Raw genomic sequence first — 72,089 nt, forward strand, 5'->3', positions numbered from 1 at the left:
CAACATGTATGAGACAAGCGAAATACCCTCAGACTTCAAGAAGAATATAATAATTCCAATCCCAAAGAAAGCGGGTGTTGACAGATGTGAAAATTACCGAACTATCAGTTTAATAAGTCACAGCTGCAAAATACTAACACGAATTCTTTACAGACGAATGGAAAAACTGGTAGAAGCCGACCTCGGGGAAGATCAGTTTGGATTCCGTAGAAATATTGGAACACGTGAGGCAATACTGACTCTACGACTTATCTTAGAAGAGAGATTAAGGAAAGGCAAACCTACATTTACAGCATTTGTAGACTTAGAGAGAGCTTTTGACAGTGTTGACTGGAATACTCTCTTTCAAATTCTGAAGGTGGGAGGGTTAAAATACAGGGAGAAAAAGGCTATTTGCAATTTGAACAGAAAGCAGATGGCAGTTGTAAGAGTCGATGGGCATGAAAGGGAAGCAGTGGTTGGGAAGGGAGTAAGACAGGGTTGTAGTCTCTCCCTGATGTTATTCAATCTGTATATTGAGCAAGCAGTAAAGGAAACAAAAGAAAAATTCGGAGTAGGTATTAAAATCCATGGAGAAAAAATAAAAACTTTGAGGTTCGCCGATGACATTGTAATTCTGTCAGAGACAGCAAAGGACTTAAAAGACCAGTTGAACGGAATGGACAGTGTCTTGAAAGGAGGATATAAGATGAACATCAACAAAAGAAAAACAAGGATAATGGAATGTAGTCGAATTACGTCGGGTGATGCTGAGGAAATTAGATTAGGAAATGAGACACTTAAAGTAGTAAAGGGAGTTTTGCTACTTGGGGAATAAAATAACTGATGATGGTCGAAATAGAGAGGATATACAATGTAGACTGGCAATGGCAAGGAAAGCGTTTCTGAAGAAGAGAAATTTGTCAACATCGAGTATAGATTTAAGTGTCAGGAAGTCGTTTCTGAAAGTATTTGTATAGAGTGTAGCCATGTATGGAAGTGAAACATGGATGATAAATAGTTCGGACAAGAAGAGAATGGAAGCTTTCGAAATGTGGTGCTACAGAAGAATGCTGAAGATTAGACGGGTAGACCACATAACTAATGATGAAGTATTGAATAGAATTGGGGAGAAGGGGAGTTTGTGGCTCAACTTGACAAAAAGAAGGGACCGGTTGGTAGGACATGTTCTGAGGCATCAAGGGATCACAAATTTAGCGTTGGAGGGTAAAAATCGTAGAGGGAGACCAAGAGATGAGTACACTAAGTAGATTCAGAAGGATGTAGGTTGCAATAAGTACTGGGAGATGAAGAAGCTTGCACAGGATAGAGTAGCATGGGGAGAGCTGCATCAAACCAGTCTCAGGACTGAAGACCACAACAAGAACAACATTCCATACTCTGCCATTTACTCACCGACTCTTAATGATGGATCCATGTTACGTCACCAGTAATGATCCTGTCTAAGAAGTTGTCCCCTTCGTTTCCATAGCGATCGAAATGTTTTTTTCAGATGTGCGTTTGTTTATGCAACTGTGTCCGCAGCACGTGGTCGTGCGGTAGCGTTCTCGCTTCCCGCGCGCGGGTTCGCGGTTCGATTCCCGCCGGGGTCAGGTATTTTCTCTGCCTCGTGATGACTGGGTGTTGTGTGCTGTCCTTAGGTTTGTTAGGTTTAAGTAGTTCTAAGTTCTAGGGGACTGATGACCATCGATGTTAAGTCCCATAGTGCTAAGAGCCATTTTTTATGCAACTGTGTGCGTTGTTTTGGGACCCGTAGTTCACCAACTTGTTGAAACCCAAGTTTGTTGTAGATGATTTCATAGGCAGAACCGTGACTGATTTTCGATAGTTAATCGTCTGTCTAACAAGGGGAGCCCGCCAATTGTGAAATTCAGATTCAATTCATACTGCGCATAATTAAAGCTCATGGCCAGAGGTGTAATGTGGCAAAGCACCAAGATGCACTTCTCAGCCATTGTCGAGAAAATCGACAGTGAAAATAAACCGTTCGGTGAAATACTGTCTACGATTGATAATTTTCTGCAGCGTCGTGGCGCAGCGGTAAGCGGTCGGGTTCGTAATCCGAAGGTCGACGGATCGAATCTCGCGCCATGCAACCTTTTTTTTTCAAATGTGTGTATACACACGTACATATATATATATATATATATATATATATATATATATATATATATATATACGTGTGTGTGTGTATATACACACATTTGAAAAAAAAAGTTGCATGGCGCGAGATTCGATCCGTATATATTTCCCGGTAATCAGTTGCAACAATTATGCATATAATAAGTTGTTGAAAGTCGTTTGTCGTGGAAAAACTGGCCACTTCGAACATCATTATGTTTTCCGCAAATAAAGTTGGATTTCACAAATGTTATTAATTGTCTTCATAATGTTAACCACGTATAGTTAACGGAAGACGTAGAAACGATATTCCGAAACGAATACGTATAGCGTAAGTCAAACGTTCGAATTAGAATAGAAACCCCACGAACACAAATTTGCTTAACTCCGTTACTCGCTCGCTACACTTGAAGGACAGATGTTGAATGGGCCGAAACGAGCCGCCGCGTAACAGCGTAGTTGCCTGCTAACTTCGAAAGAAGGTAGATGCGGTCCCTAGCGCAACTTATAACATCGTCGAAAATCAGTGCGGACGTGAGAGCTTTGGTACATCCTGTTAAACAAACGGGAAAATGGAGGCGGTACAATTGGAGAGCGATCCGCCTTCACCAACATGCTTAAGGAATTCATTAACAGTTTATATCACAAAAACTAATAATAAAAAAAATGTTGGATGGCGCGAGATCCGATCCGGCGACCTTCGGATTACGAACCCGAGCGCTTACCCCTGCGCCACGACGCTGTAAAAGGTATTAATCGTAGAGAGTTTTTCACGGCAATGGTTTCTTTTAATTGTCGATTTTCTCGACAACGGCTGAGAAGTGCATCTTGGTGCTTTGCCACATTGCACCTCTGCCCATGAGCTTTTATTATGCGCAGTATGAATCGAATCTGAATTTCACAATTGGCGGCCTCCCCTTGTAAGAGAACCATTTCACTTGAACGCTCAGTGGTTACTCCACTTGTGGCGGTAAACGGGTGTCCGGCTCCTTCATCGTGCGTTACACCTGTGCGACCATTTCGGAATTTTTCAATCCATTCGTAGACACTTCGTTGTGGCAAATTACGGTTCCCGTACTGCACCGAAAGTCTTCGATGAATTTTTTGGCCCCTGATACGCCTTCCGACCACAAAAAACGGATCACTGAACGTTGCTCTTCTTTGGTGCAAATAGACAGCGGAGCAGCCATGGTTAACAGCATGGCAGCGATAATTATACTAACCTAGCAGCTTGAAAATTTCAAAGATATAACAACAAATAAACAAAGCATGCTTCATCAACGTAAAACGACAGTACTACCAAAATAAACAAAAATATAACTAATTTGCGGATAGTAATTGGCGTACCCTCGTAAACATACGGCACAAATTAAGAGTGCACAGTCTCATTTATTCTGTATTTAGGTTCGCGAGTGTCTTCTGCTGGTTTGGTATGTATTTTATTCTTGTTATATTAAAAGTAAAACCAATTGCTCATTTGCTTAAAGTGACTTCAGTTAAATCTTCCAATAATCAAAAGTAAATTGCTTGCCTTTTTCTAAATTTTGCTCTACGGTACACTGAGGTTACTGAAAGTTTTTTTTTTACATAAAAAAGTTTAAGTTAAGCCAGTCATTTATTTAACCAGTAATTTCATTTTACGTTACTTTCAAAATTTGGTATTTCAGAATCAGTAACTACCGATTCATTTACTTCCTTTTGCACCGTTGTGCTTAAGAAAAAGCTTGACCACCGTCTGTTGCCCAGCCAGTGATTATTTGTTTAAATTTCTTTGCCATTACCTTTGTCAAGATTCTGGAGATTTCTTTGCCCTAGCGGGATGGCGACCGTTTAATTATCCCTTTTCTAGCTAATCAGTGTTTTCTTTGTGTCATCAGTGATTTTTGTAATAAATATTACGTGGTACCCTGTTTTCCCCTTGTGTGGTTCGTGAGCGATTGCACTATATTCCACCCATTTCAGAATTATCATCAGTATTTAGCTAAAGCTTAGAATATATTCTTCCTTCAGAAGAGCCTATTGTACACCTCCCTCCAACTAACCGGCTTTATTTTCCTTCGGTAACGATTGCCTTACTAACTGCAAAAATTCGTTAGGCACATGCGATCACCGTCAGTTATATCGCAGTTTAGTAGCTCGATTAGGAAGGGGGAAGTTACACTACCATCCTGTCCCTTTTTCTTATCAGTATTTCCCATATGTTCCTTTTCTCGCCTATTCTCCGGAGAACCTGCACGTTCATTACCTTATCAGTCCACCTGACATTCAACATTTTTCTGTAGCACCACATCTGTAATGTTTCGATTCTCTTTCTGTTCCGCTTTTTCTTACAGTTCACGTTTGACTACCATACAATGCTGTGCTCCAAACGTACATCTCTGATATTTCTTCCTCAAATGAAGGCCTATGTTCGATGGTAACAGATGCATCTACTTCGTGATCACCAATCCTCATGTTGAGGTTCTCGCTTTTGTCATTTCTGCTGCTTCGCATTTCTGTCGTCAGTCTTCGATTTACTCTCAATCCATATTGTATACTCATTAGACTGTTAATTCCATTCGGCAGATCCTGTAATACTTCTTCACTTTCACTGAGGATAGAAAAGTCATCATCGAATCTTATCATTGATATCCTTTCACCTTGAGTTTTAATAGCACTCTTGAACCTTTCTTTTATTTCCAGTCATGGACTGTACGGCTGATCCCGGCGGAGGTTCGAGTCCTCCCTAGGGCATGGGTATGTGCGTTTGATCTTAGGATAATTTAGGTTAAGTAGTGTGTAAGCTTAGGGACTGATGACCGTAGCAGTTAAGATCTATAAGATTTCACACACATTTGAACATTTTTATTTCCGTCACTACTTGTACAGTAAGGGCGAAAGACTATATTCATGTCCGATATGTCCTCTGAATTTAACAGTGGAATTCACATTGCACTCTTAATGTGACCGTCTTTGCTTTTAAATTCGCCAAAGGTAGTTTTGACTTTTTTATATGCTGAGTCAGTCCTTCCAACCATCATTTCTTTTTCGATTTCTTAACTTTTTCGTGCAGCTATTTCGCCTTAGCTTCCCTCCACTTCCTATTTATTTCATTCCTACCTGATTTGTATTTCTGTAATCCTGAACTTCCCTGAACATTTTTGTACTTTCTTCTTTCGTCAGTCAACTGAAGTATTTCTTCTGTTACCCATGGTTTCTTCGCAGTTACCTCTTTGTAACGCTTGTAAATAGTTTATTTAACGACCGGTTTCGTAGCCTATAAGCCACATCATCGGGTTAAATCCGATAATTACAAAAAGCGTTCACTACAATTGCGGTCGAATTATAGTTACAATCAGTAGTGAGAAACAGACCAAATTACTTACAGAGTGAATCATGATACTGAAATTGCAATATGGACGGGACGGAATGTTTCTTGTTTTTGGATGAATGACAAAGTTAGAGGCCCGTCAGGTATGCGGGAAGTATGGGCCTACGGTTCCTCAAGCGAGCCCAAATTTTTTTTTACAAAACTAAAAGAACCATCAAGAAATCTAAACTTAAGACAGTTAACTGATACACAGATTGGTATTCCACCGCTGTCTGGGGCGCTTCCAGACACATCTTCGACCTGGAATCCCATTGACTGGAGTAAAATTGTCAGTGTCGATGAAATTCTTCTGGGCTGTAGTCCGCATTGTCAATAAACAAAATTGTCCGGCGTTTCTCCTATTACTGCAGGTGGCCTTCTTCAGGGCTTTGTGCTGGCTCATCGAATACTAGTGCGAAATCTGAAATTGTAATAACGGTAAACAAGACTCCGGATCAGAGAGTGAGGGTGAAGGAGTAGATGGAATGAGAACGGGAAGGGGGGAGGGGACAGAAACAGAGAGAGGGGAAGGAGGAGATGGACAGAGAGCTGTGGGAGAAGCAGTAGGACGCACACTATGTGATCAAAAGTATCAGGACACCTGGCTGAAAATGACTTACAATTTCGTGGCGCCTTCCATCGCTAATGCTGGAATTCTATACGGTGTTGGCCCACCCATAGCCTTGATGACAGCTTCCTCTCTCGCAGGCATACGTTCAGTCAGGTGCTGGAAGGTTTCTTGGGGAATTGCAGCCCATTCTTCACGGAGTTATGCACTGAGGAGAGGTATCGATGTCGATTGGTGAGGCCTGGCACGAAGGCGGCGTTCCAAAGCAACCCAAAGGTGTTCTGTAGCATTACAGGGATGTTGTTGTTGTGTAATCACCGCCACAGACCGCGCATTATGAGCACGTGCTCGATCGTGTTGAAAGATGCAATCGCCATCCCCGAATTGCTCTTCAACAGTGAGATGCAAGAAGGTGCTTAAAGCATCAATGTAGGCCTGTGCTATGGTAGTGCCACGCACAACAACAAGGGATGAAAGCCCCATGCATGAAAAACACCACCACAAAATAACACCACCGCCTCCGAATTTTACTGTTGGCGCTACACACGCTGGCAGATGACGTTCACCTGGAATTCGCGCGTAACCACACCATGTCATCGGGTCGTCACATTGTGCATCGTTATTCGCCGCTCTACACAACGTTTTTCCACTGTTCAATCGTCCTATGTTTACGCCAAACGACTGGCAACAATGTTTTGCTTATACACAGAAGTCCATAACAAATTGCCAGTTATATTTACGAATACGTCCGATTTCTGCCACAAGTTTCATGTTGCTGTTTTGCTACTCAGTCCAAAGACTGCAGCTCTCTACACCAGTCTATATTGTGCAGATCTGTTCATATCTCCATAAATATTCCAGAGCAAATCTCTCTGAATCTGCTAACTGTATTCATCCCATGCTCTCTAAAACTTTTACCTCGTACACTTTGCTTTATTGCCAAATTGACGATTCCTTGATGCTTCAGCACAAGTCCTATCAATTTTTCGCTTTTCTTAATCAATTTATGAAATAAATTTCTTTTTTACCATACAGATTCGATACATTCTTTTTTGTTACTTGAGCTAAACTTCTAATCTTCAGCATTCTTTTGTAGCACCACATTTCTAGCGTGAAATACTCACTGTGCTCCTTTCACTTCTGTACAAGGCTACACACCAAGCAGATACCACCAGCAAAGACTTCTTACCACTTAATTTTATATCAGAAGTTAACAAAGTCCTCTTTTCCAGAAATGCTTTTTTTTGCTATAGGCAGTCCGCATTTTACTACGGCCGTCATTAGTCATTTTCATGCCGAAATATCAAAACTCATTTACTGCTTTTACTGTACATTTCCTAATCCAATTCCTCAGCATCGCCTGGTTTAATTCGACAACATTCCATTACCCTTGTGTAATTTTTGTTGATATTCCTATTTTCTAGACACTGTAAAGTCCATTCAACGTTGCTGTCTATGCTGTCTATGACAGAATTACAATGACGTCGAGAAACGTAGAAGTTTTTATTTCTTTCCCCAGAATTTTAATTCCTTTTCCATCTTTCCCATTGCTTACCTTTACTGCATGTGCAGACTGAATAACTTCGGCGGTATCTCATTCGCTTCTTTACTGGCGCTTTCCATTCCTCTCCTTTGACTCTTATAAATGGGAGTGAACACTGAAAATAACATTTGTCCCTGTATTTTCCCTGATACCTTCAGGTTTCAAAGAGTGTTTTCCAGTCAGTATAGTCAAAAGCCGTCTCTAAATCTACAAATTCTATAAACGTAGCTTTGGCTTCTCGCACTCTATATTCTTAGAGGAGTCATAGGGCAAGTACATTTCTCCAGAACCAAAACTGATCTTCCCAGAGGTCGACTTCTAAGAGATTCTTCTACAAATAATTCGTGTTAGTATTTTGCAACGACACCCTATGTAAGTGATATTTTCGTAAAATTCACACCTATCAACACTCATCTTCTAGGAAATGAACTAATTATATTATTTTTTGTATCAGGTTATTTCACCTGTCTCATACATCTTGCAAACCTGGTGGAATGGCTAGCTCTCCCAGGAATCTCATTAATTCTGAAGGAATGTAGTCCTCTCCAGTGGCCTCTTTTTCACGTCAGTTTTTGAATGTTTTGTCAGACTGATCTTTCAGTATCATATCTGTGGTATTGTACAGAGACTGCTTTGGCACACCAACGTGAATGGATACTACAGAAATTAGTGAGAGCTAACTGCAATTCGCAGTGATGTATGGGAGGCGCTTCGGAAGACCACACCTCCCCTCTCAGAACAGCAGGGACCTCACACTGATGTCAATATAGGATCGAGCATGTAAGAGCTCGGTCCTAGTTCGAGACCTCAGCAACAACTGTCGACATCGTAGTGTAGGACCAAAAAATTGGTAAAGTTTCAGATGAACATATAGTGTTATTAATGTTGAACATTGAACCTCAAGGTGCATCAAATGATGCTTTGCTAGTCCATGGCAGTTGCAAATTATATACTCCAATGGCAATGAAGAGTGTCAAAGTTAAGTAAATCTTGTATTCATTTGTGCAATAAACTGAATTAACATTTCATATGTTCTAGTACGATAAGCCTACTCCCAGCTTAATCAAAGAACACACAATTGCGTCTGAATGAAAGTAGTTTCACCTAGCCACGACAATATCTCCCATCTTACTTCCTTTTTCTATAACACCGTCTTCAGTTCCCTGTTTAGTCCTTCCGTATCCCAAATATAACTTTTTTGCTAAGTACTGACTTGCCACTTGAGCTCTTTATGTTCATACAGCTGCTTTTCTCTCCTCCAACGGTCTGTTTAATTTTCCTAAACGTCTCTACTCCTTCTTTCTGCTCCATTTTTACATGTTTTTCTTTTGTGAATTAAATTCACTATTTCCTGTGATTTCCAGTGATTTATATTGGGTTTTGAGTTTTCCTTATACCTTTCAGAGATGAAAGAGCGAATTCACCAAAGAATACCATGTAAAAATGGAGCAGAAAAAAGGAGTAGAGACGTTTAGGAAAATTAAACAGACCTTTGGAGGACAGACAAACAGCTGTATGAACAAATTCTCTGCTGCATCCACTATTTCATCCCCCAAAGCTATCTATTCACATTTTATTGTATTCCTTTCTCCTGTTTCAGTGGGTCATTACATAATACTCTATCTGTAGTTTTCAGCAACCTCTGATTCTCATCTTAATTTCCCATTTTTTTGCAATTTCTTCATATTTTAACCTGCAGTTCATGACAGTAAATTATGGCTAACATTTGCCCCTGGAAATGCCTTATAACGTAAAATTAGGTTTCTAGATCTGTGTTACCATGATACAGGGTGTTACAAAAAGGTACGGCCAAACTTTCAGGAAACATTCCTCACACACAAATAAAGAAAAGATGTTATGTGGACATGTGTCCGGAAACGCTTAATTTCCGTGTTAGAGCTCATTTTAGTTTCGTCAGTATGTACTGTACTTCCTCGATTGACCGCCGTGATTTCATACGGGATACTCTACCTGTGCTGCTAGAACATGTGCCTTTACAAGTACGAGACAGCGTGTGGTTCATGCACGATGGAGCTCCTGCACATTTCAGTCCAAGTGTTCGTACGCTTCTCAACAACAGATTCGGTAACCGACGGATTGGTAGAGGCGGACCAATTCCATGGCTTCCACGCTCTCCTGACCTCAACCCTCTTGACTTTCATTTATGGGGGCATTTGAGAGCTCTTGTCTACGTAACCCCGTTACCAAATGTAGAGACTCTTCGTGCTCGTATTGTGGACGGCTGTGATAGAATACGCCATTCTCCAGGGCTGCGTCAGCGCATCAGGGATTCCATGCGACGGAGGGTGGATGCACGTATCCTCGCTAACGGAGGACATTTTGAACATTTCCTGTAACAAAGTGTTTGAAGTCACGCTGGTACGTTCTGTTGCTGTGTGTTTCCATTCCATGATTAATGTGTTTTGAAGAGAAGTAATAAAATGAGTTCTAACATGGAAAGTAAGCATTTCCGGACACATGTCCACATAACATATTTTATTTCTTTGTGTGTGAGGAATGTTTCCTGAAAGTTTGGCCGTACCTTTTTGTAACACCCTTTATAATCAATCTGAAACCTTCCGGTGTTTCCAGGTCTCTTCCAAGTACATAGCGTACTTAAATGACTCTTAAACCAAATGTTACAGCTGATAATATTATGCTCTGTCGAAAATTAAACTATGTGGCCGCCCTCATTTCTTTCTTCTAGCCCATATTCTCCTACTTTTTTTCCTCCTCTTGTTTTTGCTACTATGGAAAACCAGTCCTTAACTATCTCAATAACTCTTTTTTATCTCATCCTATACTATTTCAATCTCTTCATCACCTGCATAGGTGCGTGGCATACGAACTTGCACTACTGTTTTGGGTGGAGGCTTTGTGTCTGCCTTCGCTACAGTAATGTGTTTACTATGGTGGTCGTAGTTGCTTACCTGCATTCCTGTTTTCTTATCCATTATTAGACTACCCTAGTTTTAGCCCTATTGGATTTTGTATTTATAACCCTGTACTCACCTGACCAGAAGTCCTGTTCTTGTTGCCACCGCACTCCACTAATTCTCACTATATCTATCTTCAATCGATCCGTTCCCTTCTTAATTTCTCTAACCTACCTAACACGTCATAGCGTGTCCTGCAGAATACAAGTTTTGTTTTTCCTGATGGCGTGACATAGGTCTCGTTAATCACGTTTGTAGGAAAATGGTTTCTTTAAAGATATGTGTCTGTCAGGTTAGTATCATGTTCACATTTTGTCTTACGATGGTAGAAAACACAGTTGCAGCAGTCACAACAGTGATTTATTCGGCATAATAAGTTTAGCCGCAGTTATTGTTGATCAGTTGGTGGTAGACTTATGACAGATTTGTCAATAAATAGTTTTTCAATTATTATTTCACTGCTGCGTCTTTCCTGTTAGAGTACAGTTCTTGAAATACTGTGAGTGATCGACAAATTGCCTAGTTGATTATTTTCCGAAGTTCATTTTACACTGAAATCAGTACAATGGTTATATTGGCTGTTTTGTAATTTTATTTCAATTCCCTTTTAATTAATTCGCTTGTGCAATATTCTGAATCTTTCTAAGTTTAATCACATCTTTTTCTTTCTCTTCAAAAAGGAAAAGAACTGCAATAGAGAAATTTAATTTCAAAGCAGCTAATTAGCTGTAAATGATGTAAATATGTTTCAAAATGATTTACACTAAAGTACACTGTTGTCATCGGTTTATTTGAACGCATTTAGACACATAAAGTAACATTTGATTCTTAATTCTTAACAACAAGTAAACAGTCATAAAATATGACAGCAAACACACATAAACATACGAAACGGCAAACAAACGTCTTTATGGCAACTTTTAACTTACTATTCTTTTTAACAAATAAATCTTACTGTAATTGTAACATTAAACTGTAACACTGTATTCAGTCTTTAATCTATGAAACGATTTGTACTCAGTAGGAAAAGGGACACTACACACGTCATCAGAGTCACCCTGGGCTAACCTGATAGACATATTGTGTGTCAACAACAAATAGAAGAAGCTCGCCACTTGTGCTTGTTAAAAATAGCCGAGTTCACTGTTAGCACTTTGCTCTTACTGTTTGGTCACGCATTCAGGCATCCACCGATTTACGATCTTCTTTAGATTCTTCAACTGGATTATGATGTAACCAGCATATTATTTGCACTGATTGTCGAAACTGATTGAAAGTTAAGTTGTAGTGCCATTCCTCATATCGTATATATAGATGCTGAAATGAGAGCCCATCGTGGGAGTAATATAAGTAAACAGTACTGATCTTTGTCTTCCGAATGTTATTGTCTTCGTAAACGCATACACCATCCACACATGAAGTTTCTATGAAGATCCTTAATGGCTTCATCTAGTTGCTTACACTGTTAAAGCGGCGGAAGTGTTCACTTTTAGACTTGCTCTATTACAGTCAAGCTGCACACTAGAGGAATAGTTTGTATAACATTAGTGTGTTCTACGCTCCTGATATTAATTGTCACAAAGGCAATGTCGCAGGCTCCACAAGGGATGCTGGCAAAAATGTCATGTAGACAGAAGTTGCTGGTAATAGACTGGTAGAATGTGGTTACGATGAACAAGTAGATGAGTACCTATACGAGACACTTGTTGCCTTCGGTGAGGAGATCTGGGGTGGTGAAATGAGTTTTAATTGGAACGGTCTCTGCAAGCGATGATACTCTGTTGCCACTATGTTGATCACAGGCTAGCAGAAGACGATTCGACTGATAATCTGTTGTTTGGATTCTACATCTTGTAGATGTATAACAGCAGTTTATAACTCATGTAATGGCATGTTGAGAATTGATGGCTACTGGTTTATATTTGTGTTTGATTTTCCCAGTGATCCATATGGGATAGTCTAAACTGTGTGAGAGACATCAAATAATTACATAGGTTAGAGATGGCTGTTCAACTTTGGACTCTGAACTTTTCCAGTTAATGCATCTAACGTAGATGTGTGCACCTAATGGCCCCACACACTCATATGGCACAGCCATACAGACAAGCAAATGCATACAGTCAGACAGTCTGTTCAACGGCTAACACATTTTTTCGGCTGTTTCTCTGTCACACTGTAGCCACACGTGAATGAAACTTTTCGTCCAATGAGAGCTTATTCTACATTGGCATACTCCACTGGTGATGTCCACCATCTCCAGAAAATGGTGGTAGGAACTGCTGTGGTTGTGGCTGGTAGTATGGTGTGAAAACGGGTTGATATTGGGGCTGCTGATGGACTGGAAAACTCTGCTGTTGATAAGGAACTAGAACAGCTAGTCCAATTGTTTGCTGTCCCCCCTGAGAAACGGCATTCGGTACTGGCTGTGACGCCCCAACGCTGCCAAGCTGACCTTCAACAGTTGCTACTTGTGTTGGAACTGTGTCGATCACGGGTTGGCGGAAGCGAACTGGAGCGAAAACTTGTTGCTTTGCTGCTTCTCTAGTCTGTATTGGTTGCTCAGATGTAGATGACACTGGATTCTGTGTGGTCGTGGAGACGACAGTGGGCTGTTCAGAAGTGGAGGTCACAAGTGTCGAGGTCAGAGTTGACGTTGTCGAGGTTGTGGGTGCGATTGCGTCCTGCGTCACAGTCGCAGATACTGATGAGATGTCGTCTGGAGAGTTAGCGCTAGTAGCTGCTGAAGCATCTACGCTTGAGGTTGTGGAAACCGCTTCTCTTGTTGGTGCAGGTGAAACAGCCAGTGATGGAGTAGCTGTCTCTGATGTTATGATAATCTCTGGGGCAGATGTCGACTGTGGAGCGAGAGATAACGGCGCCGATGTTGTTGTTGTCGTCACCACTCCAGTTGACGTTTCTGACGTAGGTTCAGGAACAAGCTCCGCTGGCGTTTGAGACTGAGGTCCAATAATCGTCGGAATTAGAGCAGAGGGTGGGGTGGCCGGCAGTGCTACACTAGCCTTGGTGGTGGTGCTCTGTGCACCTTGCTGGTTTGTAGACAATGGGAACAACGCAAATGCACTTTGATAGTGTTGTGAGACGCCTTGATTGTTCTGCTGCAAGTTCTGTTCGATAAATTTCTGCTCCAGTTGCTGTTTGTATGTGGCGAACGTATCTTGGAGCACATCTAGCTGTTTCTGATAGAGTTTGTCCTGGTCTTGTGCTTTCTGTAAGAGATCGATTCCTGTAGTGTGATCTTGAGTAAAGTTCAACTGTGCTGCAGTTTGTTGTTGATGCTTGGACAGGAATATTCGGTGCTGCAGATCAGCGATTAGGTTCTCACTTACCAATGCCGCATCCTGAATATCTGCAGTAGTACTTCTCAGTCCTGCATCAGCTGCTGGAGTTGTCTCACTTACAGCGTCAACCACAGCCTCTGATGTCACCTCAGGGGTAGCATCCTTTTGCTGGTTGTAGCCTCCAAAAGAAGACAGGAGCAGCTGGTGATATTGCTCAGGTGATTGTTGTACTTGGTTTTCGTGTTGTGTAGGTGTAAGGTCTTGAGGATGAGGCATGTGGGGATCAGAAGGATGAGGAAATTCTATGGATGAAGAATTTGCCAGTGTCAAGGCATCGTAGGAAACGTTCAGCGCAGCTAATGGTCCAGTACTGTCTATATTGCCATTTGAGAGCAGTGGTGGTGCAGGAATTGGAATTGCAGGATTCAGTGTTTGGTGGTACGCTGGGACAGCGACTGATTGATACTGAGGTGTTCCAGCAGTCACTAGCTGCAGTTGTAATACAGGCGATTCACTTGCTGGAAGTTCTTCGTTTGATGCGTTGTGAATTCCAGGCTCATCACTGAACACAGGGGAATGAGGTGTTTCTCCATCACCTCCTGGTTGTACAGGTGGCTGGTTGACTGACTGATCATCTGCTGCTGTATCTATGCTCGACTGATTTGATGTTTGCATAGCAGTTAGTTGCTGCTGGATGAGGCCCACGAGCGCATACTGTAGGGGGATGTTGGAGTCCTGTTGTTGAGAATTGTCAGCACCTGCTGGGGTGGCAGCAGTTAGCTGCTGGTTCTGAGGGATGATTGCTGGTTGCTGCTGAACGGAAATAAGAACTCCTCCAGTTGGATAATGCAGTGGCTGCTGGGCTGTGGCAGTGACTCCCGGAGTCTGGTCCAGAGGGTAGCCCTGAGCAGTGGGTAGAACTTGTGGTTCGACACTACCTTCTGGCAGTGGCTGTAGAAACTCTCTCGGTCCAGTTGGTGCAAAGTCCCCACCAAAACCAGATACACCTAGGCTCTGCTCGAGGCTGTTCTCCAGCTGCTCTCCAACCTGGAAGGCTCCACTTGGGGCCGAGACAGGCACTGGGTGTGGGACTGGGAAAGGCCTGGGAACACCATAAGGTATCAGATGCTTGACTGGGTAAGGTTCTGGCTTCCTGACAGGCACAGGATATGGGTGATTCACAGCAACTGGTACAGCGTGGGGAACTGGAATAGGGATATTTTGTGGAAATGGTATGGGTACGGGATGGGGCACTCCATACTGGACAGGGTGCTGTACTGGAACTTGGAAAGGGGCATCTACAGGTACAGGAACTGGATGAGGCACAGCATACGGCACAAGCTTCTCCACTGGGTATGGTCGTGGCACTGGGAATCTGACAGCATACCTGGAAATGGAGACAGAAAAAGTTACTTGGATGCATCTGGTGACCTCTTATTACCAAATAAACAAGATGTAATTTAGAATACGCTGAAGATATTTTGATAAACTGAAGTATATTTAGTGTTTTTCTCACAGCATATTGTCACAGAACATGGAGGTGTGAGACTTGAACTCTGTGAAACATGCTAGGAGGTGGCAGATCTGTCGACAGTAGAAAATGCTGATGGAGGGACGTTTCTGGACACAGAATATGCAATTTCTTGTGGTCACATGTTAACTCACTGACATAGTTAATTGATGGGTTTGGGATTATCGAGACTGGGCCGTCAATCAATGGAAAAGTGTCGTCTGGTTGGATGAGTTTCCTGTTACACCAGGTCGATGATCGCATCCAGATTGTCATATAGGCGAATGGTTGCTCAAAAAATGCGCCACACAATGGACATGGGCACCTGGAGGAACAGTGTTATGCTGACGGAGACAGTCACCTGGAATTAGATCCGTGGTAGTTCTCAAAGGCACCGTGATACATATGGACTGCATGGACGTTGTTGTGGACCACCTGCATCCTTTCATGTTTGATATCTCTCCAGTGTCGAAGACATCTTCGAGGACGAGTGTAACAAAACCAGGATAGTACTGCAGTCGATTGAGAAGCATGGTAGCGATCTTGATGTCTTGGCCACCAAACATGCTTGGCCTGAACCCAATGGAGCTCCTCTGAACCACTACTTCACGCCAGATCCGAGTAAAAAAAAAGAAAAAAAAAAGAGCTCGAACTCCGTCCGGACAGGCCTCGGAAAAGGGCAACAGTACCGATCGATCGCTATGTCATCCACAACGGAAAGCTGCACTGGACACGGATGTACAGGGAACATCGTCAGCACACTGCGCTCCTGGCTGGCTTCATAAGGGCTTGGTGCACCCTGCTTGCCAACAGCGCTCGGGAGACGAGAACGGTCACCCATCAAAATACTAGCCAAGCCCAACAGCACTTAGCTTCGGTGATCTGAAGGGAACCGGTTTACCACTATGGAAAGACTGAATAGCAATCAACAAACAAATGGTCCTTAATTTATGGTAATTGCGTGAGCTGTGCTAGACATCTCGTGGCACAGACTTCTGGAACACTTTGAACGTCTTGTCGAGTCCGGGCCGTGGAGACTCGTTGCTGTTCTGCATTCCAAAAGTGAAATGGCTGGTTCAAATGGCTCTGAGCACTATGGGACCTAACATCTTAGGTCATCAGTCCCCTAGAACTTAGAACTACTTAAACCTAACTAACCTAGGGACATCACACACATCCATGCCCGAGGCAGGATTCGAACCTGCGACCGTAGCAGTCCCGCGGTTCTGGACTGCAGCGCCTACAACCGCACAGCCACCGCGGCCGGCCCAAAAGTGAAGTAAGATGCTACTAACCATGTGGTCACAAAGGTTTGAAACTTCTTCTTATACGCTTTGCTTGTCCATGTAGGGTCTATTACGACTTTCCTGTGTCGTGTGTCTTAGATTCTGTTGTTTGGGTCTGTACACATGGACTTCCTCGTGTGTGGCGTGAATGGGGTCTTGCTTGATACTGTGTGGCCAATAAGACTCCTAAAATTTGATGTCGGAACCGCTGAAGGGAAAGCTTTCTTCAGTATACAAGCAGCAAAGCAGTTGATTTTGGCAGCTGGATAGAAATAGAGATGTTTTTTTGCAGAGGACCATGCTGGTTCTGGAGTTCTCGATGTATGTGTTTCCTAACTGAATGCAGACATGTGCAGGACGGTCGGATGGGAAGGTGGTGGGCGTGAAAGAAACATTGGGAAGATTTTAAGTAATAAGTCTTTTATTGGCCACTTTTACCCTTCTAAAGGGTCACATAGTCAGGCCTAGGGAGGCGAGAGTGAGCCGGAGCGTAGTCAGGGGCGAACCGTAGTTCACATAGTTAAGGAAAAGCGGTGTCTGGGAAGACAAAGTCCACAGTGCTGCAGCACTGGGAAGGGCAGGAGATGTTGACTGCTACAGGCTCTCGATTGAGAGAGAGAGAGCCCCGGTGGCGGGTGGCTGGGTACATTCAACATGGCCACACGGCTTCCTCTGCCCTGATTGGTCAGAAGCCGAGGAATCCGCGGGGCCAGCATGGAAATTTCCAGAGCATGACCTGGTCAGCGTCGCATAGACGGCGTTACTTCGTCAGCACACGAGGGAGACGCGTGATCGAGATGCTTGCTGACTTGCTGTTGCCAGACCGTGAGATGGAAAAATTACAGTCAGCCGACGCTGCCAGCTACGGCTTAAGAAGAAAGTGACTTTTGAAAGTGGATAAAAAGTAAAATAAAATTCCCTACTATCGCTCTACTATCTGGCTCATCCTTACAGACACCACGCTTGAAGTAGCCACGAGTTTCTTTTTCCTCTCTTGGTTTTTCTAGACTTACAAATTGTTGATGGTGTAGTTGGAATGAAACTTTAATTAATGGCGAGTTCTGTGCATGAGTAATTTGTGTGGTCCAGTACTATAATACCACCGTATTCTGTGTCATTTCTCATTTGTACTGCTTTGCTGTAGCCATCTGACACTTTCCTTTCTAGGCTTCGTTTTGCGTATTTCCTTTGTTATTTCTTTGACAACGCTGGTCATGCTAATAATGAGTCTCCATAACAAAATCGTTCTGCCATTTTAACTTGCTACAAGTGTAGATTTAATGTTTTTATTTCAGTCTTTGATCACAATATGAATTCTTTAGACGATCAGCGGTTTCTGTCCGTAATGACCATCCTCAGATCTTTTTTACACCATGTTCTAAAGTAATAAAGCCATAATGCACGTTAGGACATGGTGTAAAAAAGATCTGAGGATGGTCATTATGGACTGAAACCGGTGATCGTCTAAAGAATTCATATTGTGATCAAGGACTGAAATAAAAAAACATTTGACAGTATTGGATCACTGTTTGTATAAGCAACCATGTCGCAGTTGGTGAAGTGTAGGTTTGTGTTGATAGTATCAGCTCATTTCCTTTATCTCTACAATAAGCCATACTGTTCTGCATTTTGTTTATATCATGTTTATACATTGTAAACCTTGGCAGATGTATATATTGTGTTTACGTCTACTGTACTTTGATATTACGAGCGCATGCTGAAAAGTAATGCATACGAATTTCTTATGTGAATACTCTTAAGCCTTTTTAAATAAAATAAAACTTATTACATTCTGCAGATTTATTCTTCGTGTCTACATATTTATTTCTCTACATAGTCACTCTGGTGACGTACACATTTCTCCCAAAGAGAGACTGGTTAACAGTTATTTGATGTTGCTGAGCAACAGTCACAATATTTTTTTAAGGAGCACGGCCGCCATTTGAATGTTTTATTGTTTATTTAAGTAAAACCCAAGCTTCGGCCTTTTATGCCATTTTCAAGTATTTGATTTTCATATCTTTAACATACAGGGTGACAATTATTGAGCTATATGAAAAAAAAAAGAACGTAAATTAGTTACAAATTACGGCGCGAACACACTTTATTCAACATGTAAAAGTCACTACAGATATTCGGAATTAGGTTAAACATTTTCGATTTGCCTGCCATCGCCGGCCGCGGTGGTCTCGCGGTTCTAGGCGCGCAGTCCGGAACCGTGCGACCGCTACGGTCGCAGGTTCGACTCCTGCTTCGGGCATGGATGTGTGTGATGTCCTTAGGTTAGTTAGGTTTAAGTAGTTCTAAGTTCTAGGCCATAGTGCTCAGAGCCATTTGAACCATTTTTTTTTGCCTGCCACCATTGGCCGAGATATGATGCAGACGAATTGCAAAATTGTTCATGACTCATTCAACTGTCGGAACATGGATGGTGTCGATGACCTCCAGAATGGCTGTTTTCAGCTCAACAATGGTTTTGGAGTTATTGATGTACACCTTGTCTTTGATATAGCCCCACAGAAAGGAGTCGCATGTGTTCATATCCGGAGAATATGGCGGCCAATCGAGGCCCATGCCAGTGGCCTCTGGATACCCTAGAGTCAGAATGCGGTCCCCAAAATGCTCCTCCAGGACACCTGACAGTCGCGTGCTTCGATGGGGTCGACCTCCGTCTTGCATGAACCACATCTTGCTGAAAACAGGGTCACTTAGGGTAACGGGGATGGAGTCATCTTCCAGAACCTCCACGTACTGTTCGGTACCCTCTGTGCCATCATGGAATATGGCACCGATTACTCCCGTGACTCGACACTGCACAGCGCACAGTCACCCAGTGAGGGAGAAGAGGCTTCTCGATCGTGAAATGCCGATTCTCAGTCCCCCAAATGCACCAATTCTGCTTGTTGACGAACCCATCCAAATGAAAGTGGGCTTCGCCGCTAAACATGCATACTAATTCGCATCACGATCCACGACCAACCGTGCAGTTTGAACGTCCTAACGCAAACCGTTCTGAAGTTGTGACGATTTTGTTTCATATTGTTCAATAATTGTCACCCCGTATATTGCAGGATACTTAACATGTTGACAGGTTGAAAGACGGCCACAAATTAAGGAAAAGATTGGCTGCTCACGAAATGCCAGATGTAAAATCACAATCTTGTAACAGATCAGTAAATAATCGTGGGAGCACGTCATATCTACTAAAAACTAATTCGTTGATATTGTCACTGAACGAGTATAATGTTTGACTTTGTTAGCGGAGCCATAACCTCACCTCTGCTTGCACCTCTTCATCACCATCACCTACATCTACATCTACATATACATCTACATCTACATCTACATCTACATCCGTACTCCACAAGCCACCTGACGGTGTGTGGCGGAGGGTTCCCTGAGTACCTCTATCGGTTCTCCCTTCTATTCCAGTCTCGTATTGTTCGTGCAAAGAAGGATTGTCGGTATGCTTCTGTGTGGGCTCTAATCTCTCTGATTTTATCCTCATGGTCTCTTCGCGAGATACACGTAGGAGGGAGCAATATACTACTTGACTCTTCGGTGAAGGTATGTTCTCGAAACTTTAACAAAAGCCCGTACCGAGCTACTGAGCGTCTCTCCTGCAGAGTCTTCCACTGGAATTTATCTATGAACTCCGTAACGCTTTCGCGATTACGAAATGATCCTGTAACGAAGCGCGCTGCTCTCCGTTGGATCTTCTCTATCTCTTCTATCAACCCTATCTGGTACGGATCCCACACTGCTGAGCAGTATTCAAGCAGTGGGCGAACAAGCGTACTGTAACCTACTTCCTTTGTTTTCGGATTGCATTTCCTTAGTATTCTTCCAATGAATCTCAGTCTGGCATCTGCTTTACCGACGATCAACTTTATATGATCATTCCATTTTAAATCACTCCTAATGCGTACTCCCAGATAATTTATGGAATTAACTGCTTCCAGTTGCTGACCTGCTATTTTGTAGCTAAATGATAAAGGATCTATCTTTCTATGTATTCGCAGCACATTACACTTTTCTACATTGAGATTCAATTGCCATTCCCTGCACCACGCGTCAATTCGCTGTAGATCTTCCTGCATTTCAGTAGAATTTTCCATTGTTACAACCTCTCGATACACCACAGCATCATCTGCAAAAAGCCCCAGTAAACTTCCGATGTCATCCACAAAGTCATTTATGTATATTGTGAGTAGTAACGGTCCTACGACACTCCCCTGTGGCACACCTAAAATCACTCTTACTTCGGAAGACTTCTCTCATTGAGAATGACATGCTGCGTTCTGTTACCTAGGAACTCTTCAATCCAATCACACAACTGGTCTGATAGTCCATATGCTCTTACTTTGTTCATTAAACGATTGTGAGGAACTGAATCGAACGCCTTGCGGAAGTCAAGAACCACGGCATCTACCTGTGAACCCGTGTCTATGGTCCTCTGAGTCTCGTGGACGAATAGCGCGAGCTGGGTTTCACACGATCGTCTTTTTCGAAACCCGTGCTGATTCCTACAGAGTAGATTTCTAGTCTCCAGAAAAGTCATTACACTCGCAGATAATACGTGTTCCAAAATTCCACAACTGATCGTCGTTAGAGATATAGGTCTATAGTTCTGCACATCTGTTCGACGTCCCTTCTTGAAAACGGGGATGACATGTGCCCTTTTCCAATCCTTTGGAACGCTACGCTCTTCTAGAGACCTACGGTACACCGCTGCAAAAAGGGGGCAAGTTCCTTCGCGTACTCTGTGTAAAATCGAACTGGTATCCCATCAGGTCCAGCGGCCTTCCCTCTTTTGAGCGATTTCAATTGTTTCTCTATCCCTCTGTCGTCTATTTCGATATCTACCATTTTGTCATCTGTACGACAATCTAGAGAAGGAACTACAGTGCAGTCATCCTCTGTGAAACAGCTTTGGACAAAGACATTTAGTATTTCGGCCTTCAGTCTGTCATCCTCTGTTTCAGTACCATTTTGGTCACAGAGTGTCTGGACATTTTGTTTTGATCCACCTACTGTTTTGACATAAGACCAAAATTTCTTACGATTTTCTGCCAAGTCAGTACATAGAACTTTACTTTCGAATTCATTGAACGCCTCTCGCATAGCCCTCCTCACACTACATTTCGCTTCGCGTAATTTTTGTTTGTCTGCAAGGCTTTGGCTATGTTTATGTTTGCTGTGAAGTTTTCTAACTCGGTTGTTGTACCACGGTGGCTCTTTTCCATCTCTTACGATATTGCTTGGCACATACTCATCTAACGCATATTGTACGATGGTTTTGAACTTTGTCCACTGATCCTCAACACTATCTGTAATTGAGACAAAACTTTTGTGTTGAGCCATCAAGTACTCTGAAATCTGCTTTTTATCACTTTTGCTAAACAGAATAATCTTCCTACCTTCTTTAATATTTCTATTTACGGCTGAAATAATCGATGCCGTAACCGCTTTATGATCGCTGATTCCCTGTTCTGCGCTAACTGTTTCAAATAGTTTGGGTCTGTTTGTCACCAGAAGGTCTAATATGTTATCGCCACTAGTCGGTTCTCTGTTTAACTGCTCAAGGTAGTTTTCAGATAAAGCACTTAAAAAAATTTCACTGGATTCTTTGTCCCTGCCACCCGTTATGAACGTTTGAGTCTCCCAGTCTATATCCGGCAAATTAAAATCTCCACCCAGAACTATAGCATGGTGGGGAAATCTACTCGAAATATTTTCCAAATTATCCTTCAGGTGCTCAGCCACAACAGCTGCTGAGCCAGGGGGCTTATAGAGACATCCAATTACCATGTCTGAGCCTGCTTTAACCGTGACCTTCGCCCAAATTATTTCACATTGTGGATCTCCGTCAATTTCCTTCGATACTATTCCACTTCTTATCGCTATGAACACGCCTCCCCCTTCACTGCCCAGCCTGTCTCTGCGGTATACATTCCAACCTGAGTTTAGGATTTCATTACTGTTTACATCTGGTTTCAGCCAACTTTCTGTCCCTAGTACTATATGGGCGTTGTGACCGTTTATTAATGAGAGCAGTTCTGGGACCTTTCTATAGACGCTCCTGCAGTTTACTATTAGCACATTAATATTGTTTTTCCCTGTTGCATTTTGCCTACTCCTACCTTGCCGCGTCTCAGGAGGCGTCTTGTCGGGCCTAGGGAGGGAATTCTCTAACCTAAAAAACCCCCATGTGCACTCCACACGTACTCCGCTACCCTTGTAGCCGCTTCCGGAGTGTAGTGAACGCCTGACCTATTCAGGGGGACCCTACACATCTCCACCCGATAGCGGAGGTCGAGAAATTTGCACCCCAGATCTCCGCAAAATCGTCTGAGCCCCGGTTTAAGCCTTCCACTCGGCTCCAAACCAGAGGGCCGCGATCGGTTCTGGGAACGATACTACAAATAGTTAGCTCTAATTCCAGTTAGCTCTGATCAGCAGCGAAGGCCTCGAAGGGAAAGGGACGAAAACCGGGTGTGGCGAGGTCGGGACTGTATGGAGTATAATGGACTACAGTGAACCCAAGGCGGCAGGTCGGTAAGTTCATAGTGTATTCCATCTCGAAAGACGGATAACCACATTTGAAAATATTTTGAGGAATCAATGGTAACTCAACAAACCTGCTAGAAGATCAACAACGATGGCTCTGTAGAACGTAAGCTGTTTTTAATCTCTCGTATGCTACTCTGTAACAAACTGGTTTCTGTTACGGCTTCATCTGGTACAACGTGGGCCGGCCGAAGTGGCCGTGCGGTTAAAGGCGCTGCAGTCTGGAACCGCAAGACCGCTACGGTCGCAGGTTCGAATCCTGCCTCGGGCATGGATGTTTGTGATGTCCTTAGGTTAGTTAGGTTTAACTAGTTCTAAGTTCTAGGGGACTAATGACCTCAGCAGTTGAGTCCCATAGTGCTCAGAGCCATTTGAACCATTTTTGATACAACGTGGATAACCCTCCAAGATTTACTTCATAATTTTAGATCTTCAGTGAGAAACAAAATGAACGAACTGTTCTATTTTGAAACTCGATTTCAACAAGCTGTTTCTCACTTACTTAAATGGGTTAGGCGTCCCTTATGGTTACTTAATTGGATTAGGCGTCCCTTTTCAGATAGAAGCGTTTTTACAAATCGCATTTTTGTGGCGAAACTTTTATTTAGCCAACTTTAGCCCAATACGCCTAAAAAGACTTGACACTCATGTTATCAAACTATGCGTGGTATCAACAATCTATTAGACGACAGAACTACCTGCCGTTCCTAAACTAACTATGTGATGAAATGAAGCTGCTTAAGATTTGGAGAAATTTTTTCGAGACGAAATGTTTTGAAGATTTTGAACACTACTTGGAACCAAAATACTGAATTAAACGTCTTAAAAGTTAATGAATGTTCACAACGTAGCCTCTTCATCCATCTTGACGAATGTTCTATCTTTAAAACGACTGTACACTGAAATACAGCACTTTAGATCAAGCCAAAGTTTTTAAATGCCACCGTGACATTTTGTGGTTCTTCATTTAAGAGCCTCCTAGTCACAATGTACAAGGGCTCTTCGGAAAATAAGGCACTGTCAGTTGTGAAATGGAAACCACAGTGAAAATCAACTGTTAAAAAAAAAGGTTCAAATGGCTCTATGCACTATGAGACTTAACATCTGAGGTCATCAGTCCCCTAGACTTAGAACTACTTAAACCTAAATAACCTAAGGACATCACGCACATCCATGCCTAAGGCAAGATTCGAACATGCGACAGTAGTAGGTCCGTGGTTCCGGACTAAAGAAAACTGTTTTATTTGCAACCGTTAGCTACACCTTCCAGTTACGTCTCTTGATAGTACCAGCGTCCCAGTACGCTCTTCATAGAAGCATCCTCCTGTGCTTTCAGGCAATTTTTTGCGGTGGACTGCAGCTCGTTCTCTGTGTCAAAATGTTACCTTCATAGTCAGCGGTTCATTTGAGCAGACATGAAAATCAGAGGGAGCCAAGTCCGAGCTGTATGGTGGGGGTGATACATTCCTAGTGAAAATGCTGCAGGGGCGTCTTCATTGATCTTGCAGTGTGCGACCGAGAACTGTCATGGAGAATGGAAAGTGAGTGAACCCCTAAGGGACCAAACTACTGAGATCATCGGTCCCTAGACATACACACTACTTAAACTAACTCAGGCTAAGAACAACACACATACCCATGCCCGAGGGGGGACTCGAACCTCCGGCGGGAGGGGCTGCGCAATCCCTGACAAGGCGCCTCAAACCGCACGGCCACTCCGCCCGTTCATGAAGTGCGTGACAGTTACATTATATGAGCTGCATGAAATCAGGCGAAAATCTCTCTCTAGGCGCTCATACAGTAATTTCTAGGCATTTTTGCGTGCTTACTCTGCTCTCAGAACAGAAAAGTTCAACGTGAAGCAGTCGATGGGTGTACTAGAGACGCTGCCAAACATACTTGGGCAAAGCTTCATCGAATTCTCGCTATGGTTTCCATTTCATAACAGATCGTTCATTACTCTCCGAATAGCCCGCGTATTAAAATGCATGACCTAGAAATCTGTATATCTTCTTTTGATCATTTAGCAGACCTGCAAATTAAATTTGAACAAATCTGTGATCGCCACTAAGATTATGAAGCACCGGACTTCCGAAATGTGTTGTTCATTTCGTTTAAAAACACATGTATCGGAACGGCATGATCCCATTACCAAGTTCTTATAGTGGTGGGGGTCACGTATTCCAGAAACATGTGACTTAAGTCACACATTTGGACAGCTGATGCATTATAATCTCCGTATTGAAGTCGTGATATACAGGGTGAATCACTAACTATTCACACCAAGAATAACTCCGAAAGTATGATAGGAGCTGAAAAGTTTGTGGGACAAAAGTTGCATGGGACAACGGAAGCCATAATATGACGTTGGCTTTTTTTTGCTAAGTGGGCTCGCTTCAGAGATATGAAGGTCAATTTTTTTTAATGGGATGCTATAGGTTATATAGTCTGATACCGGCTATCGAGACGAATTCAATGATGTGTAACAGTAAGGTCTTTGAAGGTCAACGGAGGTCACAAAGGTGGCATGAACGTCCATTTACAGAAGGTGTTCGAAGTGATGACCATTGGTATCAATCCAGTGCTGCAATCTTCTTATCATGGATTGAGGGGTATTCCTTATCACATCGGCACTTACCGAAGCATATGCTCCGACAATTTTCGCATATCTTCAGGTGTAGTTCGAACGTCTTTATAAACAATGTCTTTTACGAATCCCCACAAGAATAAATTCAGAGGCGTCAAGTGTGGTGAACGAGCCGGCCACAACACATCTCCTCCGCGTCCAATCCGACGACCTGGGAATTGTCTCTGCAACTCACTTCTGGCCATCAGCGAAAAATGTGCCTGACACCCATCGTGTTGATACCACGTTCTATTCCTTGTCCCTACAGCTATTTCTTTCAATAACAGACCTAATGTTTCTTGCAGGAACGTGGTGTCCTTCCTACCATTTCCTTCGATGAAATAGGGCCTATAATTCTGTCCTCCAGAATCCCACACCATACATTCACAGACCACGGTTTTTGGTGTGCAACTTGCCACAGCCATAATGGTTTATTATTGCCCAGTAACGCATGTTATGCAAATTAACATTTCCATGGTTCGTGAATGTATCCTTGTCAGTAAATAAAATCAAATTAATAAATGTGTCATCCTTATGAATCTTAAGTTGAGGCCATCAACAGAATTCAGTGCGACGCATACAATCCGTAGCAGTTAATTCTTGATGGAGACTCATATGGTAAGCATGATATTTATGGCGATGCAGAACACGAACAACACTACTCAGGCTCATGCCAGATTCGCTTGCGATTTGATGCGAACTAACACAAGGATCTCGAAGCACAGTGGCAAAAATACCAATTTCCGTTTCCTCGTTAGTAACTTTCCTTTATCGGATATGTTTCTGATGCGTTAAAGATCCAGCCGTTCTCACTTTATCATACACATATGTAAGTGTAAGACGTGTAGGGTGAGTACGTTGAGGATATCTTTCAGCCCATAAGTATCCAGCTCTCACTGAAATTCGTTGGCATTCTCCGAAAATGAGAAGCATATCGACTTGTTCTTCGAAGGAATACATGATTCACATTCGCTTGATTCGACGATGTCTCACCGTTCCTGTTAGTTTTGTATTTCCAAACCGTCGAATGGTGTTTACATATCAATGGCACTTTAGATGGATACGACGTATTCGGCGAATATTTACTATTTGCACGATATATGGGAGAGAATTGTGAGACCATGTGCTTCTATAAGCGCCAAAGTAATAAGGAATACCACTCAATCCATGATAAGAAGATTGCAGTACTGCATTGATACCAGCGGTCGTCATTTCGAACACCTTCTGTAAATGGACGTTCATGCCTTCGTTGACCTTCAAAGACCTTACTGTTACACATCACTGGACTTGTCTCGATAGCAGCTATCAGAAAATAAGTACCAAATTACAGCGTCCCATTTAAAACGAACAAAGTTGACCTTCATATCTCTGACGCGACACCACCTAGCAACAAAAAACCAATGTCATATTATGGCCCCCGTTGTCACATGCAACATTTGTCCCTCAAACGTTTCAGCTACTATCATACTGAAACGTCACCACTGAAAAATTTATGAGTGACTGTGCTGATAGACCTCTTACATTATCTGATTTTCAAACAGCTGAGCAAAACTGAACGTACTCAGACATTTCGCTCTTTACCTGTTCTGATCAACACTAAACTGACACACAATATTTTTAGCGCAACGCAATCTGACTTTCAATAATCCCTACAAAAGAATGGCCCTGGCTAACAATAACCTATACCTTTCATGAATCACTTACCCGAAAAAAAATCTTCGTTACTCGAACTACTGCCATACAGCGAGAGCCAATACTGCCAGCTAAAAAGGATTCTAACTACTGAAGGCACTAACTACTGATGGGCATAATTAATAAAATGAAAGATTTTGATAGAGAACAAACAATGTATTTACCTTAATAGTGATCAAAAGTCATAATATATATATCAGTTCATGACATCCAGTACTACAAATTTACTCTCTCTCATGGACACACGTCCAGATCATCCGCTCTCAAAACTCCGCCATCTCTCTCCCCACATCCTCCACTGCTGGCGGCTCACCTCCAGCTGCGAAGCGCTACGCGCTGTTCACATCCAACTGCCCAACACAACGGTAGCGTATATTCCAACAATGCCAACCAGCCACAGACTGCACACAGCACAACCAGTGATTTTCATACAGAGCGCTACGTGACGTTACCAACATAAAAACCTAAACAGCCTACTTACAATACTTTCGGAGTTATTATCGGTGGCAATAGTTAGTGACTCACCATTTGTTTGCTCTATGGTTTCACAATAGATAACAAAATCTGGGATGGTGGAATGAGCGCCAGTAGATCATACGCCGTGGATTCACTCACAAGGGGAGGTAATCTCGTGGTATAACGACGGCAAAAAGCTATATTGTAGTTTCCATAGCTCTGAGTCTCAAAACACAATGCCCGTGCAGCGTTACACAGTACAGCGGCGGCTGTCTCACCTGTGTATCCTCCGGACGCGCGTGGGCGGCAGGAGTTCCGGGAAAGAGATGGTGGTCAGCGTCGCCCCGGCGTGGTCGGCGCCGGCCAGCGAGGCCCACGTGGGCGGCAGGGGCGACACAGCGCACGTAGCCACCAGCACGAGTGCCACCTGCAGAAGGAAACACTTTTAGTTGTCGAAACAGCACAGACGTCTCTTACTAGGGGCTGAATGCAAGGTCTTCTCCTACTGCAGGACTTACGATTAGAATTCGTGTGGGCAGCAACTGCGTCCTGCATCCACATCCATAATGTGCGAAACACAGTGGAGTGCATTGCAGAGGGCATTTTCTCCCTATCCGGGTTCTGTCTCTCTTATGGAGCGCGTCATGAATGTGTACATACACGCATCTCCGCGCATTGTAACTAAGCACTATTTCGAAACCAAACCGAGCGAGATGGCGCAGCGGCTAGCACACTGGACTCGCATTCTGGAGGATGACGGCTCAATCCCGTGTCCGGTCATCCTGATTTAGCTTCACAAGCTGCGACATCGTCGCGAAAAAACACACTGACCCGTACTATGTAATAAGTTTCCTTTAATTTACATCTACGCTCACAATCTTTTTGTTTAACAGATGCACGATGCACGAGCATGTGATGTTATCTATATGGATTTGACGATGCTGGTGCTGATTCCGCATTTAACATTTGACGATGCCACTATGGCTGCAGTACAGCAGGACTTTGTTTTTATGGAACAGACCTGACGATGGTCATTAAAGACCGAAACCGGTAATCTATTAAACAAAAAGATTGTGACCATTGACGTAAATGAAAGGAAACTTAATCCTGATTTACGTTTTCCGTGATTTCCCTAAATCGCTTCAGGCAAAAGCCGGGATGGTTCCTTCGAAAGGGCGCGGCCGACTTCCTCCCCCATCCTTCCCTAATCCGATGAGACCGATGACCTCGCTGTCTGGTCTCCTCCCCCAAAACAACCCAACCATCGAAACCAAGTGCGTTGTCTTCGACAGCGAGTGTTCGTCAGAGACAAGGGTATCGTCAGAAGTGCCCCAGGGAAGTGACGTAGGACCGATGTTGTTCTCTATATAGTGTGATTCATGTGCCCGTACCACTGGGTTTTATGCAGCCCGCAACATCTGGAAATACTATACGCGAGATTTTCATATTCTCTCTCTCTCGCTATCCGCAAACTGTTAGTCCTAAAAACAAAGTGAACTCGGCTGGAAATTTAACATAGTTAGATTTTATACTGGAATATACTTCCGCTGGAGGCCACGGTTTTCGAGTTTGAAGATCCGTTTTCTAAGTTTTTCTTCAATAATTCGAAAACTAAGGCCTCTACTGAGAACATATCCCAGTACAAAATTTAACTACATGAGATGTCCTAGAAAAATGTCATTCATTTTTTTCTATAGGACATGTAGTTTGCACGTAGTAAGCGAGACAGTATGACAGTCTTGCACGTGGTATTTGAAGGTATTGCGGGTTGCATAAAACCCAGCAGTAGGGGCAGCTCAATCACACTGTATACATATTTGACCGGATGGGCAGCGTGAGCAGCAAAATTATGGATGTTTCCTGATGATGCTATGAGTACAAGAAGATATCGCCATCGAGTGACTTCAAATGTCATCTTGTAGATGACTTACAAAAGTATTTCCAGTTGCTGTGGTGGATGCCTGTTTGCTCTAAATGTTGGATAGTGTAAGTTAATACAGATGAATAAGAAAAACAAGCCCCCTCGTAGAGGTCTGATTGACACAGTCTCGCCGGTCGCTGTGGCCGAGCGGTTCTAGGAGCTTCAGTTCGGAACCACGCGGCTGCTATTGTCGCAGGATTGAATCCTGTCTCGGGCATGGATGTGTGTGATGTCCTTAGGTTAGTTAAGTTTACATAGTTCTAAGGTCAAGGGGACTGATGACCTCAGATGTTAAGTCCCATAGTGCTCAGAGACGTTTGAACCATTTTGACACAGTCTTGTCGATTAAATATCTGGGCGTAGCGTTGCACAGTCAGTAAAGGCGTCAGTAGTTAAGGGGAATGGTCGACTCAAGTTTATTGGGAGAATTTTAGGAAACTGTAGCTCATCTATAAAGGAGAGCGTGTATAGAACACTAGTGCAACTCATTCTCGAGTACTGCTTAAACTGTTTGGGATCACCCTCCGGGAGGGGCTGTAGGAACACGTCGAAGCTATTCAGGGGCGAGCCGCTAGATTTACTACTGTTAGGTTGGATCAATAACAGAGATGTTTCGCGAACGCAAATGGGAATCATTGGAGGGAAGACGACGTTCTCTTTGCGAAACACCGTTGAGAAGATTTACAGAACTGGCATTTGAAGCTAGCGGCTGACCTACGTGGTGCGATCTCATCCACCTCATCGTATATTACTGTCTTCCGTGAACCATTCCGCACACACTCGTTGCAATGCCGAAACACTTCGTCCACACGAGCATGGATGCATCACATTCTTTCATGCCAATAATGCACCCTGTTCCAAACTCACTGATTTGACGGTACGGTTCGCGCATACGGCTGCGAGGCACGCTGCACGTCTGCTCGCGTCAAACTGATCCATAACCTCCGGTTTATGGCGACAAAGAGAGCGGTGGACACGTTTTTACCAGCCGGTGGCGTTGCGTCACGATATCGATGTTGACCTCGAATCCACCGGCCGACAGGGTTCAGATGGTAATCATTTCTGCAGAACATACAGTAGTAATACACATGTCCTGGGAATATGAACGTCCCATCTCTAGTCGGTCAAGTTGTTCTGTTTTTTCTGAACATTAGTGTATTTAGTAAATTTTGCTTCGCGAAGGCCTTCTCTCGCAGTCATTTTATATTGCCAGCATTTTTAAATTTAAAGTTTTCAGGTTGCAGGTATGTTTACATTTTCACGTGCGCCTCAGCTGTCGATTCAGCATATACGTATTCAGGTACGTATGTTGGTGTAAACGGGTTAGCAAGCATTGCCGTTTAGTTTTCTGGTTTACTCCTCCTTATCGTTTACTCTTTTTTGTAGCATATTTTCTGGTGATGACTTGCGAGTGAATTAATACTGATATGATACCTTTCCTGTGGCTTAAGGACCAATATGCATTGTAAAAACCAAGCGTGAGCAAGAATCCACTCCGAGGGCTCTGTACAAACTTAATCCATTTATAGATATTTCATCCATTCCGGGAATAGAAAATCGCGACAATTTTTGCCTGCTATCGTTATCGATACTGCAAGATATCCATCCTTCCGATTCCAAGGATTTCGTGCGTGTTTTAAGTTTAAATTTTTTCTTCTAACTTCGCATTCGCTACTGTAATTTCTCAGAAAATCGCGACAATTTTTGCCTGCTATCGTTACCGATACTGCAAGATATCGATCCTTCCGATTCCAAGGATTTCGTGCGTGTTTTAAGTTTAAATTTTTTCTTCTAACTTCGCATTCGCTACTGTAATTTCTCATTTATTTTATAAATTTTGGATTTATACTAACATGCTAAACTAACTGGCTATTGCTGACGTTGACTTCGTCTGCTGTCGTCCCCGTTGCGTTTACTGGTAAGATTTGACGGAAGTCTTCAGATAAGAAAATGGAGCAGCTGATCGTAGGGCTATTGCATTTATGCAAATGCCGAACTTTTCTGTGGGCTATTGGATCTCATCCCAAACAATGGAAGTGCAATCCCGGAATAATTACTAGTATTACTTGCTATGAAACATTACAGATGTTGCACACGTGGAAGACATGGTGGGTCACGAAATGCTCTCATATAGAATGAGCAACACGTAAAGGATCTGCAATGCCAGCGCCGACGTGGCGTAGTAGCTTCACGCCTGTCACCGTTGGATGGCAGAGCCGTCGTTTTCACAGTGGTAGGTGGCTTCGTTTCATTGTAGCTCAGCCAAGTATCATGAAATATATGTAAATTAAGCACACAAACCTTCCTCGTGAATCACTCCACCGATTACTGAAAACCCGATGGAAATCCCCAAAGTTCCTCAGATTTTTGTCGGGTTATAAATCCAGGATAATATAACGAAAATATTTTTTATGTGAAAAACAAACAATGGAAAATCGAGGATGGACTGTAACAATATTAGAGAAGCAAAGTTGCCACTCACAATATAGCGCAGATGCTGAGTCGCGTTAGGCACAACAAAAAGATCCACACAACTATAGCTTTCGGCCATTGAGGCCTTTGTCAGCAATAGACACACATACACACACACGCACACACACACACACACACACACACACACACACACACACACACACACACGCAAACGCAACTTGTACACACGTCTATAGTCTCAGGTAACTGAAACCACACTTTAAATTGTTATTTAATTTTAGTTTGTACGAAAATGTTATGTGCTTCCTCCAACCGCCATTCGATAAGAGTAATCTGAGATGCTTCTCCACCACTTTTTCCTCCCAGAACATTGGAGATTTGTCCAAATAACATCGATTTGGTACCATTTGTTGTAATAAAAGACGGGTAAACACATGTTGGCGGTTAAAGGCTGTCAGTTTTATAGCACGCGTGCTATGGAAATACGCCATTTGAAGGAATCAGGTCATTCAGAATTCATCAAAACGTGTCGTTTAGTACGAATTGTTCTCATTAATTGTCAGGCAATGACATACCAGCATTTACAACCTTTAGAGGAGAGGTAACCAACCTTTCTTACCTGCCGCACACTTTTGTATTAGTACGAAAATTTTGCTAACCGCCGATCAGTTGCACGATAGTGGTAGTATCTAAAGTACGAAGCATTTTTTGGAAAATTTTTCAGCGAATCTGGCAATGCCCCGCCGTTGCTAAATACAGGGTGAAGATTAGTAGAACCGACTAACTGCAGAGACGGGTTTCTGACTGGAAATGGACGACAAAAGGTCCTATGAACATGTGTCCGGACATGGACGGTCTGCGTGCAACGGAACACAATACAGAGCTGCATCGCATTCACGTCACAACAGACGTGGAAGTGACAGTGATAATAGCGGTTGAGATGCAAGATACATGTAATCTTATAAGCGAGTGCAGGCTTTCTCGGCGAATTTCATATATGAAGTCTTCACGGGTTGTCAGCCGAGTAGCATCGTCGTCTCGTAGCAACGTTTCGATGGAATGCGTCTCCATCATCTTCAGGCCTGAACAACCCGTGAAGACTTCATGTACATGTCATCTTACTTTGGCTTACACCGTGTTGGCAGGTCACTTGCCTGGAGCTTGTACTAGGGTTCGTCTCAGTATCCTGTAGAACCCGGTCATCCAAATCTACTGTACGCTCAGTCCGCTGCCCCCCTCCACGCTGGTCTGAAAGGATCACACAAACACACAAAAGGGCTTGAAATGTTGTGTGTTGTGGTTGGTGTCTGTGACGGCACTTGTTTTGGTTTAGCCATCGTACCTCTAGATCATTTCCACCTGCTTGGTCGTATACAAACACGATCTCGGGTTGTTCCCGTCGTCCCCAATAGCTGAATGGTCGATGATACTGGCGCTAGATAAGGATAAATAAGAGGATATATCAAAGGATGGAAAGGTAAGATACACACACAGAAAAATATATACAATGATCGAAAGGGAACTCTCAAAGTAAATTACTGCAATCGATTAATTTATCTCAAGTCTGAACATTTCGGACCCTAAAACATAAAACAATTTTAAAAAAAATAAACTTTCATTTTCGCTCAGTCGGCGAGTAGTTATCTTAAGATGATGTAGATTCCTATTCGTAAAATATGGAATGTTATTCGTCTATAAAAGTCCAAAGCCATTGTTTCGGCAGCATATAGTTTGGAAGGAAGACGGTGGTTCAACGTACCGTAGCAGACGTAGTCGTTAGAGACTGAACATAAGCTTGGTTTGTGGAAACAGGCCGTGTCTGAAAGGTTAAGGACCGCCGCTGCTCCCCATCTAAAATAACTTAGGAAGAGTGAATTGTCCTCTATTTTGAATAGCTCCTTCCACCGATTTGAGATACTCACAAAAACTGAAAGTAGATAACCATACGAACACTGGAATTCGGTTTTTCACTAAAAACGAGTCAAGTATGTAAACAAATGATCTGTCTCATCCATTTCAACAAATTGCTGAAATGTTTACTAAAATAGGGACGCCCAGCCAAAAAAACAAAAAACAAAAAAAGAATGGTCAGCGTGGCGGAACGCCGCACGAAGGGGCCCGGTTTCGATATCCGGCTGGGTCAGGAGATTTTCTCCCCTCAGGTATTGGCTGTTGTGTTGTCCTCATCATCATTTCGTCCCCGTCTTCGACGCGCAAGTCGCCCAATGTGGCGTCGGATGTTGTAAGTACTTGCTATCGGCGGCCGAATTTACCGAATGGGGGACTCCCGGCCCACAATGCCGTATGCTCATTTGCATTTCATTTTTTCGGCTTGTTCCCGACATGAATACTGGACATTTCGGCTGCTTACAGTATGCTGCGTCAGTTACACAGCCAGCAACACACAAGGACAGCACGTGGTCAGAACTTCCATTCCTCAGCGCTATCTACCGTGGCAACGGTGCATTTCCTGACGCACGTTCATAGGATCTTTTTTCCTCCATTCCCAGTCAGCATTCCGTTCCTGCAGTTTGTCGGTTTTATTAATGTTCTGTATGTATGGGAATCGGATGTACACTCTAATCTCCTCCGCCATCTCTGTCCATCTCCTCGTACACCCCTTCGTTTATCCATTACCTCCTCGCCTCTCTGTGTACGTCCCCCTCCCACCCCTCCCGGTCTCCTCTCTGTCCTTCTTTATTGTTATTGCAAACAAAACCTTGATTAGGATTTGAAGTCGCTTAAGATGAACGAGAAAATCGCTTCGAATCATTTGTATGCGGGATACGAGGGACACCTCTTCAGTCGCTAAATCCATGACGATAAGGATAGTAGCTTCAGTGACAGTATTTCGCATAATTTTAATCTGCGAATATTACAGGGTGATTCAAAAAGAATACCACAACTTTAAAAATGTGTATTTAATGAAAGAAACATAATATAACCTTCTGTTATACATCATTACAAAGAGTGTTTAAAAAGGTTTTTTTTCACTCAAAAACAAGTTCAGAGATGTTCAATATGGCCCCCTCCAGACACTCGAGCAATATCAATCCGATACTCCAACTCGTTCCACACTCTCTGTAGCATATCAGGCGTAACAGTTTGGATAGCTGCTGTTATTTCTCGTTTCAAATCATCAATGGTGGCTGGGAGAGGTGGCCGAAACACCATATCCTTAACATACCCCCATAAGAAAAAATCGCAGGGGGTAAGATCAGGGCTTCTTGGAGGCCAGTGATGAAGTGCTCTGTCATGGGCTGCCTGGCGGCCGATCGGGTAGTTGACGTTCAGGTAGTTACGGACAGATAAGTGCCAATGTGGTGGCGCTCCATCCTGCTGAAATATGAATTGTTGTGCTTCTTGTTCGAGCTGAGGGAACAGCCAATTCTCTAACATCTCCAGAGAGTGTGGAACGAGTTGGAGTATCGGGTTGATATTGCTCGAGTGTCTGGAGGGGGCCATATTGAACATGTTTTTGAGTGAAAAAAAACCTTTTTAAATACTCTTTGTAATGATGTATAACAGAAGGTTATATTATGTTTCTTTCATTAAATACACATTTTTAAAGTTGTGGTATTCTTTTTGAATCACCCTGTACTAAAGCTTCGGGCGATACAGGTGGCCGGCCGTGGTGACCGAGCGGTTCTAGGCGCTGCAGTACGGAACCGCGCGACTGCTACGGTCGCAGGTTCGAATCCTGCCTCGGGCATGGATGTCTGTGATGTCCTTAGGTAAGTTAGGTTTAAGTAGTTCGAAGTTCTAGGGGACTGATGACCTCAGATGTTAAGTCCCATAGTGCTCAGAGCCATTTGAACCATTTTGCGATACAGATTTCGAAGTACCAATCTAATCGTGCCGATAAGCCATAAATACAGCATTCCTCTTTTCTGTGAAACCGACGGCGACGAAGGAAGCGAAACAACACATTTTTGTGCATACATTTTTGTTCGTAAACATATAAGAAGAAAGAACATATAAGGGAGAAACAATTTGTCTATACGTGTCCTGCTATCGTACCTGAAACTGACTCCGAGAAAGCATATGAAACCGCACATTTTCGAAGCTCAGCTCTGTGTTTTCCTTATCGCAATCGCTCGTAACAGAAAACCTGTGCTTTGTTCCTCTGAATATTGATTACAATATCGAGTAAAAATCCGAACTAAATCTGTCAAATAGTTTTCGAGATTTTAATTTATAACAATGTTTAAAAACGACTTGTCTTTATATTGTAGTACGGATGCAGCAGAGTTGAAGAATACGATACACAGCTACACCTGCCTAATATCGTGTAGAGCCCCAGCGAGCGCGCAGAAGTGCCCCAAAACGACGTGGCGTGGACTCGACCAGTCTCTAAAGTAGTGCTGGAGAGTAATGACACCATGAATCCTGAACGAATGTCCATAAATACGTGACAGTACGATGGGGTGGAGACCTCTTCTGAACAGCACGTTGCAAGGTGTGTTCATGTCTGGGGAGTTTGGTGCCCAGCGGAAGTGTTTGAACTCAGAAGAGTGTTCCTGGAGCCTCTCTGTAGCAATTCTGGACGTGAGGGGTGCCCATTGTCCTGCTGGAATTGCCCGTCGTAATCAACAGTGGATATGAATGGATGCAGGTGATCAGACAGGATGCTTACGAACGTGTCACCTGTCAAAGTCGTATCTAGACGTATCAGGGGTCCCATATCACTCCAACCGCACACGCCCTACACCATTACAGAGCCTCCACCAGCTTGAACAGTCCCCTGCTGACATGCAGGGTCCATGAATTCATGAGGTTGTCTCCATACCCGTACACATCCACCCCCCTCGTCCGACCAGGCAAAATGTTTCCACAGTCCAATGTCGGTGTTGACGGTCCCAGGCGAGGCGTAAAGCTTTGTGTCGTGCACTCATCAAGGATACACGAGTGGGTCTTCGGATTCCGAAAGCCATATCGATGAAATTTCGTTGTACGGCTCGCACGCTGACACTTGTTGATGGCCCAGCATTGAAATCTGCAGCAATTTGTTGATGGATTGCACTTCTGTCACGCTGAATGATTCTCTTTAGTTGTCGTTGGTCCCGTTCTTGCAGGATCTTTTCCGGCCGCAGCGATGTCGAAGTTTTGACGTTCTGCCTGATTCCTGATATTCACGGTACGTTCGTGAAATGGTCTTACGGGAAAATCCCCAGTTCATTGCTACCTCTGATTTACTGTGACGCATCGCTCGTGCGCCGACTATAACACCACGTTCAAACTCACTTAAATCCTGATAATCTGACACTGTAGCAGCAGTAACCGATGTAACAACTGCGACAGACACTTGTTGTCTTGTATAGGCGTTGCCGACCGCAGCGTCGTATTCTGCCCATTTACGTATCTCTGTATTTGAATACGCATGTCTATAACAGTTTCTTTGGCGCTTCAGAGTAATAATATCCTTCAAAATGATGGAGCACAGCAATCAGTCGTCCTTTCCTTCCAGGCTTCATTAAAGTAAATACAGGTTTCAGCTAACGCCTACCCATATCAATGCCCTATTTCGTAGTTTAAATACATGTACATGTACATGTCAGACCCCTTCTATTCGGGGTTCTGTGACATTTCATTCAAGACTCAACTGTGACAGAAGCCCGAACGGCAGGGGACTGACGTATTAGGACGTGTATTGAAACTATGAAATAGTGCACCGATAAGGGCTAGGGAATAGCCGAAATCTAGTTTTGCTTTAATAAAGCCTGAAAGGAACGGACAACTGATTGCTGTGCTCCGTAACTTTGAAAGTCAAATCACAGTCTTTGAGTGCATTTCTCATTCCTAATGGAACGTAGTTTGATATGTAGTAATAATACTTATCAAATACTTTGTGACAATTTTTCTGAAAAAACTTATAAAAACGTTTTTAAGCTCGCTACCACTTAACGGTCCACTATGAAAGCTGGAATCCCGTTTGTAGACGGTAGGGATAAGGTTGACTACGACTGCTTTAGGGCATCGTAAGATAAAAGACAAAGGTTTAAATGACGCCTGTCAACTGTAACGTAGTGGAAAGAGAAGCGAAAGATTGACAGTTTGCGCCTGGTTTTCTACAAATGTATATTTATTCGCTTGAGGTGTTAGAAAGGCTAGATGATATTCTTATTAATTAGACAGAAGATTGAAATATTAGATTGTATGTGTAAACAAGAGCAGCATACGTTCAGGAGTGAGTTTTTTTTCCATCTTATAGATGTGTCAGAGAACAAAAATCAGTGAAGACCAAGACTGCATTCAGCGTTACTGGCTGATTCCCTCGCAGTTCAGTAGAGCGTATACTGCAGACAGAACAACGTGACTGGCACGTGGACAAGTGGACAAACGTGCGTATCAACCCTAGGGACACCAAGTTACTGCAGGTTACGTGGAGCACTAATCAAGGCCAAAACTTACCCATGCTATAATAGATTACAAATCTTGCAATATGTATTTATTTCCCACTGTGAGATCAGTTCAAGAGTGCTTAGTGACGTTATAAGTACAAACGTAATGTTTGGAAAATATAGAGCGGCCAAAAAAGTATAAGTTAATATACTGTTTTCTCTGGTAAAAGGTATAACAAGCAACATTGGACAAAACTTGGCAACGAAAGTATATTTAAATCAGAAACATGAAGTTCGTGCTTGTATATACAGGCTTTCCGAAGTTTCTACTCACTCTTTGATCCATTTTAGCTGAATAATACATTTTTGTCCTTGAGGTAAAGTTTCGGAAACAGAAATAAATCACTTGCCCAAATATAGATTACGGTGTATTGAAAACTGTCGAGAAACACTCTTCAATTGGAAAGAATACTGTCATTTTTAGATGACAGTTACTCCATGGACACAAAATAGTTGATTCTGAATGACTGTTACGTAGATGGCGACAAACTCCACATCCAGAGATGTTTGTGCGTATGAATATGTGTATGAATAATCAATTGGAGATGGTACATAAAGATAATAAAAAGTCATAAATTTACTTGAATAACAGCAGTGTTTTGAATGACTTACTGCAGTTACTGCATGTCAAGGTTGCAAAATGAAATTGAGACATAAAACATCCTGGCAGATTAAAACTGTGTGCCGGATCGAGACTCGAACTCGGGGACTTTGTCTTTCGTGCGAAAGTGCTCAGATGGTAGAGCACTTGCCCGGGAAAGGCAAAGGTCCCGAGTACGAGTCTCGATCCGGCACACAGTTTTAATCTGCCAGGAAGCTTCATATCAACGCACACTCCGTTGCAGAGTGAATATCTCATTCTAGAAATTTAGACATAGTTTGAATTATGATCACAGACGGTACCAACCCAGTGCAAAATATGCCCTTGAGCATAAAAGTTGTATTTCGTATTTCCTGTTTTTAAAATTTTAACCACGTAAATGTGCAGTATAGTATTTTATAAAGTGAAAGAAAAATAGAAAAGGCCCATAAACATAGGTTATTAATATAAAATAATAATGTACGCGCAATTTTTATCCGTGTTTACCGACTATATCTTTAATAGACGCAGTGAAAGAGGAGCAGTGATCGTATAATGTTAAAAGTAACAATTAGTCCAGTTGACATCTTGGATATTCGGGAATCCAGCCGGATGTTCGCGTCGTTTTCGCACGATATTTCAACAGCGTGCCTCGCTGTCTTCTTCAGGTGCTACCTGAGACTGGTCCTTGGGTCGATCGAGTGCAGCATAAACACTGGACTCGATCGACCCAAGGGCCAGTCTCAGGTAGCACCTGAAGAAGACAGCGAGGCAGGCTGTTAAAATATCGTGCGAGAACGACGCGAACATCCGGCTGGATTCCCGAATATCCAAGATGTCAACAGATCGCCGGGAAAGCATGAAGAATAATTAGCACAGTTAATGAGTGTAGCCAAAATGGTGATCAGCAGGTGGAGTGGCGTGGCGTGCCTACCTTGAGGACGGAGAAGACCTGCGAATCTCCGGAAGCCATGGCTGCGCCGCCTCTGAGGAGATTCGCTAGCGGCCCGCATTATATACGGGCGGAAGGAAGGAAGGAAGTGTGGGCGCCGGAGTCGCCGCGACAGGAAGGAAAGACGGGAGCTGGCCTGGATCGTATCCCGTGACTACCGGTTCCTCCGCCGTTCGATGGCCCGCCGCCGCAGAGCATCGGATGTCAGCCAACCCACCGCAGCTCCTCACTTGTTTTGCACGTGACATGCAATAACGGGGACCACCTGCAAAGTTCTACGATAGCTCCAGCATTCTCTACAGGGCACCTGCAGAGAGTACTCTACTGCATTGGCTCCTTACTTAGCTTGCATTTATCGCGAATCTCTTGCCCAACGTAAAGTCCCGAGCGACCGGAATAAAGCGCTGGTGACGCCTGTATATAAGAAGGGTAGAAGGACGGATTCTCAAAATTACAGACCAATATCCTTAACATCAGTTTGTTGCAGGATTCTCTGACATTCTCAGTTCGAATATAATGAATTTTCTTGAGACAGCGAAGTTGCTGTCTATGCATCAGCACGGCTTTAGAAAGCATCGCTCCTGCGAAACGCAACTCGCCCTTTATTCACATGATATCTTGTGAACCATTGATGAAGGGTATCAGACGGATGCCATATTCCTTGACTTCCGGAAAGCGTTTGACTCGGTGCCCCTCTGCAGGCTCCTAACTAAGGTACGAGCATATAGGATTGGTTCCCAAATATGTGAGTGGCTCGAAGACTTCCTAAGTAATAGAACGCAGTACGTTGTCCTCGATGGTGTTCATCGGAGGTGAGGGTATCATCTGGTGTGCCCCAGGGAAGTGTCTGCTGTTGTTTTCTATCTACATAAATGATCTTTTGGATAGTGTGGATAGCAATGTGCGGCTGTTTGCTGATGATGCTGTGGTGTACCGGAAGGTGTCGTCGTTGAGTGACTGTAAGAGGATATAAGATGACTTGCACAGGATTTGTGACTGGTGTAAAGAATGGCAGCTAACTCTAAATATAGATAAATGTAAATTAATGCAGACGAATAGGAAAAAGAATCCCGTAATGTTTGAATACTCCATTAGTAGTGTAGCGCTTGACACAGTCACGTCGATTAAATATTTGGGCGTAACGTTGCAGAGCGATATGAAGTGGGACAAGCATGTAATGGCAGTTGTGGGGAAGGCGGATAGTCGTCATCGGTTCACTGGTAGAATTTTGGAAAGATATGGTTCATCTGTAAAGGAGACCGCTTATAAAACACTAATACGACCTATTCTTGAGTACTGCTCGAGCGTTTGGGATCCCTATCAGGTCGGATTGAGGGAGGACATAGAAGCCATTCAGAGGCGGGCTGCTAGATTTGTTACTGGTTGGTTTGATCATCACGCGAGTGTTACGGAAATGCTTCAGGAACTCGGGTGGGAGTCTCTAGAGGAAAGGAGGCGTTCGTTTCGTGAATCGCCACTGAGGAAATTTAGAGAACCAGCATTTGAGGCTGACTGCAGTACAATTTTACTGCCGCCAACTTACATTTCGCGGAAAGACCACAAAAATAAGATAAGAGAGATTAGGGCTCGTACAGAGGCATATAGGCAGTCGTTTTTCCCTCGTTCTGCGTGGGAGTGAACAGGGAGAGATGATGCTAGTTGTGGTACGAGGTACCCTCCGCCACGCACCGAATGGTGGATTGCGAAGTATGTATGTAGATATGTAGATGTAGAGTCTTTATGTGTACGTAGCACGTTTACTTTCCCATTTCTGCCACTCATGGAAGCAAAGCAATACATTAAACATCGAATTACGGCCGTTTCTGTAGTCTTTCTTATAATCCTTGTTACAGTCCTTCTAATGTTTATTTCTCTAGGGCTACTGATGTTCTTAGCCTTTTACTTCTTCTTTATCTCCTCTTTATTCTACTGTTTTTTGTTTTCTTCCGCTCCTCTTCGTCTTTCTCATCAGCTTCCACTTCTTTATTTTCTAGTTATCCTTACTTGCCCTTCTTGTTCTTCTCCTACTTTCTTTTATATTATACCCCTTGTGTTGTCTTCTCCTTCACGTTCTCCTTGTCACCTTCAGTTCTTCCTAACAACTTATCCCCCAAATCGTTATTAAATTTTCTTCCTCCTCCTCCTCTCAGTTACTTACATGTTCCATACATCATTTTAACGATTCTTTACTCGAAATGATGTGGAAAGAGTCAATTTATAAAATATGTATACATAATTAGCGTTAGCACTGCACGCCGTCTTCAGGCCACAAGTGGCCCATCGGGACCACCCGACCGCCGTGTAATCCTCAGCTGAGGATGCGGATAGGAGGGGCGTGTGGTCAGCACACCGCTCTCCCGGTCGTTATGATGGTTTTCTGTGACCGGAGCCGCTACTATTCGGTCGAGTAGCTCCTCAATTGGCATCACCAGGCTGAGTGCAACCCGTAAAACGGCTACAGTGCATGGCGGCCTGAAGTGCCGGCCACGCCCGACAGCGCTTAACTTCGGTGATCCACTGGAACCGGTGTATCCGCTGCGGCAAGCCCGTTGCCAGCGTTAGCACTAATGAACTCATTATCATTTTTAGTTCTATTCATACAACTATACTTTGTTTTATTTTCGAAATTGTTACTTTTAACACCTTATAGACACCCTTCCTCTTTCACTGTGCGCACATTTCCTGCCTCTTCCACGAGATAACCTTGTTAAAATTCTGATAATACCCTGCCCACTCACATTAATGCAACGACACCTCAAAAGCCTGAATAACCATCTTCTACAGTGCCGACCGCTGCGAAACGTGCAGGAAGACATTTTCTGGAAGGGATGTGCAGCCAAACCGAATCCGGTGTTTTGGCCAACTGCGCCAGGTTTCTCAGCTGAGGATCCAGGACACGACAGCCCAATCGAGGGTTTTAAATCCGGGGAGTTTGGTGACCATGGGAGTCTCGAATCAAGCACTTACACTGCGAGTTGTGTATCATGTTGCTTTGTCCTGCTGGTAGCTGTCATTATGCAGTGGAAAAAGAAAGAGCATGTCGTCGTTGATGTGGCCTCCAAAGATAGATAAATACATGTCCTGATTTTGTGTTTACTTCATGAACTGGTTATTCTTCTGAAGCAAATTTGTAGTAGATTTGCAACATTTGAGTCAGTTTAACATGAACTTGTTAGAAATCACAGAAACATGTGCAGGGACGAACGTTGTGTGTAGACAAATAAGTCACACTGCCAAAACGTACTAGGCTCTCAAGCTTTTTTTCCCCTCCGATGATTTATTAATTGAATTTTTATTTATTTAAGGGGTCATTGTATGTCCTATGCCGCCTAAGTTGAATTATCGAATTTTGAGACACATTATCTTGGAAACTGTTTAAGACACCAACTTAAATTTTCCATAATTATTGAATGCACCTTTCTAGATACACTGAACTAGAATTTTTGCTAAAATTGTATTATGGGGCATTTTATCTTATTTTGTTTCAAACTCTCAATTTTTTGACAGAATTTAGTAAATAAATGAACATAAAAACAAAACAAATCTGGATATTTTAATTATTCTAGTTCTGTATGTGTTGAATCTCACACTCGGCATGCTGTGAAAATTTCATGTCTCTACCATTCGCACGTTTTTAGAAAATGGGTCATTTATTGCAAAAAATGTAGTTCAGAGATATTGAGGTTTAAACTTTTTTTATTACAAATTCTTATATATACTTACATTTCTGCGTCTTTTATGTACTAGAATTGCCCTGGTCCATAGTCTGTATCTTCTTCAGTGTCACAACAGTCCAGTACTTGCCTCCTCCTATTCTTTCTTGCTTCATTAGCGACCTCAGTAGTCAATAGACATCTTTAGAGAGCAGAATGGGGCGCTCCGCGGAACTGACGGACTTTGAACGTGGTCAGGTGATTGGGTGCCACTTGTGTCTTACGTCTGTACACAAGATTTCCACACACCCAAACATCCCTATGTCCGATGTGATAGTGAAGTGGAATCAAATAAACAGGAGTGTCATAGCGCCACATATGGCGGAGCAGGTATTAGATTATAAAGTTAGATCGTCTTTTTTGGTCTGAATTCGACTGTTCCTAATCCACCATGCAACATGGGCCTGTGAACTGAGAAACAGTCCTTCACGTACAGCACAAAAGCGTAGAGGTCGATCTCGTCTGTTGACTAACAGAGAGCACCGACAGTTGAAGACGGTCATAACTTGTAATAGGCAGACATCTATCCAGACCATCACACAGGAATTCCAAACTGCACCAGGATCAACTGCAAGTACTATGACAGTTACTTGAGAGTGAGACAACTTGGATTTCATAGTCGAGCAACTGCTCATAAGCAATGCCAGTAAATGCCAAACGACGCCTAGCTTGTTGTAAGGAGCGTAAACACTGGACGATTGAATCGTGGAGAAACGTTGTGTGGAGTGACGAATCACGGTACACAATGTGGCGATCGGATGGCAGGGCGTGGGTATGGCGAATGCCCGGTGAACGTTATCTGCCAGAGTGTGTACTGCCAACAGTAAAATTCGGAGACGGTGGCGTTATGGTATGGTCGTGTTTTTCATGGAGGGAGCTTGCACCCCTTGTTGTTTTGCGTGGCACTATAACAGCACAGCCCTACATGGAATTTTTAAGCACCTTCTTGCTTCCCATTGTTGAAGAGCAATTCGGGGTTGGCGATTGCATCTTTCAACACGATCGAGCACCTGTTCATAATGCACGGGCTGTCGTAGAGTGGTTACACGACAATAACATCCCTGTAATGGACTGGCCTGCACAGAGTCCTGACCTGAATCCTATTGAACACGTTTGGGATGTTTTAAAACGCCGACGTCGTGCCAGGCCTCACCGACCGACATCCATACCTCAGAGCAGCACTCAGTGAAGAATGGGCTGCCACTGCCCAAGAAACCTTCCCGCACCTGACTGAACGTATACCTGCGAGAGTGGAAGCTGCCATCAAGGCTAAGCATGGGGCAACACCACACTGAATTCCAGCACTACCGCTAGAGGGCGCCACGAACTTGTAAGTCATTTAAAGCCAGGTGTCCGGATAGTTTCGATCACATAGTGTAGCACGAATTAAAACGGTGTTCCGGTTGGTATTCTTTCTATATATAACATTTGGGACCGATCTGAGTGTCTGACATCTGGACGCTTAGATGTAAGCAACGACGCAGCTTTTTTTAAATTCCGTCCAATAGTTATATCAAAAAGATGTACACATTCACCAGAAACTTGTTTGTTATCTCATCACACCATTCCGGGCTAAGTGGAGAAAGCTTAATACACGGCTTCTTGGATATCGGGGAGCAAGCAGTGCCTGGCACTAAGACTAATGTATTGAATGTGTGACACATTTTTTTCCACGGTTTGACGCATTTAACAAGCTTAGGGACGTGCAACATAGTACCGATAAGACAAAAGCACTGAAAAAGCGTTCTGAGAAAAAAATGGCACTTCTAAGGTTTAAGATTTCCACTCCTCAATTAGCGTCAGGCGCAGGAGAATGTTTCCGAGCCACACACTGATACACCCTCAATTTCGCTTTCTCCTTGAACACTTCCGGAATTTCTTAAGGGATTTTTGTTTACATCGTTTTAGCCGCCATCGCCTGTACTCGGAGAAATATTCCTGCTATTCTGTTCGGTCGGAACTTGACTCGGCTTTCCTGTAACAGCAGACTCAGTTGTCTCCGTCTGTGTACGTTCTATTGTTTCAGACGGTGAAATCGCAGACGCTGTCGCTCGATGTGCCATCGATCGCGTTTCAAGTCCTCTCTCCGACTCACCGCCCATTGCGTCACGCTGAACTGTCTCCGTCGCGGACACTTCTGAGTTGTCTGCTGTGAACGGTCCGACCGCAAATGCGATGCCACTTCGACAGTCGGATCGTTTCAAGCTTGTTGCATCACCAGCAGTAGAACCAGCAGTGCCGTTATCTTCAGCTGTATTGCTAGCCTATAGAACTAGCTCTTCTTGTAGTCAGCATTCCCCACATATACCAGGTGACCAAAATGTCAGTATAAATTTGAAAACTTAATAAACCACGGAATAATGTAGATAGAGGGGTAAAAATTGACACACATGCTTGGAATGACATGGGGTTTTATTAGAACCAAAAGAAAACAAAGTTCACAAAATGTCCGACAGATGGCGCTGGACAGCAAAACGTCAGTGACTGCGCATGACAATCGTGTATAAAAGGAGCTTTAATGAGAGAGAGAATCAGATGCGCCAGCAGTCGCAGCATGTTGACGTTACCTAAAAAGGCGCTTTTAGTGAATCTGTTTTATCAGATTGGGGAATGCGCTAGTTCAGCGTTACGATACTATCGCCATAGTAAGGAGATTCGAAGGGGTAAAAGTCCGTTGACAAATGCAGCTGTGGCGAGAATTATTTCGATGTTCGAAGCTACGCGTTGTTATGACGATAGACCCCGTAGTGGCGACCGAGCACAAGGCGTAATGCTGCTGAGACAGTTCAGGAAGAAATGGAGACCGTAGCGGGTTCGTCTATGCACGGGGAAGTCAGCGCTCGTGCAGTCGCACGTCGCTCCGGCATTCCATACACTACTGTTTGGCTGGCACTGAGGCGTACGCTCCGATGCTATCCGTACAAAATCCATCGGCATCATGAAATGTTATCTCGCGATTTAGTGAAGCGGATGGCATTTGCGGTGTGGGCGTTTCAAAAGATGGCGGAAGATGACGATTGGTTGAGTAACGTGTTGTGGACAGATGAAGCTCATTTCACGCTCCGAGGGCCTGTCAACGCCCACAACTGCAGAATTTGGGCTACCGAAAATCGTAGAACTGTCGTGGAAACTCCATTGCACGACGAGAAAGTCACTGTATGGGTTGGATTCACCACATCTACCACTACCGGGTCTTTTTTCTTCGAGGAAATGCGTGATTCTGGTTTTGTAACTGCTACCGTGACGGGTGAGAGGTACGCCGGTATGTTACAGAATCGCATGATCCCCATCCTGGCTGATAAACACCTGCTGGAACGTACGATGTTTATGCAGGATGGCCCTTCACCCCGTATTGCTAGACACGTGAAAGATCTCTTGCGCGCGTCGTCTGGTGATGATCGTGTGCTCAGCCGCCACTTTCGTCATGCTTGGCCTCCCAGGTCCCCAGACCTCAGTCCGTGCGATTATTGGCTTTGGGGTTACCTGAAGTCGCAAGTCTATCGTGATCGACCGAGATCTCTAGGGATGCTGAAAGACAACATCCGACGCCAATGCCTCACCATAACTCCGGACATGCTTTACAGTGCTGTTCGCAACATTATTCCTCGACTACAGCTTTTTTTGAGGAATGATGACGGACATATTGAGCATTTCCTGTAAAGAACATCATCTTTGCTTTGTCTTACTTTGTTACGCTAATTATTGCTATTCTGATCAGATGAAGCGCCATCTGTCGGACATTTTTGAAGTTTTTTTTTTGTTCTAATAAAACCCGATGTCATTCCAAGCATGTGTGTCAGTTTGTACCTCTTTATCTACATTATTCCGCGGTTTATTCAGTTTTCAAATTTGTACTGACTTTTTGATCACCCGGTATACTTGTTTTGTAAATAAAAACGCCTTTCCTTGCTGCAATTTTACTTGTTTTTCCCAGACGCATTTCGCCATTTTCTTGCTCTAAGGCATCGTCAGTGGCAACTGCAACGATACTGTTTTGTTATTTTTAGATTATCAAACAGTTCACATAGCGATTTTTTATGTAAATAAGTAATTACTTATGGTTTGCTGTGATCTGCGTTTTCTCTCATCTGGTCTGGAGGTCGCACTACCACTTCATTGCCGATACATAAACACCTATCTTTATTCCCAATTTGTTTACACTGTTTAGAATGTTTCTCCTTCTTTGTGGTGTACTATTATTCGTTTGCCTCTCTATATAACTATTTCTTCGGACACTGTACTTTTAACAACGAAAATATTGTAACTTCATTACGTGTTTCCTCCTCTTTGGTTTGCTTACCTACATGTTGTCAACGTAGGATACGTTCGAAATCAACTTCTATTCATGATGTTTATATCGCGGGTGTGTGTATGTGTGTGTGTTTATGAGAAAGAGAGAGAGAGAGAGAGAGAGAGAGAGAGAGAGAGAGAGCTGAAGAGTATATGTATGGTTTCTGTGTGTGGTTGGGGGGAGGGAGGGGGGAAGTTGATGGTTTGAGTTGTAGAGTGTTAAACATGAATGGACTAGCTGTTAGCGACTGGTTGAAAGCTTTGGTGATAGCTGTTCGACTTTTCGTTTCAATTTTCTGTGGAGGGGTTCGTAGATAAGTGAGTGTAAAGATGTTGGGTGTTGTTATTATTATTGTATTGAGTGGTATTATTATATTAATCCTCCTTGGGAACCTTATTCTATTATTTTATCTATTAGTGTAAACAATGAATTATTTGGCATGTGTACTTGATCATTCAACAGGGCTTTCCTTTCTGCTTTGGTTTCCTATATGTGGTAATTTTCTTGCAGGATTAGGAGATGTTTTTTTATTGTTGATTCTAGTTCTTTTCATGTCTTCTTCTCTAGTTGTTTGATTGTGATTGTGTTCTTTTAGGTTTTCTGCAAATGTGGAGTGGTTTGTCCCATATTTCCAGGCTCTCTTGTGTTCTTTGTATCTTACATCAAATGTTCTCCCTGTTTGTCCTGTGTATCTGCTTTCACATGTGTTATACTGTAAATATGTACCTGTTCTCTGGAATATGTCTTTGTTTCTTGTCAGTTTTGGGGTGTATTTTTCTGTAGTATTGTCTGTTGTGCATGCTACGTTTATTCTCTGTCTTTTGAAAATGTTGGTGATTTTGTGAGTTTGTGTTTGTAAGTCATTGGGTACCATCTTCTGTTTTCTTTCATCTTTTCCTGATTATTCTGTGTGGTTGCTATGGGACTGCATGTTTGTGTTTGCTTCTGTTGTGTTGTTGTCTTTGATTTGGTGCTTTCTGCTTCTATGTTACGTTTAATTTTGTTGTTCAGCTTTGTGACTATGTTCTATTGTAACCATTGTTTTGTGCTATCTGCATTATTGTTCCCAGTTTTTTTGTGGTAGTTTTCTTTGGTGAGTGGCACTGTGTTGAGTCTACGTAGTATGTGTCGAAGTGCTGCTTGCTTTTATGAGTGTGGGTGGTTCCAGAATTGGGGAATGATAACGTCCGTTGCTGTGGATTTCTTATTAGTTCCCTCCATTTTCAGCATACTCGTGTATCGTTACATTTCAGACACTTTGATTCTTTTCAGGTATTCCCACTGTCCACTGATCACATCTGTACCACACTTTGCTACAGATGTAAGACATATATTGTCACAGACATTTCATCCACCCATTAAGTCCTACATTTGATACCACAATGTCTGGTCACATTAATATGACCATTTGTTAAAAGTCTTAATAACCACCTTTTTCAGGGAGGTGTGCAGGTAGAGAGTCAGTGACGTTATGGAACGTACCGACAGGGATGTGGAGCCATACCAACTACAGTGCTGTGGTCAGCTGAACTAGGTTCCTCGGTTGAGGGTTCATCACGGCAACAGCCTGATCGAGGTGAGCCCCACAGATTGGCTTTAAATCTTTACAGTTTGGTGGCCAGAGGAATACCGTGTACTCTCCCTGGTGCTCTTCGAATGATGCAAGTACACTACAGGCTCTGCAACACTTTGCACTGTCCTGCTGGTAGACGGCATCGCGCTGAGGAAAAACAAATTGCTTGTAAGGGTGGGACATGGTCTCCAGGGAGAGAGGTGTACCTGTGTTGATCCATTGTGTCTTCCAGAATGACGGGATCACCCAATACCACGATAACATTCCCCAGTCCAAACACTCTTTGCTTGTTTGCTTGCAAATGTACCAAGCCGTACACACCATCTGTCTTGTGGGTCGTAAAAAGTAATTCATCTCAACACGACATCTCCATTCAGCGGAGGTCTAGTTGTGGTATTGGCATGCAAATTCCAGCCTCCATCTTCGATGAAGAAAAGTCAGCATGGGTGTATCAACCAGGTGCCTATTACGGATGTCCATACGCAGCAACGTTCGCTGAACAGTCGTTGAGGAGGCGCTGTTGATAGCCTCTGGGTTTCATCTGGCTGATAAGTTGCTGAACATTGCACGTCCTTTCGCCTGTATATATGTCTGGGGCCAATGTTCATCCCTGTCATGAAGAGCCTTCGTGCACCACAGTTGTCTCTGCACTGGTCTGGATGGCACCATTTTGCTGTGCACGGTGCACTCTAATCACAGCGGCCTGCGAACAGTTTACAAGCTTAGCTGTTTCGGAAATGCTTCCACCCTTGGACTGAAAGCCAATCATCTAGCCGTTTTGGACGCCAGATAAATCACTCAATTTCTTCATTAAGACTTTGTCAGGGCTGTTCGCCGCATCCGCTGGACACACTTTATTCATGGTCAAGTCATTGAAATATCTCCAAAACTACACATCGGATCGAAAAAAAGCTATAATTAAAAATTGTTTGTCTCGGACACCACACTCGAGCCTCTCACCACACACTGTGCGCAGATGGCTGGGGGGGGGGGGGGGGGGGGGGGAAGATGGGGGCAACTTTGAAACCTTCGATGGGGGCTCCCATTTTTTATTGCAGATTGAGATTCTACGGCAAAATCTACATACTTTTGTCTGAAGCGTTTTCTTCATTTAGCGGCGCTTAATCAGAGGGCTCGAAGTGGGTCCACAATTATAGTTTACGACATGCTACTCAACGGCCCTTGAATATCCATTGGCATGTGGGACTCCACCTACTGTTCTACGCGCCACGGTGGCCGTGTAGAGAACTACAACGTATCGTAATGGACAGTACACTGCGACAGGAGATCACGTATCGTGCAGACTTAGAACAGATAGCGGCTCTAAGCATTACAATACTTGGGCAGTATTTATTGCCTTCACTCCTACCTATCATTTGGACGTTGAATGTTGCAACTACAGAAGAGAAAATTGAAATGAGCCTGATTGATGGAGAATGCAGGAGGAATGTTGAAACTGCTGTTGACTTACACGCCGAACGTTTTCCAGAGAAAGTTCGCTCTCATTCTTTCTTTTACGAGATTGTGAATGCCTTTATGTCTGATTGCAGCATACAGACCGGCAAAAGGTAACGAAGCAAACGTGTTACAGAAGAAGCTAATGAAACAGCTGTACTAGCGGCAGTGCACCACAAACCATGAATAACCTCCGGGAAATTACGCTGTGAGTCTCTGATGTATCTGTAAGTAGTAATACCACCATACTGCATCGTCCTAAGTATCAATATGCCAAGAACTTCATTGCGCCGATTTCCATAACCGAGCAGTTTTTTGTATATGGTTATGTCAACAAATGCAAAGGATCCCCATGTTAGTTGCTGAGTTACTACTTTCCGTTGAGTCTACATTTGCAAACCATGGTAGTATCAAGTGGTATAACATGGATTACTGGAGTGTAGACAATAGTAGGGGGACAAGGCAGGAATCAGCACATTTTGTTAGTGTGGGTTGCCTACATTAGGGGCAGGTATGCACTCAGGGGCACACCTATTGTTCTCCTTTGATTGACAGGTACTTAACCTATTGTTCTGCTAACAGGATCATCCCTTTTGATTAACAGGTCGTTAACCTATTGTTCTGGTAAAAGGTTCCTTTTAGCAGATCAATAGGTTAAGTACCTGTCAATCAAAGGATAACAATAAGTTTTCCCCTGAGTGCTTTCCCACCTCTGATGTAGGCAACCCGCACTAACAAAATGTGCTGATCCTGCCTTGTCCCCCCACTGACAATCCCCACTAGTTTCAACAAGTTGACCATCATCGCCCTTGGTCGGTTAACGTACGGGATGGTAACATGGGGCACAAACTCCTTGGTATGTATTTTATGGAAGGCACATTAAATGACCGCAAATGTCGAACGTTTTTGGAACAGAAACTCCTGGCACTACTGCAGGATGTCGCCCTGGATATTCAACGACGTACGTGGTTTCAACAAGATGGCTGCCAAGCGCATTATGCAAATGAAGCACGGGAAGAATTTCACTGTGTTTACACTGGTTGGTGGATTGGCAAAGGTGGCCCTATTAATTGGCCCACTTGATCGACGGATTTGACGTTGGCGGATAAGTTTCTGTGGGGATATTTACGAGATAAAGTGTACCAGCAAGTGCCAACAGGCCATGAAGATACAGTCAGCCGCATCAAAAACGCCTGTGCTGACATTTCCGTAGATACGCTTCTGTGCTGTGTACGGTCATTTGAAAAGCGAATCACTAAGTGTATTGATGAAACTTCCTGGCGGATTAAAACTGTGTGCCGGAGCGAGACTCGAACTCAGGACCTTTGCCTTTCGTGGGCAAGTGCTCTACCATCTTAGCTACCCGAGCACGACTCACTCACCGTCCTCGCAGCTTTACTTCTGCCAGTACCTCGTCTCCTACCCTACAAACTTTACAGAAGCTCTCCTGCAAACCTGGAGAACTAGCACTCCTGAAAGGAAGGATATTGCGGAGACATGACTCAGTCACAGGCTGGGGAATGTTTCCATTCTGGAAGTGTATTGATGCTGGTGGTACTATGTTTGAACACTTACTCTAACTGGAAAAGTACAGTAGCGTTCGCCTTGAGCCATAGCCACAGTGGGGCGTGAGTAGTCCCCTATTCGATATGTTGGAGGAATACAGTGTTGCGAATGGGGTTTCCAATCAGGAGTTACGAAATTGTGGCCTGTCCTACCCTCGCAACATGGAGGTGGGATCCCACGTGCCGTTGGATTTTCAAGGGCCATTGAGTAGCATGTCGTAAATTACGACTGTGTACCCATTTAGATTCCTCCGTTTACGGCGCCATCTGTGCCGAAACGAAGAAAATGCTGCAGACAAAATGAACGTAGATTTTGCAGTAGAAGTGTAATCTGCAATAAAGAATGGGGGTTCCCATTGAAAATTTCAAAGTTTCCCCCCTGCTACCCACGCATGTCGTTTGGTGGAGGGTCGAGTGTGTCATCATTGGAAGTCTCCCTTCGAGACAAGTAAATTGAAATTATAACTATTTTTGGTCTGATGTGTAGTTTTCGGAACATTTCAATGTCTTCAGTTAAAATGAACACCCTGTATAGCTATGATTGCTTGTGTTGACACCTGCCGTCTGTGAGTGGTTGCTGCTGGTTTGTGGAATGCGGGGGGGGGGGGGGGTCACATTAACGTGACTGGAGCGTGTAGTAGATTTAGCGAGGCATATTCTCCTATGCTAGTCTGTGTCTACATCTCCTAAACAATCTTTTGCTGACTATGTGCTAGAACTCCTTCACTCTACATTCCCACTGCAAGGTCCCCTATTTCGATGTTGAACTTAATCGTTATCTTATTTTTGCTACTCCTCATTGTTTTAATGTTTCCTTAATTTGTTTCAGTCTACATCCTAAGCTCGTTATTCTATCATCCCTTGCAACAAGTGTAAGAAATTTGCACATTAACAGAGGATAGCCATGGGTAAAATAATATTGATACTGAAGTAACCACTGTTTCGATATGAAGTCTAAAGCACGATATAACGTTTTTGCCTGTAGCTAAGAAACCACCCCTTTCGCTCTCTCAAGCGCCGAAGAAACTGCGATGCTCAAGAGCTTGTTCTTAGTTATTGACCACTGATAACTAGCCGAAGGCTGTACATCGGCAAGTGCTCTTAGTTATGTGGGACGCTTTGAGCCAAAATCGAATGGAACACTGCACAATGCAATTAATGTGCTTTTTCGAAACATCGTAATTATTTCCCATGGCGACGCAACAGTTTGAAACTCTGTAATGGTGCAAAAATCGTGGCGCCCTGTGACGTCACCCTCTGGTAGTCGACGTCTCAGACAGTGTCGACACGTGCCATAAAGGCCATGGCACAGAAGTTCATGTGAGGCTGAAGAATACATAGTATTGTAGAACACTCAGTATAATGTCGGTTATTGAAACTGAACTACTCTTCTCGAACAGTCACTATACCCACACAAAAAAAAATAACTTGTAGCGTTGGTGAGGTCCGTCGGAGCTGGTCCCACCTCGGCGAGGAACTGGCTGTACTGCTGCTGCGTTGGTCTTATAAAGCCGGCGGAGGCCGGCGGAGTACTCCAACTTTCCCTGTATCTGTGAGGAGACCTCTGCAGAAAAAGGTTCGCATCAGTCTCTAGAAAGTTCTGTTTGTTTTGAATAATTGTTTTCCTCTTGGTTGCGCCTGCAAGTGCTTGTGTATGTTATAGGGTACACAGGGATGTCTTGAGTGTAGTCTGCCTGGCAGGGGCCGTCTGTGGCAGACGTAACAGAGGTGTAAGGCGGGACAATGACGTCACAACTGCACCAAATTTTACCAGAATTCCGCCCAACGCCAGTGTGAACCTGTGACACAGTGAGTACGCCGTCATATCCCCTCTTATCCAAATTGCTCACCTTTCTCCCGACAGCTCTGGCCCGAAAGGCGATACTCAATGTTTCTTATTTGTATAAAATGCGTGTTTGAACCATCGGCTGTTTTTGCTTTAAATCCAAATACCTACCAGTTTCGGTCGTGGACAATCTTAAAGGATGTGGGTTAAAATGGTGGCTTGAAGATGGCCCACGACCGTAACCGATAGATATCTGGGTTTGAAATAGAAACAATTGATGGTCCAAATATGCATTTTATGTATTACTTAACGGCTGTTGACTGTCACCTACCGAAAATGTTTACTATTTGTGGCCGAGGAAAACATTTCAGGCACACCGCTGCTCAGAATGGACACAAAAAGGCTTCTTGGGGTGGCAGAAGGGCCTTTCCATCGATGTTCGAACTACACTAAGTTTGTAGTCTAGTCACAGTATCCTCGTCGCCAAAAGGTAAGTGTTGTAGCTACGCCTTAGGCACCAAAGTTTATATTGACAAGGAGCTTCGAGTTGTCACTGGCATCAGTCTAACCAGGGGCGCTACTTCCAACCGAACAAGAGACACACGTATCTATAAGTGAAATTATTGAAATGATCACACTTCTAGTTTCAAAAAAACCAATTATTCAGTGACACAGAGTTCATTGTACCACATAGATGCTCATAAATTAAGGATAATTGCAGAATGTGATGTCACACAACGTGGCACTACACAAAACTGGCGCTAATAGCATAGGCACATAGGGAACACACACGACACAGATCTGTAAGTCCTCGGTATTGGTGATAAGTTGAAACCACCGTCCTGAAATACATGAGCCACAAAACGCCACTGTTTCCTGCGCATGTACCCCGACGTCAATATGGGATATGATCAGCGTCCACACGTACACAGGTCGCACAACGGGTTGGCATACGCTGGATCAGATGGTCGAGCAGCTGCTGGGGTATAGCCTCCCATTCTTGCACAAGTGCCTGTCGGGGCTCCTGAAGTGTCGTAGCGATACGTCGACCGAGAGCATCCCAGACGTGCTCGATCGGGTTAAGGTCTGGAGAACAGGCAGGCCATTCGCCTGATATTTTCTGTTTCAAGGTACTCCTCCATGATGGCAGCTCGGTGGAGCCGTGCATTATCATGCACTAGGAGGAAGGTGGGACCCACTGCAACCCTGAAAAGGCGGACATACTGGTGCAAAATGACGTCTCGATAAACCTGACCTGTTACAGTTCCTCTGTCAAAGACATGCAAGGGTGTACGTGCATTAATCATAATCTCGTCCCACACCATCAAACCACGACCTCCATGCAGGTCCCTTTCGAGGACATTAAGGGGTTGGTATCTGGTTCCTGGTTGACGCCAGATGAAAACCCGGTGAGAATCACTGTTCAGACTAAACCTGGACTTGTCCGTGAACATAACCTGGGACCACTGTTCCAATGACCATGTACTGTGTTCTTGACACAAGGCCTTACGGGCTCTCCTGTGACCAGGGTTCAGTGGAATTCACCTTGCAGGTCTCCGGGCGAATAAACCGTGTCTGTTCAGTCGTCTGTAGACTGTGTGTCTGGAGACAACTGTTACAGTGGCTGCGGTAAGGTCCCGAGCAAGGCTACCTGCAGTACTCCGTGGGATATCTGTGGGATATCGGTCTTCTTGTGGTGCTGTACACTGTGGACGTCCCGTACTGTAGCGTCTGGACAAGCTTCCTGTCTGCTGGAATCATTGCCATAATCTTGAGATCACACTTTGTGGCACACGAAGGGCCCGTGCTACGACCTGCTGTGTTTGACCAGCCTCCAGTCGCCCTAGTATTCTACTCCTAATAACATCAATATACGTTCTTTATGCCATTTTCAATACATAGTCACCATTAGCATGTCTGAAAACGTCAGCACACTTACTCGCTGCACCGTACTCTGACATGCACCAACACAACTTTGCGTATGTGGACTGCTGCCAGCGCCACCGTGCGACGACCGCAGGTCAAATGCACCGCATGGCTATACCCCGAGGTGATTTAAGCCCTCAAACCGCCCACCAGAGCGTTGTTTCACCATGTATCAGCACTACCCTTAATTTATGAGCATGAGTGTATATTCCTAGCTTGCGACAATCCTGCTCTGAGTCCAGCTGGTGCACACTACATTTTTCTGCCTGATAAAGGCTCTGTCGTGGCCATGTCGTACGTTGTTGAAAAGTGGCTGATCCTTCTTCGGACAATTGAACTACAATGAACTTGAGCGATAGCTGCGACTGTCACGGGAACTGTAATTCCCACAGAAAGACGCTCTCGAACACACTTTGCTCGTTAAGCCACAGCGTGCGACTTATATCCTGCGCAGTGACACTAAGCTCCGCAAAATTTGTCCCATGTGATGGGTGATGCGAAATATAGTTCCGCCCTGCTAGCGGCCTCTGCAACAGGCCACATGATTCTGCTGGCGGACTCGCTTCGCCTGGTACGTTGACTACTTGTGTAGCTTGCGTTGTTTGAGGGAAGTCTAACTTGCAGGGGCTACGATTCACGCTCACAGTATCCTTCCTCCTCAAGGGAGAGATGCGGATCTTCTTCTGATGCCACTACTGTGGGCTGATAAGATTCACCTCCGAGATGACTTCCGCGCTGTTACAGCTGGACTGAAATTAGACAGGTTCTGGTTGCGGCAGAGCATCAGCGCTGATTGATGGCTGCGAATCTACGTCCTCCACCTCCATTTAGGACCTGTAGTCCCCAAACGAAGCTAAAAAAGATTTGTGGATAAGTTTACCACGTCGCGGCCAGAGCTGGTACAAATGCTTACGGCGGTTATCACCTCCGGCCTTCCATGAAGCACCTGCTGCAATTAGTAATTTATTCTTAGGGTTATATGTGACAAAACATATGGAATCCTACACAGAAAGAGGCAAAGAAGCTGGCACACCCGCCTAATATCGTATAGAACCCCGCAAGAAAACAGAAGTGCCGCAACAACACGTGGCATCGACTCGTCTAATATCTGGAGGGAACTGACACCATGAATCCTGCAGGACTGTCAGTACGAGCGGATGGGGATCTCTTCTGAACAGCACGTCGCAAGGCACCCAAATATGCTCAATAATGTTCGTGTCTGGAGAGTCTGGTGGCCAGCGGAAGTGTTTAAACTCAGAAGAGTGTTTCTGGAGCCACTCTGTAGCAGTTATGGTCGTGTGCGGTGTCGCATTGTCCTGCTGGAATTGCCCAAGTCTGTCGGAATGCACAATGGACATGAACGGATGCAGGAGATCAGACAGGATGCTTACGTACGTGTCACCTGTCAGACTCGTATCTAGACGTATCAGAAGTCCCATATCACTCTAATTGCACATGCCCCACATCATTAATGAGCCTTCACCAGCTTGAACAGGCCACTGCTGAAATGCAGGGTCCATGGATTCATGAGGTTGGCTCCATACCCATGCACGTCCATCCGCTCGATGCAATATGAAACGAGACTCGTCCGACCAGCCAACATGTTTCCAGCCATCAACAGTCCAATGTCGGTGCTGGCGGGCCCAGGCGAGGCGTAAAGCTTTGTGTCGTGCAGTCATCATGGGTACACGACTGGGCCTTCCTCAGAAAGCCCTTATCGATAATCTTTTGTTGAATGGTTCGCGCTCTGACACTTGCCGATGACCCTGCACTGAAATCTGCGGGAACTCGGGGAAGGGTTGCACTTCTGTCACGTTGAACGCTTCTCTTCAGTCTTCGATGGTCCCGTTCTTGCAGGATCTTTTCCCGGTCGTAGCGATGTCGGGCATTAGATGTTTCACCGGACTGCTGATATTCACGGTACACACGTGAAATGGCCGTACGGGAAAATCCCACTTCATGGCTGCCTCGGAGATGCTGACTCGCATTGCTCTTACACCTACTATAACACAACGTTCAGACTCACTTAAAACTTGATAACCTGCCATTATATCAGCAGTAACCTATGTAACAACTGCGCCAGACACTTATCTTACATAGGCGCTGGTGGCCACAGCGTCGTATTCTGCCTGTTTACAGATCTCTGCATTCAAATACTTATGTCTATACCAGTTTCTTTGGCGCTTCAGTGTATAAAGCACTTTTCAGCTACTTTGTTTCTTCATGTAGCATACCAAAGCTATGAAATTCTCAGTTAACATGTATGGTTAACAGTCATTACGTAATTTTGAAGTTTCATTTTTCTTTATTTTCCTTATGAAAGCCGGCCGCTGTGGCCGAGCGGTTCACGGCGCTTCAGTCCAGAACCGCGCTGCTGCTACGGTGGCAGGTTCAAATCCTGCCTCGGGCATGGATGTGTGTGATGTCCTTAGGTTGGTTAGGTTTAAGTAGTTCTAAACCTAGAGGGCTGATGACCTCAGATGTGAAGTCCCATAGCGCTCAGAGCCATTTGAACCATTTGAACCTTATGAAAATTTATCAGTCAGTATATTTTCATAATAAGGAGCAATGGCGAGCAAAACGTCTGATTATTAGTTTATCCTGTAAGGTAGCAATTTTACAACAAAATTGCAAAACCGTTGTGCCAGGGAAAAAGAAAATGTGTTAATCTAAAAGTCTCTTAATTTTTTATTGATAGATTTTTTATAACATATTTTATAATACAACGACAAACCCTTCACAATTTCAATTAACAGCCAAAAATTCAGTGTTTGCATTATTATGTTCCGCACGATTGGCCAAGTTTGGCTTTGCAGGCCATCCTCAAGTGTTATATGTAGCAACAACATGTCTTAGTATATCCGACTATCAGCACTGAATCCGTGGTGTAGGGCCCTCGTCCGCAGCTCGTGGCCGTGCGGTAGCGTTCTCGCTTCCCACGCCATGGTTCCCGGGTTCGATTCCCAGCGGGGTCAGGGATTTTCTCTGCCTCGTGATGACTGGGTGTTGTGTGGTGTCCTTAGGTTAGTTAGGTTTAAGTAGTTCTAAGTTCTAGGGGACTGATGACCATAGATGTTAAGTCCCATAGCGCTCAGAGCCATTTTTTTTGTAGGGGCCTCGTCTGTCACTAATAATCGTCATTGTTCCCAGCGTCGATGCCAACGGTTTGTGAAAGAAGGAGGAGGAAGATGCTGAGTATCAAGGCACCCTCTTGTCCTCGGGGTGGGAAACTGTCCCAAATAGGTCAAAGAATCCACAGTGTTCAACGTCATGAGGATGCAGAAGTCAGCAGAAACCACTGCATTAAAGACATATAATTGGTATCCACAACACATGTGGCCTCGAATTCAATAAGTATCATGATCTTTTCATAGGCGAAAAATTCTCCTAATCTGGTCTCTAGGGGGGGGGGGGGGGCGGTATGTTACCATGAGAAAACAATGAATAACCAACGATGCCATAACATTCTACGAGTCAGAGAACGTTTTAACGCAATAAGGAAGCTAAAAAATCTTGAAAGGTAAATTAGATGTAGTGGAGATCAGTGAATGAAATGAAGATAAGGATAACTGGACAGATAAATATTGGGTAATATCAACAGTAGAAGAAGAAAATGGTATAAGGGGAGAAGGATTGGTTATGAATAAGGAAGCAGTTTAAAGAGCGACCTCTATGAAAAATTCAATGACAGGATTGTCCTCATTATATTCGACGACAAACCAACGTCGACTACGATAGTTAAACTACATATGCCGATGTAGCAAACAGAACAAGATAAGGAGAAAGCACTTGAGAGTATTGAACGGGTATTTTTGTATTTAAAGGCGACAACTACAACATGCTGACATGAGGAAAGTTTCAAACCGATTTCTCATACACAAACAGCAGTTGACCGGCGTTGCCTGGTGAAACGTTGTTGCGATGCCTCGTGTAAGGAGGAGAAATGTGTACCATTACGTTTCCGACTTTGATAAAGCTCGGATTGTAGCCTATCGCGATTGCGGTTTATCGTATCGCGACATTGCTGCTCGTATTGGTCAAGATACAATGACTGTTAGCAGAATATGGAATCGGCGGGTTCAGGAGGGTAATACGGAACGCTGTGCTGGATCCCAAAAGCCTCGTATCACCAGCAATCGAGATTACAGGCATCTTATCCGCATGGCTGTAACGGATCGTGCAGCCACATCTCGGTCCCTGAGTCAACAGATGGGGACGTTTGCAAGACAACAACCATCTGCACGAACAGTTCGACAACGTTTGCAGCAGCATCGTCTATCAGCTCGGAGACCATGGCTGCGGTTACCCTTGACGCTGCATCACAGACAGCAGCGCCTGCGATGGTGTACTCAATGACGAACCTGGGAGCACTAATGGCAAAACGTCATTTTTTCGGATGAATCCAGGTTCAGCTTACAGCATCATGATGGTCGCATCCGTGTTTGGCGACATCGCGGTGAACGCACATTGGAAGCGTGTATTCGTCATCGCCATACTGGCATATCACCCGGCGTGATGGTATGGGGTGCCATTGGTTACACGTCTCGGTCACCTCTTGTTCGCATTGATGGCACTTTGAACAGTGGACGTTACATTTCAGATGTGTTACTACCCGTGGCTCTACCCTTCATTCGATCCCTGCGAAACCCTACATTTCAGGAGGATAATGCACGACCGCATGTGCAGGTCTCGTACGGGCCTTTCTGGATACAGAAAATGTTCGGCTGCTGCCTTGGCCAGCAAATTCTCCAGATCTCTCAACAATTGAAAACGTCTGGTCAATGGTGGCCGAGCAACTGGCTCGTCACAATACGCCAGTCACTACTCTTGATGAACTGTGGTATCGTGTTGAAGCTGCATGGGCAGCTGTAGCTGTACACGCCATCCAATCTCTGTTTGAGTCAATGCCCAGGCGTATCGAGACCGTTATTACTGCCAGAGGTGGTTGTGCTGGGTACTGATATCTCAGGATCTATGCATCCAAATTGCGTGAAAATGTAATCACATGTCAGTTCTAGTATAATATATTTCTCCAATGGATACCCGTTTATCATCTGCATTTCTTCTTGGTGTAGCAATTTTAATGGCCAGTTGTGTAAAAACGACGATGAAAAAGCAAATGCTGTGCTGTGAAAATTTTTGTTTCGTTTTCTTTCTCAGAGTCAGTTTTGACTAAGGTATCCCAGGCATTTAAATAATTAGGCAAATAGTTTCTTCCACATACACCACGTGATCAAAAGTAACTGGACATCCCAAAAAAACATAGGTTTTTCATATTAGGTAAATTATGGTGCCACCTGCTGCCAGGTACTCCATATCAGCGACCTCAGTAGTCATTAGACGTCGTGAGAGAGCAGAATGGGGCGCTCCGCGGATCTCACGTACTTCGAACGTAGTCAGGTGATTGGGGGTTATTTGCGTAATTTGTCTGCACGCGAGGTTTCTACACTTCTAGACATTCCTAGGGCCACTACTTTCCATATGATAGTGAATTGAAAACGTTCAGGGGCACGTACACCACAAAATCGTACAGGCCGACCTCGTCTGTTGACTGACAGAGACCGCCGATAGTTGAAGAGGGTCGTAATGTGTAATAGGCAGACATCTATCCAGACAATCATACAGGAATTCCAAACTACATCGGGATCCACTGCAAGTACTATGACAGTTAGGCTGGAGGTGAGAACGCTTGGCTGTCATGGTCGAGCGGCTGCCCACAAGCCACACATCACACCGGTAAATGCCGAACGACACCTCGCTTGGTGTAAGGGACGTAAACGCTGGACGGTTGAACAGTGGCAAAACGTTGTGTGGAGTGACGAATCACGGTACACAATGTGGCGATCCGATGACAGGGTGTGGGTATGGCGAATGCCCGGTGAACGTCATTTGCCAGCATGTGTCCTGCCAACAGTAAAATTTGGAGGCGGTGGTGTTATGGTGTGGTGGTGTTTTACATGGAGAGGGCTTGCACGCCTTATTGCTTTGCGTGCACTATCACAGCGCAGGCCTACATTGATGTTTCAAGCACCTTTTTGGTGCCCACTGTTGAAGAACAATTTGGGTATGGCGATTGCATCTTTCAACGCGATCGAGCACCTGTTCATAATGCACGGCCCTTGGCGGAGTGTTTACACGACAATAACATCCCTTTAATGGACCGGCCTGGTAAATTTTGGAACGCCGTCTTCGTGCCAGGTCGCACCGATCGACATCGATACCTCTCCTCAGTGCAGCACTCCGTGAAGAATGGGTTGCCATTCCCCAAGAAACCTTCCAACACCTGATTTATCGTATGCCAGGGAGAGTGGAAGCTTCCATCAAGGATAAGGGTGGGGCAACACCATATTGAATTCCAGCATTACCGATGGAGGTCGCCACGAACGTGCAAGTCATTTTCAGCCATGTGTCCGGATACGTTTGATCACATAGTGTATATTTTTCTCCTTGTGTACAATTTTAAACAAAAGTTGTATACAAATAGCTAGTTTTAAAAGGAAAGTTGTATTCATGGTCTATCATTTCATGATTAGATTTCGACTGCGGAATGTCAATCATCCGAAACTTCGCAATCCTATCGGTTCAGGGATTAAAACTACGAGAAATGCTGTCACTGAAGCTGCTATCCTCACAAATCTAGTAGCTTGTACCCCTTATATTAATGATCCGAACTGATTTAATAGCTATTAGTTTTAAGTGACTTCATTTGCTAGTCAAGGCTTCGTTTGTAATAACAATAAACAACGCTGCAGGTCAGAGCGAGCGAGCGAGCGAGAGAGAGAGAGAGAGAGAGAGAGAGAGAGAGACATGAAGAGAAAGTGGGAGGGAAGAAATTGGACAGAGAGGGGGAAGGAGGGGATAGATAGAGAAGGAGGTGAGGAGGGGTTGGGGAGATTGTGGAGGATGAGGGAGACATGGACAGTGAGAGAGGGGAGAAGAAGGAGATGGACAAAGAGAGGGGGTGAAGGGGAGTAGGACGTATATACAGTTCCCACACTTATTTACGAATTGCGAAGCATTGTCGGGTTCGCTAGTTACTTATGAAATGCAATTTATTATTTGTAAGGATATAAAACACATAATGGACGAAACTGAATGACTTGTAGTTCTAATTATGTGCAAAACATACAAATAAAGAACAAAGAGCCTTAGCGATGTCAGTGTCGTCATTTACTACTGTTCTTTAAACAAACTAAAACGTAAGTTTGAGTACTGTGGTACAGCCACTTTAATCTTCAGAGTTGTCAGACAACATCAAGCGCAATCTTTAATGCTGGCAGCCAACTCTAAACTGTCTATTCTGGTGATGCTCTTGTTCGTTTGATGATCAAAACCGGCAAAAAATGTGCGCCATCTGGCTGTTTACTAAACTTGGTTTTGACAGTCACTCTCCCTGCTGCCATGCCTGCTCTTGCTCAAAGAGAACAGTGTTGCCAACAGTTAAAGTGGGCTCCCCACCAGATTCAAGTGCAAAAACCAACAGAAAACCACTAACAAAAATGCCCCTACTCTCATAATCACTAAAATTTCCACTAATGTTTTTTTAATTATTATGAAAGAAACCAATAGTTTCCTTTCTTCACAATCATTAAATGAACATACAATAAATAAACCAGCAAGTCAAGGTCAGGAACACACAAAAATGTATATAACAACAGCTAATTATTTAATTGAATTCGTCTTTTTCAGATGAATCATTTTTGCCTGCGTCATCATCATCATCGGTTACAGATTGATACGATCCTTAGGTACCGATTTGTTTGGAATTTCATATCCATTGCAGCATTTTCTTTCAACCTCAAACCGCAGCTTATTCTTGATATAGCAGTTGAAAGATTAAACTCCATTAGATTCCTCTGCTTGTTTTTTATACATTCATACTGCTAAATATTCTCTCAACATCGGCATTGGAATGAGGCAGTATTTGGGGAGTAACAGCAAAAGTCGCTAATTTCTCAAATCTGGATTCCCCTTGAGCGTCTTTGAAATGCCATACTTCATTCCAAACTTTTTTGTATCTTTAGATTCGTTCCAGTTCAACAAATGAATTTGTCGCCACTGATCATCCACTGTTGGTATAAATTTTACACTTTTATTGAACTGAGCCATTATATCAATTAGATTTTCTTTGTTGTGATTAAGTGCTTGTTCAATATTATCCTGGAAATTTTTTTGATCGTCAAATTTTCTGGTAATCTGCTTTTTTATTTCTTCAGTCAGACTTATTATAAACGTTTCTCCGTCTTCCCGCAGTAATCTTTTTTCTCTCATTTCAAGCAATTGCTTTTCAAAGCTTAATCCCAGATAACAAATTCGATCGAAGGAATCACGAATATTTTGAGTAAAAATATTAAGTTTATTTGCAGCTAACGTGACTTTACTGACAAGCGTATGTATCACTTTGGTCAACTCATCAATGTGTTTGGTGTGATCTATATCTTTCGACTCGAACATTTTATTGACTCTGTTTATTACACTTAATTTTGGATGTAAAAATAAAATATATGCGTAATTAGTCTCCTTCGCATAGATAGCGTGCAATATACCATGTGACACTTTCCGCGCACTTTAGCTATGGAAATATGTGTTTTTAGTTCTGGCCGGAGAGTGTATATTCTTGATACAGCGGATTCTATTGATAACCACCTTGCCTGGCACGGTTGAATTGTTTTTAACGGGTTCTTTCCATCGCTGATGGATTTTTTATAGCTCTTTATAAAGAGATCATCTGGAAGAGGAGCGACTAAACCAATCACATGACTCTTTAACTAAAAACTCCCAAATTCTCGGTAAAAATTCTTTTGCAGCAGCTGAAACAGCTAGTTGCGAGGAATGGCAGAAGCAACGTACTAAAATCAGGTGTGGTATCTCTTCTTTCAATTTCGTAAATTCTCCGTTATTTACTGCAACCATGAAAGAGAAATTATCTGTACCAATGTCCATTACATTTTCAAATCTAATCGTTGAATTAACTTCTTTATAGCAGAGGCAATAGCTTCAGCATTACACTCATACAGTTCAGCAAGGTCAAGGCGTGTAGATACTACTTTTTGGTGTAATTTACTCTATAACACTATAACCAGCCCCAAGTATTTATGTAGAGCAATATCAGCAGATTCATCAATTAATTAGCTAAATGGTTGACCTTTCCAATCTTGTTTTAGAACGTCAGTGAAATGCGGTGTTAAAACTCTTTTTTTATAACTGGGGTGCACGTAGTTCGGTGCAGCTGAACATTTTCGACATCTTTTTCATGACTGTGATTAATTACCTTTCGCAAATGGTCGACTACACGTACACTAGTATGTATGGCTGTGAATAATGCAAGTCTTGCTTCTTCCTTTTTTTTTTTATTCCCAATGGGCTCTGACTTGGATCAATTTTAGGCTGCATAGTTACAACCTGCAACAATTTACTTAGTCAAAAAATGGCCAAAGATGTAAAACCGATCACTGAGTGAGTGATCAATTTAAAAAAAAGGTTGCTTACCTTTTTATTTCGTAGATCTTTCTTTGACATCCTATGAGACTTCAAATGCCCATAGTGATTCCTTGAAACTGTACCACAAAATTCCCACTTCGCTATCTGACCGGCAGTACTTTCAATAACTTTAAGCTAGTGTTTTAAATGGGATCTTGAAGCCAAGAATCCCTAAACTTTTGCGTATATTGTGGTTTCGGCATAGTTATACACGAATGAAGTCGTGAAATAATACCATACACTGAGAATCACAATTGTATAGTGCACACCACGAACGACGGCAGTCGAGTTACTTTTTCTGCGCATCTGACGTGGCGCTCCCTGCGTGAGCCAACAAGAGCTCAGTGGTTATTCGAAGCGACAATGAAATAAGTGAGCACCTGTCTTTTGAAACGGGTTGTTGCGCTCCCTGCATCTGCGCAAGCCGCTTTCGCACGTGAAATGAACTATGACTGTGTGCTACTAAATACTGTTCATTCTATAGGGAATCCGCGCATGTACTCTATCGAGTGTGATGGTTCGTTTGATGTCACATTGTACTCCATCAGCGTTGTCTTCGTAGTAAAAGTTAAATACTCCTGAAATCAAATAATGGTTGAAAAATACCTTAATGGTTGAGAGATCGCATTTTCAGTAACTGAAACTGAATTCTCCTAAATCACTATAAAATCCACCAGCCACTAGAAGCAATATTTCGCCACTAAAAGGAGGGTAGAAACCACCAGTTTTAGTGGAAAATCCACAAAGCTGGCAACACTAAAGAGAAGTCGTTGGTTCCCAATTTCTCTCTTACAGATTCATCTATGTTTCTTTCCTTACCGCTGCTACCAGTGCTACTAGTAATTCTGTTATAATTTATGTAGCGTACCAAAACTACCGAACCGTAGCTTTGGTAGAGCACAACTCTAGCCGTTACTTGATGAGAATAACTTGGAGTGAATTGTGCGCCTGACTGTATGCAACCGAACATACTTTGCTGCTTCCAACATCGCCTCCCGCGCAGGGGCACTCTGCAACAACGTGGAATAAGATACGAGGGTTATTCGGGAAGTAAGGAACGATCGGTCGGGAAATGGAAACCACAGTGAAAATCCTATCAAGTTTCACACAGGTGTGTTGGGCAGTGTCTCTAGTATGCCCGTCGATCGCGTTACGTCGCTCTTTTTAGTTCTGAGCACTCAGGGAGCACATAAAGATACCTAGAACAACAGTGTCTCCCGCCAAATACGAGGGCCTTGTGAGAAATTTCTCCTGAAGTTATGCAGCCAACAGTCAACAACTGTCGTGCGTTTTCGTCTTCAAGACAAGTCTCAATCGCATTCTGCAGGGGCAATGAAGAAGCTCCTGCATCATTTTCAATTCGAAATGTTTGGTTACCCACAATATAGCCCGTAATTATCTCGTTCTGAATTTCATCTCTGCTCGCATGAACCCCTGGTTGGCTATGAAGACAACGTTCTGGCGCAGACAACGAGCTGTAGGCCAGCGTAGAGAATTTGTGGAAAGCGCTGGCGGCTGCCTTCTATAACGAGGGTATTGGAAAGTTGGTACAACGCTACGACAGACGTCTATGTCGGATGAGTGACTATGGAGATGCGTAGCTGGAAACTGTAGCTAACTGTTTAAAAAAAAAAAAAAGAGTTTTGATATTCACTGTGGTTTCCATTTCGCGACCTATCGTTCCTTACTTTCCGAATAGCCCTCGTATATTGGTTTGCGTTCGCAGTAATCACGTAGAGATTACTGAGGTTGGCAATACACTGTCATGCATAGGGTGATAGACTCAAATTAATGCACTGTGAATAACCTACGAATCTGAAGAAGGGAACATGAGTCTCAATTCTGCTGAGAACAAGAATGCAACTAAATTTTCAATCTATACGTCCTGTCATCTATTTACTAAATATATATAGGGTTGATATACTGAACCTGGTGACATCTGAGTTCTGAAATGTCTTTCGTATTTATGTCTAATGTCGCATGTCTTTACACTGTGACACTAAAATGCATTAAACCTACAAGTACTGTTCTGTGTTATATTGAGAAGTATATTCTCTTTTCATTTCTGTGCTTCAAAAAGTTTCAAAGTTTTCGTATGGTTTTTAATTTGTTAGGAAAATAACCGCTTGTATTCGCATTATTCAAGTAGTGATCGTCAATGGCCATCGTACACTCTATTTAATTAACAACGTTTGGCCATCGGATTATTCTTCCCGCGTCCGCCACGATGAAGCGTTGGGAGAATCAGGCCTGCACCACTAAGGTCCTGAATGCTGTAAGGGTCTTTGTCATTATGCAAGAGCACATCTGACGTGTTTATCAAACATTTTTTAAAATGTGAACGTTGTGAAAGAAAGTTTTCTATAAATTGTTTTGTAGTCCACTAAGAGGCGTTAAAAATGTTATGGCTTCTTTTTCTTAGCCAAGTCAGATGGCCCAACGAGAACTAACCCAAGAGACCTCCTTCCTCAACATAAACCCGCCAACGTGTCAGTGACCAGTTCATTCAGTGTTTCAGATATATGAGTTACTAAACTACACTCCTGGAAATGGAAAAAAGAACACATTGACAGCGGTGTGTCAGACCCACCATACTTACTCCGGACACTGCGAGAGGGCTGTACAAGCAATGATCACACGCACGGCACAGCGGACACACCAGGAACCGCGGTGTTGGCCGTCGAATGGCGCTAGCTGCGCAGCATTTGTGCACCGCCGCCGTCAGTGTCAGCCAGTTTGCCGTGGCATACGGAGCTCCATCGCAGTCTTTAACACTGGTAGCATGCCGCGACAGCGTGGACGTGAACCGTATGTGCAGTTGACGGACTTTGAGCGAGGGCGTATAGTGGGCATGCGGGAGGCCGGGTGGACGTACCGTCGAATTTCTCAACACGTGGGGCGTGAGGTCTCCACAGTACATCGATGTTGTCACCAGTGGTCGGCGGAAGGTGCACGTGCCCGTCGACCTGGGACCGGACCGCAGCGACGCACGGATGCACGCCAAGACCGTAGGATCCTACGCAGTGCCGTAGGGGACCGCACCGCCACTTCCCAGCAAATTAGGGACACTGTTGCTCCTGGGGTATCGGCGAGGACCATTCGCAACCGTCTCCATGAAGCTGGGCTACGGTCCCGCACACCGTTAGGCCGTCTTCCGCTCACGCCCCAACATCGTGCAGCCCGCCTCCAGTGGTGTCGCGACAGGCGTGAATGGAGGGACGAATGGAGACGTGTCGTCTTCAGCGATGAGAGTCGCTACTGCCTTGGTGCCAAGGATGGTCGTATGCGTGTTTGGCGCCGCGCAGGTGAGCGCCACAATCAGGACTGCATACGACCGAGGCACACAGGGCCAACACCCGGCATCATGGTGTGGGGAGCGATCTCCTACACTGGCCGTACACCACTGGTGATCGTCGAGGGGACACTGAATAGTGCACGGTACATCCAAACCGTCATCGAACCCATCGTTCTACCATTCCTAGACCGGCAAGGGAACTTGCTGTTCCAACAGGACAATGCACGTCCGCATGTATCCCGTGCCACCCAACGTGCTCTAGAAGGTGTAGGTCAACTACCCTGGCCAGCAAGATCTCCGGATCTGTCCCCCATTGAGCATGTTTGGGACTGGATGAAGCGTCGTCTCACGCGGTCTGCACGTCCAGCACGAACGCTGGTCCAACTGAGGCGCCAGGTGGAAATGGCATGGCAAGCCGTTCCACAGGACTACATCCAGCATCTCTACGATCGTCTCCATGGGAGAATAGCAGCCTGCATTGGTGCGAAAGGTGGATATACACTGTACTAGCGCCGACATTGTGCATGCTCTGTTGCCTGTGTCTATGTGCCTGTGGTTCTGTCAGTGTGATCATGTGATGTATCTGACCCTAGGAATGTGTCAATAAAGTTTCCCCTTCCTGGGACAATGAATTCACGGTGTTCTTATTTCAATTTCCAGGAGTGTATTAGTACTAGCCCTTAAATATTAATGATCCTCAGTATTTTTTAGTATCTTACATATTTTCTAATAAGCGACTTTTCTTGCTAACAACTGACTGCGAAGCTTTGTGAAAGGAAAGCACAAAGACGTGGACATTCCACAGTATTATTTTTTTAAGTAATCGGTTTATCGTCTTACTCATCAAAATATGACACAGTCAAGGTATGGCACAATTAATATGAATCGGAAAAAAAGGCAGTGAAAATGTATACAGCAACTCTGAAACATGACACAGGCTTTCAGCCCGGGAAACGACACGTTCTCACTATTAGGCAACAGACTGAAGCACAGCGAAAAGTCTTAGCCCTGTTAATAAGGAACGACAAAATGTCGCAACAGTGTCGATTGCTGCCACCTAGTGGTACACTGGCGAACTCGCTGCTCTGCACTGTAGCCCCTACTTGCCTGACGTATGCAGAAGAGGCGAGTGCATTCTCTATGCTAGTTACTGGAGTAGCGCCCTGCAAAAACTACCGTTCGATAGTTTTGGTACACTACATAAATGACCCAGTGAATGGTAATATTGCTACCTTTGGTAGGGAAAGAAACATAAGGTTATGTGTGAGAGAGAAACTGGGAGTCGACGAATTCTTTTTGGTTGTTTGTTTTGCACCTAACTGTCACCGCGTATTATTCAGCGTTAGTCCACTGTGTATTTTGTATCCTTACAAAATATCAACTGCATTTCGTAAGTAATAAAAATTAGTTGATAGCATTACTTCTGCGTTGTTATGTAGCCAAAGCAACTACCTTTGATGAAAGTACAGGTTACATGCATAAACATTAAATAAATGATTACCGTTGTTATTTTGTACTCAGTAGAACGTCCTTCAACACGATCAAAGGTAAGAGTTTCTCGTTATTACTGAATAATACGAAAGTGGTTTATGAATAACTGAAATATGTTTTACATAAGTTCGTCGTAGTATTGAAGTGATGTTTGATATATTTTTGTTCTATGGTTCTTTCATTTTATCTGTTTGTTGGGGAAATTACATTTTCTAGCGCTATACGATAAATCTGTAATGTTGTCTTTATTTTTAATACAAAATTCATCTATTTCACATTACAAGTCAACAATTTTCGAATAAAACCTGAATTAAACATTGACAATTTTAGTTTCGCTGTAAATACTGTTTATTCTTAAGCAACAGGAAGATGACTAAGTAGAACACACATGTCCCACACGTTACCTCTCCTTGTATGTATCCGCACTCAGTTTCACGTCGGTGCTTCTAGTTTTTAAGGGAATCTGGTAAGACACTGATTACATTCGTAAAGAAAGTGATCTGTATGAGGTTAAGTCCAATAGATATGCAACACCACTAAAGTGCAGGAAGCAAGAGTAGGACCTTCACTGACGGAAGCTACTAGCAAAACTACCGTTGTCTACACTTAGTTATGGTAGACTACGCCAGTTCCACAACTCTACTACAAGGTTTGCCAAGAAAGTAATGCACCGCATTTTTTTTCTCAGCCAAAAACAATACTACGAATTCGAAATGTTACGTATATATTATTTGACGTCTCCTGAGTGAGCGCGCCAAGTTTCCGTCCCTTCGACAGCTAGGGTAGCTGCAGGACAGTTTCAACATGGCGTCTGTGGGTGATGTTCATTACAGGAGACGTGCCGTCATTCAGTATCTCGCTGCAGAGAAAGAAACTGTGGGGAATATTCACAAACGCTTGTGCGACGTCCATAGAGCATCTGCTACCGACAGAAGTACAGTTAGTCGCTGGGCACGGACGGTGAGGTCATCACAAGGTGGTTCGGCGGAGCTCCACGATTTGCAGCGGTCGGGAAGACCATCCACGGCTGTCACACCTGATATGTTGCAGCGAGCTGGTCGTTCGCGAGGACAGACGCTTCACGACTCGGCAGTTGGAGCTGCATCTGTCAATCAGCAAAGGCAGTGTGGATGCAATTATCCACGCTCTTAGAAATTTGAAAGATCGTGCAACATGTGTCCCGTGGTGTCTAACGGCAGATCACAAATCGCACAGAAAAAACATTTGTCTCGATTTTCTGCAATATTTTGAAGCTGAGGGGGAGGCCTGCT

At 43.7% G+C, this 72,089-nt stretch overlaps 1 protein-coding gene across 1 annotated transcript; it reads right to left on the reverse strand.

Annotated features, from left to right (window-relative positions):
- Positions 1 to 12,736: 12,736 nt before the first annotated feature.
- LOC124550795 (mucin-5AC-like) lies at positions 12,737 to 40,264 on the reverse strand. The gene is made up of 3 exons (XM_047125519.1): positions 40,226 to 40,264; positions 28,235 to 28,383; positions 12,737 to 15,203 (listed from the first exon to the last, which is right to left on the reverse strand). The coding sequence occupies exons 1-3, from the start codon at positions 40,262 to 40,264 to the stop codon at positions 12,737 to 12,739; spliced, it is 2,655 nt and encodes an 884-aa protein (XP_046981475.1).
- Positions 40,265 to 72,089: the final 31,825 nt, after the last annotated feature.

Source organism: Schistocerca americana, chromosome 9 (genome assembly GCF_021461395.2).
Source record: "Schistocerca americana isolate TAMUIC-IGC-003095 chromosome 9, iqSchAmer2.1, whole genome shotgun sequence".
Classification (NCBI taxonomy): domain Eukaryota; kingdom Metazoa; phylum Arthropoda; class Insecta; order Orthoptera; family Acrididae; genus Schistocerca; species Schistocerca americana.

Excerpts from the sequence above, each read along its gene's own strand:
- LOC124550795 (XM_047125519.1), bottom strand. The coding sequence starts at position 40,264 with ATGGCTTCCGGAGATTCGCAGGTCTTCTCCGTCCTCAAG. Across the intron at positions 28,384-40,225 it reads AGGTCTTCTCCGTCCTCAAG|GTGGCACTCGTGCTGGTGGC; the intron begins GTAGGCACGCCA and ends TTCCTTCTGCAG. Across the intron at positions 15,204-28,234 it reads CGCGTCCGGAGGATACACAG|GTATGCTGTCAGATTCCCAG; the intron begins GTGAGACAGCCG and ends CTCCATTTCCAG.